General features: G+C 40.5%; 1 pseudogene; it reads right to left on the reverse strand.

Annotated features, from left to right (window-relative positions):
* Positions 1-8,641: 8,641 nt before the first annotated feature.
* On the reverse strand, positions 8,642-17,548 carry LOC148222192 (uncharacterized; annotated as a pseudogene).
* Between the last annotated feature and the right edge of the window lie 54,541 nt (positions 17,549-72,089).

Genomic DNA, 72,089 nt, shown 5'->3' on the forward strand with positions numbered 1-72,089 from the left:
TCTGTGCAAGAGCCAAATGCCATGCAGAGGCAAGATGTGATGTACATTTACCAAAACCAGGAGAGAGAAAGCAAATTCCAGTATGTTGGAAAAACTGTACTTGCCTAAAATGTGAGCTTTTCTATTCCATGCTATCATACCTCCTTAACAACCCGCTGTAATAAAAGCTAATAATGAAGTACATTATGGTTACATTAACTTTGCTGAACACATGAAAATGTGGAATTGCTATGAATTTCAAACAGTAAATTCAGGTGTCAACTGTATATTGGCAGTTGACACCCTACCCCTTGGACTGTGTCTGGGTACTTGATCATCAGATCTGGGAAGCAGGCTGGCCTCATGCCACTCCTCAGAACTGCAATGGCTGGGCAAGAGTGTGACTAAAACAAGATCATCACAGAACCTCAGAAAATTAGTTTGCCAGGGTGTTTCATCCTATAGCCTGAAGGCTTAGATTAACAACCTGTGTCAAAGTGACAGACTTTGCATCTTCAAAGGCTGTGGAATCCTCCCCCCTCCAGAGCTCCACTGTTTTTATCAGTCCAATAAAATCACCCTGCTCAGACTGTAGGTGAGATTGAATTTATATCCAGAAATGAAAACCAATTCAATCTGTAACATTTAAAATGAATAATGATAGTATCTTCTTGGTTAAAAAGAAAAGCAGTGGGTTTTGTTTCTCAAAAATGCATACTATGCTGATCATTAGCTTCATCCTTCGCTAAGGTGTGCTAGCTTTGTGACAAGAGATACACAAGAATGCCTAATTACTTGCAGATGATTTGTGGCTGGTTTTTCAAGCATATGTTAATGAATACAAGGTCTGTTTTATAATACCAAGGCACAAGTCCTACTCTCTTTGCTAATTAAATGGAATTATACAAGTCAAAAAGTAAGCAATATTAGGCTGCTGTAAGAAGGTTATTCTTTTTGCCTACATAGAAAGTCCCATGTTCATATTACGCAGGACCCATATTCTACTTTCATTTCACCTACAGTATTGGACTGACTTCTGTTGTAGAATTGTGTTCTCTGCTGGTGGCTGGAGTGCTTTCCCATGTTGGTGGAAGGTCTCACTTCTGGTTACTGATCCAGTATCTTGGACATGTTATGTGAAGTAAAACCAAAGTAAATTGATGCAAGGGCTTAACATGTTGTCCTTTGACAACCTTTGTCCATTCTGTTGTTATACCTGCATATACCTGAATATCTGTTAAAGAATTATTGAAGGAGGCAGAAATTCATTGTAGCAGTGTGTGCAGTCATCACAGAGGTCAGTAATGGCTTTGTTAAGGCTTGACAGGGAAGAAGGTCTAATCCTTGACTTGAACCTTTGCAAAAGGTACTGCCAGGGGAACCGGGTGCAAATCAGTGGGTAGTGCTTGTGGTGATGGGATGTGATGAGAGCCACCCATGCTCAGAGGGAGGTGGAGGTCTCCCTTCCTACAGGAATCAGCCTCAGTTTGTTTACATGCACTCTTATGTACATGCCCAGCATTCCTTGCCTGAATCCCCCTGCTGTGGCTGTGTTCAGGGCTGTGAACAAGCACAAGTCATGAAAAAGTGCAGCATTTCATGTGTTCCTGATGTCCAGATGTTCCTTCCCCAGACTGAAGCATTAGGGACTGGGTGAGCTATACATAAGTTATAATAAGATTTCTCAATTTTAGATTTGACAGCTTGCACTGTGTATTTGTCTCTTATATTTGCTTGTAGCATTTAAAGTAAGCAGCATTTTCAGGTAATTGAGACACTTGGGAAAACTGGTATTAACAAAACCTATTTTTCTGTGTAAAGTGTTTTGCAGAAAATGACAAGCTTTCAAGTGTTTTTTCCTTTTTGAAATGCTTTTGGCTCTTATTAGTGAGGGTTAAAAAAACCTCCAGTGTGAACAACTGGCTGTTCAACCAGCACAGAAGGACTATGGCTGTGTTAGCCTCTGCCCCTGGGGAGAGCTGCAAAGCCCTGGTAACAATATCACAGGAGTTTTGGCAAGTACAAATAAAAGGAGAAGGCAAAAATTGTAAAGCAGGCTTCTGCCCAAAGATAAGCTTGAAACTACTGTAGCTGCTGTAACAGGAGCTACTCCTGAGTGCTTCCCCAGCCTGCTGACAGGAAATATATGGAATCGCTGAGGAGTTTATGCTATCGCTCTGCTGTGAGTCTGGGGACAATCCAGCAAATCTTCTTTTTTCCAGCTAAGTGCAATCTGACAATATTTTATTCTGTTTAGGAAGTATTTGTGATTGGATGGAACAAAGAAAACCCAAATGATAAATTGCTTTGAAAGAAACAGATCCTGTAAGTGGAGGAAGGGTGAGTACCTGGAGGACTGAAAAGGATCTGGAAGGAAGTCTAGCAGAGATGACCACATTCCAGGCTAGCTTCTGCTGCATTTCCCTACAGAGCCTGTGTTTTTTCCCTGTGTACTGGATCCCCAAACAAAAAGGCATTTGTGCCTTTTAGCACTGCCCTCCCCATGCTGCATGCCCTGTTCCACTGGGGAGGTTACAGTCCTAATTTATCTGAATCTCATCTCCAGCCTGGGGGTGGAGGTTGCTGTCCACAGGGTTTCATAGCAGATGGAGTAGATCTCAGGGAACAGGAAGTGTCAGAGAGAGAGAGATGTATGGAAAAGTCTGTATTTAGCTTCCATGTCTATTTAGAGCTGCACCAGAGCTCAAAGGCAGAACTTTATGTGTAGATGATTATTTTCTTCTCCATTTGTTTGAATATGTGTTCATTTGGTGAGAGGCCACTATCTCACGTGTTCCTTGGGTTAAGGGTGTCTGCAGTGGCAGTCTCTACATCAGAGTGCGTTTCCTTCCTACAGGGTGATATTCTGGGTGAAAGCCTCCATTCTTATTGAAATGAGGCCAAGGAAGAAGGAATTACAGCTCAGAAAAAGAACAAACAAACAAAACCCAACACCAAAAATACCCACAGGGAGCTAGGTTCCCTGTTGTTCCTGAAATGTCCCTGGGACTGTCTCTTGGAAGACCTAGCATGCAAGTGTCCCAGTGATGAGAGACAAAAGCCCAAACCTTTCTGCTCAAGTTCCTGAGATAATTTCTTATCCCAAATCCATGACTCTCTTGTTCCCTGAGCTACTTTCAGTTCTGTTACCCATCCTGCAAGTGGTATCAGACTGCACAGAGCAGATGTGGGACTCACCATCCACTCTTCCACTTCCATGACTTAGAAGTCATGTCAAATGGAGACTTACTAGAGGAAGTAACATTTTTAAAAAAAGAAAAACAACAACTTATGTCCTTGCTTTTGTTTGATATCTATGAGATTCAGTATGATTTGGGAACCCAGGATGACATCAACCTCTGTCTGTTCAAAGTGATTTTCAAGTCTGACTCTGATCTTTTTCAGCAGAGCATGTATATTGCTTTCTTAAGGCTCTTAAGGGGCAGCACTTATTGATGGACCATCAGATACTGGCAGAGGAACCTTTTCACCCATCCAACTTAGGCATTTCTTTGTTTATTTTAACAACTGGATGTATTTTTTAGCATTGTGAGATATTTCATTAATATAAGCAAAACAGAAGCATCAGCTCCCATTTACTGAAAGCTCTATGAGGCATGGTTTAGGAATCTGTCATGGATCTGACTTAAAATGTAGCAGGAATTAGGTGAAGCAATCCAGCGTCTTTCAAGGACTCCTTCATGGCACTCCTTGATTACATATTCATTTGTTTGCTCAGCATTATCTAACTTTTCTAAGACAGCTGAAAACATGAGTCAGTGTTGACTCAGTTTAGCAAGATGAATGGAATAAAAGCTGTATCTTGTGGGTTAAGCCCCCCAGTAGACAGCTCAGCCCCACACAGTCACTCACTCATTTCCTTCCACCAGGATGGTGGAGAGAACTGAAAAGGAAAAGTGAGAAAACTTGTGGGTGAGGATAACAGAAGAGGCCTTTATGCTGTCCAGTAATAGCCAAAACATTGATGTGTTATCAACACTGTTTTGGTCACAATTACAAAGTACCATGGCACTTAACAAGCTGCTATGAAGAAAATTAACTCTATCCTGAGTTAACCTGAACTGTTACACTGCTCATAAGTTTTTGTTACTAATTTAATTGCTAATTCTGGAACAAAAAATAATTACTCTGTGGAGGCTGAAAGCCTCTCAGCAAGAGAGGAGGTCTCTCCCCCCTCTGGAGGTTATGCCCTTAGGCACTCCCTCATTTTAATGGTTACAGAAAGGTTACTCCCAGCATGCCTCTCTGTTTCATGTAAATTGTCTGCATTCCATTGGCCCTTCCCCCTTTGTACCACCCCTGAGCCCTCAAATGATTCCTTTGCTACTCTACCTCGGCCCCTGGCTTTCCTATATCTACCCTGCTCCCTCAGACACCTTGAGCCTCTTTGTCCCTGGACCCCTTCAAGAAAAGGAGAATAAAGCTTCGCCTTGGACCACCACATGTGGCTCCCGTCTCTTCCTGTGCTGGCTGAAGTGGAGAGCTTGCAAAAGAGCTGAAATCACTCTCTGCCCGGCAGCGAGCACGGAGGATGTGCCAGTGCCCCAGAGTCGTCCTTCCCAGGATGCTTCTCTAGAAGGTCACAGCACTCCACCACCATCGCAGGGCCCGCTGCGACATTTCTCAACTTGAAGTTATTTCTGTGCATGGTTAAATTCTAATATGTTGCTTATAGGATATTTTAATAACTATATGACAGCTGTTCAAAGCCAATTGTAACAGAAGAGGGAAATAATCATACATTACCTCAAGACTATTTGGTAGTTTAATATGTTTTAAAATGATGACAGATGTAAATTGCTGCTGTATTTCACTGCAGGAAGCAGTGACCCAGGCAGACTGGCAAAGGCTGATGCTCCCTTTGCGTTGTTTCCAGTTGGCAAATGGTTCCTGCTCTGTACTTCTTACTGTATTTTCCCTTCATTATTCTAGACTCTCTCTTTTTAAAAGGTACAGTTGAATTTCAAGGGACACATGTTCTTAAGGTATTTCACTGACTACTCTCCTATTTGGGAAAGTGCTCTGGAACATTGACTGCACTTGTAAGATTTTAGAGGAGTTCATTATCATGCTTCAAGCACTTAGACCCATTCCCATGGCATATTGGTTGACATCAGTCTGTTATATCACCAGTTTTAAAGTTTATCTTCAGGAGGAAAGAAGACTTAAGCAATTAGACCATCTGTATCTGTTTACGTTTCCTCTTCCTCACAGTAATTTTTTAAACCCATTTCAGCTATACTTGTCAGAGTGATACAGGTCTATGTAATCCTAATGCCACTGATTTTGTCAGAGCAGAGGACTAAACAGAGCAGATGGGTCACAGAAGTGACCAAATAAATATGTCTGTAGGATGATTATTATTAGACAGCAGAGAATCAACATAAACAGCTGCTAATGCCTCCATTGCATAGAAATATTTCAAAACAAATATTGGTCTTGATGTCTAAGAAGCTGTGATCAAGCATATGATAGTGTACATTCATATGACACCAAATCTCATTCTTTAAAAATACTTGTTTTGTAAATAAGTAACAGACAGAAAGTAAAGGAGAATTGTCTGACTTAATGACCTGTCTGCATGGTCGTAATATTGTTTTTTCTGAAGGATATGGAGCCAATAACGTGACTATGCACAAATTCCAATTCTGTAACTGACACCGAGTAAATTAAAGCTGGAGAGATGTCAGATGGGTTTTTGCAGTGGCATGCCAGGAGCTGCTGAGACCACCGCCTTCTGCAGAGTGTCTCCTCCACAGGAAGGGATGGTTCAGGGTGCACCAGACGCTCGCGCTGCTTGATGACTTCCAAGGGGTCGGCGAAATAATGACAGGAGGGGTTCTTTGTGTGGTGCTTCTGTGGGGCTTTATTGACCACACACAGAACGGACAAAGAACTGAGAAAAAAGGAGGGTTGAGGTATATAAACCAGGCAGCAAAGAGTGGAGCAACAGAACTGAGGGCCAATGGGTTGAGGGAATAAAGGTAGAGCGGAGGTGGATCCAGGGAAGGAGCAACTAGGAATGGGGGCCAATAAGGAAGTCAGGAGCAGGGAACATTCTAGAACTGGAGAGGAGAATAGGGATAACATAACTGGGTAATTAACAAAGAACTGCAGGGAACTGTGGGAGGATGTCTCCACAACCTTTAGAGGGGTGCTTCCTCCCAGGGCCTCTGGACCATGGCATCTTTCACTGACTTCTGAGATGCAACAGGTTTTATTTCTGACTCATTGCGTATTTGCATTTTGTGGGATTAGATATTGATAAGATCTCAATGTTCTGTTTTCAGCTCCCCATGAATCAAAATCTTCAAAGAATTCTTTTTTAAACACTGGCACCAGGTGTTTTGAAAAGGACACACAGTACCTGTGTCTTGAACTTTCTGGCTGAAAATGATATTGTTTCCAGTTTCCCTGCTAGTTTTGCTAGTGGCCACAAAAAAGTTTGGAATTTGGGAATCCTCAGTAGTGGAGATCCCAGCAGCCCCATGAGGGCTGCCGACACATCTGGGTGGTCTGTCCTAGAGCCACCTCTGAAACAGAGCTTATGACAGGAGCATGGTCAGACCAGCTGTGGAGCCTGGGGAACACCTGCCCATGGAGAGGTGCAGCCTCTGGGGTGGGTGCAATCTACAGAACACTGAAACACAGGAATTGGTGCAGGCACTGAATGTGTTGGCAGGGTTATAAAGTCTCTTCAGAATCAGCTCTTGGGTTTATTGCAGTCACTATTCATAATATTCTAATACCTGTGCAAAAGCCCTGAATGCTGACAGCTGGACCAGGTCTTGCAAACTCAAGTACTAGAAACAAAAGCTTGATTAACACTGGAGCACAGAAAACCTCATCCACTTTTGTTACCCACTGGCTTTCTACCTACATGCATACTGCCAATGTTGCCAGTAATAAAATTCTGGTTAGCATTGTAAATCTATTTTGCTCTCTATTGCATATGCTTTGGGAATATCTAGTAATTCAGAGTGTCAAGGAAAAATGTTAATTATTGAGTACAAACTATTTGAGGTGCTACACTGTCATAAGATCTCCTATCCCAGATTTCTCTATTTATTTTAGGCCTTTTATATCCATAAGTGAGCAACAAGGAGGTGGGTGGTGTTTTTCAACTTGCTCTTGGCCAAGATGTTCATCCTTACGTACTGAAATAATTTTGTTTTCTCCTAATCTCTAACTGGAGAAGATGGGAGGAAGTACACATTTTTCAGAGCTTTTTTTTTTTTTTTAATTAGCATACAATCTAGGAAAGTCCACAAAGCTTTTGTAAACTACAGAAGATTACCAAACCCACCAGTGGGGTCTTAATTGTTTGAATTTCAATGCATGGATCAAGTACTTTGCTGGATGAGTGTCTGGAATTCTGAACCAGGGCTGTTCTGGGCAGAGGTTCTGGGGCAATTCCTCTTTCTTTACTGACTTTATTGGGCTGAATGGAATAAAGAAATCTGTCACACAGGCAAGACCACTAGGTTTAAATTCTTTATGTGAGGTTAGAACATTGCATAAAGTTTGCAGAAAATAATAATTATTTTGGCTTGAAAATGTTCATGGATGAATCTCGTCCAAAGATGCTGTCCTGTCTGCAAGGAGCTGTTCACAGTGCATAGGTTAGGAGTGAAAGATGGGCCCATCTGTATATAGATATATACATATATATCTATACATATATATATGCCTATAGCTACACTGGGATTCTATTTTCATTCATATTACTATAACTTTGCCCATGGTGAGTCTTCACTTGGAGAAATTATAATGTGAAAGACCTTGTGAAATACTTCCATCTGTCTCTGAGCTCTGTGATTTTGTCATCACTATAAAATACCAATTTCTTATCAGATTTGGAGTCTTGATTTTGGAAAAGAAATCTTAATGTGTAATCAGGTAGCTGAGTAAGCACTGCTGTTCAGAAGCACCTGACAAAGGGCCAGGGGAGACTTCTTAATCTTGTATTGTCACAGACATACACCTGCCCAGTTGTCATGGTTTAATGTAGGTGTGTGTTTTGGTTGGGGAGGGAGTCCACTATCTGCCGAAGTGGTTCCCTGTGGGGACTGGGAAAAACCAATCAGCTGCCGAGTTTGGAAGATTGGCACCCAGTTAGCCAATGAGCTGCCTGGTTTAGGAGATTGATATCCAGTTAAACCACTCAAAAGAGCTAGTTACGCCTCTGTGGAAAAGCACATTTAAAGACGAACAAAGCCCAGGAAAGCTCTCTTAGCTTCTCGCCTCTGAACATGTAACTGGCCAACTCAGCCCCATGCGACCAGGTTGGGCCGGGCTGTGTCTGGCTGGGCCAGGTTCTGCCTGGCACAGCCAAGTTGGTGCTCAGCTCGGCTGAGGTTTCTGCCCTTGCTGGGCCATGCCACCGGGACTGCTACGCTGAAAGCTGTGCAGCCACGGCAGCCCCGTGTGCCCGCGGCTATCTCGGCATGGCTTGCAAATGAACTCTGCTTACTCTGGGACCAGGCCAGGACTGGCCCCATGGCCGGTGCTGGGGGTGACCCCAAAACCATAAGTGACCAGGGCTGGGAGTGGCTGCTGCTGGCCTGGTCCGTGACTGGGGTGGCACTGTGTGGCTGTGGCTGTCTTAGCAGGACTCGCAATGAACTTTGCTTAGCTGCTTTTAACCATCTATGCTGGGGACAGAAGGACAAAAACAGCGGCAGCAGGTTTGTTTCTTTTCCCAGCGCTCCTGCATGAAGGAAAAGCACGGGGTGGTGCTGGCAGCCACCGTGGCTTGTGCAGTGCTGGTGGGGATCACATAGTCAGCAGCAAAAGACACAGTGATTCCTCGATTGTGCCTACCTTTCAATGCTGCAGAACTCTGTAAAAACTGTTTCAATTTATAAAGCTTGAGAACAAATGAACCTGCAAACACCAATTCTTTCCTGAATCAGGAAAAGGAAAGGGTGAAGACACATAAAGGAAACAACATGGGACTCTGAGGTCAGTGAAGAAGGAGTCAAATTCTAGATGGGAGGAGATTGAGGAGATGCCTTAGTCTTGGGCTGAAATTCTTTTGTAAGGCTATGGTGAAGATATATTTGATATTCCAGACTTTTTTCCTAGGAATTCCTAGAATGCATTAGGGGGATGTAGCATTCTAACCACAGGCAGGAGCACCAGTGTTGAAATAAGCAGATGTTGCAGTAGCTGTGATCCAATGAGAAGATTGAACAGAAAGAGATGAGAAAGATGAGAAACTTTGCCCCCAGGGATGGAAGCAGAAAACCTCTGTTCCCAGAGATAAAATAAGAGAACTTTTGTTTCTATAGTAGAACATCTCATCTTTAAAATTGCACCCCAGTAAGTTGACATGGACTGTGAAAGCAACTGTGGGAAAGCGCAAGGCATGGAAGGGACTTCACACTGTGAACAGATTTTTTCCTTTCCCGGCCAGCTGATGTGCTGTGACATTGAAGCCATGAGAGAACTGTTGTGGAGAACTCTCCATGGCATGGCAAGAGAAACTTCTCTCCCTAAAAGAACTGAAGAAAGACTATTCAGGAGGTGATAAACTGATTGAAAGTCACAGGTTTTGTCTCTTTACATTGTCAGTGGGAAAGAAAAGAAGGATGGGGGAGGAGAAGTGTTCTGAAGATCTATTCTGATTTTCTTATCATTTTTCTTTTAATTTTGTTATTAAGTTCTTCTTTATACCCTTAAAAGTTTTGAGCCTGTTTTGCCCTCTTCCTCCTAATCCATATCTCACAGCAGGAAATGAATAAATAATTTCTAGTGGCTGCACTGGCAATTTGGCCAGCATTAAACCCACTACATAATTGGTGCACTAGCTGGGAAACTCAAATTAGCCAAAACCCCTACCCCAGTTCACAGTCTCACTTGTCACACAGTTTCTCATTATCTCTTATGTTCCCATTTATGTAGAATCATGTTTTCAGTCCAGTCAGTTAAAAACATCACTGTTTGGAAGCAAACAAATGATTTGTAAGAAGGAATCAATAATTGGTGATTATCTCTCTAGAATATGATTGTTAATGCTTGTGGACAGCAGTTATAAGAAATGTTATTCAAACATAGAATAATAAAAAATTGAAAATCCTGATAAGGGGTTCCAATAATACATTTATGTACAGAAATTCTGTTTTCCTGCTGCATTGTCAGGTGCCTTTTATTATATTTAGTGTGTTTATATATAAGCAAATTTTAGCACCCCAGAAATCATATGTAAGTCCTGTCACATAGCATTTGATGCTTCAGATAAAAAGTTGGGCCAGAAGTGACATGTTACTCATTGAAATGAAGGACATGTCATACACAATTTCCTCTTTGTGTCATGTTGAGTCACTTTGCTCCACTGTCTGGCATGTGAGATGTGTCAATGGCAATGGCTTCTATTTCATGCAGTACATCTGTCTGTAGCTTGCTGGTTAGATGAACAAGTCCCTGTATCATCCCTGCCAGCTGTCTTCTGTGCTATTTCAAACTGCTATGAAACATGAGATTAGCTATAATATGGGACGTGTCATAGGTTCTGCTCATTTGGCTTTGCTCAGCTGAACCTTTGACATTGCCTGGAGTTCCTCACCATGGCTTGCCCTGGATCTGCTGTGGGTTACACTGTGTCTCAAGCAGGTTACTTTCAGGATAAGAGAGGGATGCTGGACCAGTCTTGCTTTCTTAACATGAACAGATGTGAAAATTGGCATGATGATGAGATGGAGCTTATGAAAAACAAATAGAAATGTGCATCAAACTTTGGCACGGCAATAATTTTGGGAGTGTAATTTTAATCTAGTTTAATTAGACTAATTTCTGTGACTACTGAGTTTTCATCACGTGTCTAAAGAACCATATTTAGGAAAACAGTAGCAAAACTTGCAGTTGTGATAGCAGATGCAGTGCTAGTCCATCTAAATAGAGAAAATGGTAGATTTTCAATTTGCTATCACTTCTGGAGAAAAAAGATTTAGGGATAAACAGCAAATATACTGACATAAACTCCTGCCTTATTGTCCAGGGGTGACTTTGTCATGTTGAATTGTATCCCCATTTGTCTGTTTAGCCCAGAAACAAGTTTTGTACCTTTAAGTTTGGATTTGAGAGTGAAGAGGGGGAAGGAGAAGCAGTAGAATGTCTGAGGCGGTTGTCTTCAAAACACAGAGACAGGAGTTCCATCTCTCGTCCTCCTGGACTGTGTCGCTGTGGTGGACAGCAGAGAGAGCTCTCCTTTGCTTTTATTTAGTTTCTGACTGACTGAAGCAGAGAGGTTCCCCAGACAGTTTTTTCCCCCCTATTTTCCTGGAATTATTTGAACCTGCTCTGGACTGGGGACCCGGGGGAGCACCAGGAGCTTGCACCTGTGGCCACCGGGGCCTGGCCTGCGCAGCGGCATTTTCCAGCACCGGAGGAACTGAGAACAGACTGAGCCGAGCTACCACCCACAGGAGAGAGACTTTCTGAATTTGTCATCTCTTCAGAGCAGTGAGAAGTTTTGTTGTTGTTGTTGTTTTTGTGTTGGGCAGTGCTGTGCCTGTTGAATAAACAGGTTTTCTCCACTTCTCTCTGAGGAAATTTCTTCCCGGTTGGGGGAGGGGCTGCTTGGGTTTGCTTCCTGCGGGGGGACCCTTTGGAGGTTTTCTCCCAAATTTGCCCTAAACCAGGACACTTACATTTGTCCTTTATGAGGGGAAGCCAAGGATTATTCTAAGATGTAAGCAGGAAATAAGCTGTGTGTCTGTCTGAGACTAAGCACTTTTTCAGCATCATTGTGGATAGGGATTAATTCCCTATGTTACTTCTTAGCCTATAAGGTCCAAGATGATATAACATTCCAGCTAGAGTAGAAATCTCCCCATCGTGCTGTTCTTCACTGCTAGAAAGATCCTTTGGGAAATGTAATTCAAGAGACTGAAGTTTTTTGAATCCTGGGTAAAAGATTCATGAGAGCTCTTACATATAAAATTTTATTTCCCTGCTCCCAGATAGGTTCTGAATGTTGTGATTGCACAAGGGCAGTACATGGTATTCCTTGGACAGATTGGGATAGATTTGGTAGTGAGATACATCAGTTCAGCTCAAGTTCCTTGTGATATGAGTTTTGTAGAATCATCCAGAGAGGATGATGGGCATATTTAATAAACCCTGAAACATATAAATAAATAAAAATTATCATCCGAACTGCCTTAAATATTAAAGAATATTGATTAATAAATTACAACATTTTCAACTTGGGCCTCTTTATGAAACATGTTTTTAAAATAGCTGTAAATAGCTGCAACTATATTCTGACTCAAGGACTGTTGGTGGATTTAATCTACAATTTACTTTGCCTCAGAAAAATGTAGCAGCAATGAGAAAGAATTGGTCAGTCAACTGGTGACATGATATTGTATTATCTTGGTTTGAAAGACAGGTATGGTCTAAGGAAAGGCAGGAGCCCCTTTTCTGCGATGCAAAGTGCAACCCCCCTCCCTTTTAATTATTTTTGTTCCAATTCAGATGCCTTCAGGCAGGAGATATGGGGATAAGAATAACAGTTCTTTACTGGTATCTAACAAGGCAGAAAACAACAACAGGTATAAAAAATTGGCAACAGAACAGTCTAGCTCCGCTCCAGTCCCTTCTGGCCGCAGGCCGTCTCCCTGCGCTCAGTTACCGGTGCTGTGGGCAGGGCAGGTCCCGCGCAGTTGAAGAGGGCTGGGTGATGGCGGCAGCGGCCCAGGGGTGAGAGGGATGGGGAAAGTGACTCCCCCCTCACGGTGTCGGTCGTGGTGCTCAGCAGAGTGTCCGGAGATAGTAGGGTGAAATGGGAGAGCAGCAGAGCGATGTCCAAAGGCAGGGAGCGTGGATCTCAGTGCTGGGATGGCAGGGGAGATGCCAGACCGGAGCCCGGGCTGTCTTCCCACTCCAACGAGCCAAGCGAGAGAGAGTCCCCCGCTCCAGACCCCCCGTCCCACCTTTCCTTTTCCGGTTCCCCCCCCCTCCCCCTCCAGCCACCCCCCTACGAGAGAACATTATCTGTCGTTTTAAGGTGTAGCCACAATTACTTAGCATAACAATGGGAGAAAATTCCACTGAAAGAAAAGGGAATAGTTCAACCTCCAACATGTATCAATGCTGGTGATCAGTTGTTCACAGGCACATACATCACTGTAAAACTAGTGAATTCCTTAACTTCATTTATATAACTCCTGGTTTGTCCAGTCACAAGTGAAAGAATATTAGACCTTCTAATTTCTCCTCCTGCCCTTGCTCAAAACACCTGTACCTCTCATTCAAGATTTTGTTGTGCAAAGATTGAAAAGAACCCCCCTTCAGCCAAGGGAATAAATAACTCTCATCTGCAAATATAAGTGAGAAGACAAGATAAAATATCATGTGGGAATTTTTTATGCAAAACAGAAGGAATGCAGAAGGCAAATCAATGTTAAAATTTAATTTGTGTGTTTTAATATTATTGTCTTTTTATATTTTAAAGGCACAATATAAAAATAAATATGACAAAAGGATAGATGAATGTAGGATAATTAGCACAAAAATTGCACCTAATTTGTTTTCTGGATATTGCTTTGTCTGTATTATAAATAGCATATGGATACAGTAGAAAATGAAATAACTCAGAATATTAAATTATTTTAAGATTGTGCCATGGAGGCCCTAATGTCTTGCTCCATTCCTGTCTCTAATTTACTGTTCTTGTGTTGTCAGCAATAACACTTGCACAAAAAGGTCTCTGTGCCACAGCTCTGGGCTCTGCTGGTTTCTAGAGCAGGGTCTGCAGTGAAGGCTAAGGTGGGGGAGGGTGGTTTATGATGTGCAAATCAGGCTCCCTCACTGCCATGTTCCCAGGTAGGAGCTGGGACAGAGCCCATTCCTTTACTTTCTGAAGGGCCAGCAGATATTCATACACTGGCAGGTCTAACAACTCTGTGCCTTTTAATGAACTGTGTTGGAGTTCATAATGATGTGATCTTTGATAAAAGCCTGAAAAGAAAATTTGGTCAACTGTGTGATATTTGGGTATTATCCAGTGACCCCAAATTGGTAGTTGGGCATTACTCAGGATAGTGTTTCCTTGTCCAAGGATGTATATGACGTGACCCGCCTGTGTCAACACAACCTGGCCTGCCAGCCTGCCCAACTAGCTCCTGCAGGCAGGTACCGGCACCAAGAGCAGGCTGCTCTCCGGATACAAATGTCCCAGAGGTGCAGGTAGGGCTGCGAGGCCCTTCCAGTAGCATCCACGTCTGGGAGAAGCGAAGGATGAGAGGGAGTCCTTTGGTTGATCCAGGGAAGAGGTTTATTGTAGGGTCCGGGGAAAGGAGGCATCAAGGAGCGGATACAGCCATAGGCAAAGACACTGGTGTGTGACAACTTAAATACAAGGGAGGTCCTGAGGGAGGGAACAACACATTGACCAATCAGGGTGTTATGAATGATGTTCTATTTTTCCAATTTATCAAGCAACAAGATTAAATTTAATAGTAAACTTTTAATAGTAACAAAATGAATACAATCAAAGTATTGGAGATGACAATTAAAGTATTGGAGATGAATACAATCAAAGTGCATATATTTAAGAATATACTAAATTTGGCAGTAAGTAATTTAGTATAATTGAGGTTCGTATAAAGCATAAGCAAAACCAGCTGGGGAAGGGCCCCCCCGCTCTGACCGGGGATACGGGGAGTGGCTCCCATTCCTCACATACCAAAGCATCCAGGCTAACAATCCCACTTATATACTGTAGGCTACAGAAGTTTCTAGAAAACTCGTCCTAGTTTCTATTCCTAAAATGTGCATCACTGTGTGTACGGCACATGCTCTACCAATGGGTTAGGGGGTCTCTCATCCTTTTGAGGGTCTTATTTCTGATGAAGGCTCGTCGTCTTCCTCAGTGACCGAGGTGTGACCTGCAGGTAGCGCAGGCGCACTGTGTGACTGAGCAGATGTTTTCCATAACAAGACTTTAATTGAGTTCCATGCTTGGAATCATCCCATTTTGGCCCATTTCAAGGTCAAAACTTTCTATTTTTAGATGCTGCTTTTCAGACCTACGTCCTTCTACTATTCTTGTTTGACTTTCTTCCAACCTCCTTCTTCGACTCCCAACATCTGGAAGATGTCCTTTGTCCTGTCTCACCCATCTCCCCTCTCACTCTGTAACAATTGTCTTCTATTGATCTAAACACAATTTTGTTAATATAGTTACAATTTAATTAGCACGAATCACATTTATCACAAGTGTATCTTGGGGGAGGTACAGAAGGCAGGGATGAATACATAACCAACCAATGAGGGAAAACATAGGTGGGGAACAACATATATCAACAAATAGTGTCCTGAGGGAAGGGTAACTGATATAGAGGATTCTGGAAGTTTGGGAAGGGTTAGGGAGGATTGACAATGCCATGGGAGGGTATTCGGGAGACTGATAGGGAACAATCTGGAAAAGGGGATGGGACAAGGGCAGATTGATAGGGAGAAGGTGGGAACTTGGACAACTGATAACACAGCTAAAGGGGGGAACAACATTGGAATAAGCCATTAATACAGGAGGGAGAACGACAATAAAATAACACACCGCAACATCTTGCCCTTTTCTTTTTATGAAGATTGTGACTCATCTGAAGAAAATTTGGGTGGGGGGGGGTTTCATTTGCCCACCACTGTGGATTAACCTGAACATCAACTCTGTTGATGTTGGGAGTGGAGGAGATGCTTTTGAAAATAATTTTCTTAAAAACTGAGAGGGCAATGGAAATAAGGAACAAAATTAGGACAACTAATAGAACCCTTCTGACTATGGAAGTTAGCCATCCAGAAAGTCCCCAGCCTCTGAACAGGTTCGTTAGCCAGTCTTCGGATTCCTCTTTGATGTTGGAGATGAGTTGTTGGATCTTCTCAATTGTGGAGTGGATGCTGCAGCTATTGGATGTTAGGTTGAAGCAGCACAGTCCCTCAAATTCCTTGCACCCATGGCCATGTGCCAATAGCAGGAAGTCGATGGCAGCCCGGTTTTGCAATGTTGCTTTTCTGATAGCTTCCTTATCTTTGAGGAGGTCGCTAAGGGCGGTTGAGGTAAGATTCACTTGTTTTGCTACCCAACACTCTAGGTGGCCCAATTCACCTAGAGCTTTGGCTGCTGCCACCCAAGGCAAAAAGACCGACACAGCAACCTGTTTTGGCTTCGCGCAATGGAAAATGTCTGCATCACAATTTTAGACCAGATTTTTAAGGCGTCTTTTTTGGACTGCCAATTCAGAATTTTTATTTTTCTAATCCGCAATTTGAGTTTTGTTGGGGGAAAACAGCGACAACTGCCCAATTGTACATGGCCCTCCGAGAAGGTGAGAGGGGATGCCAGCCCATGCCCTGTCACTAAGAAGACACCTTCCTAATTTTAGGGGGACATATTCTTCAGTGGAGGCTGCCCGTACATGTGAGGTTTTGTTGCACCACCAGGCTGCTGTATACTCCAATTTAAATTGTGTAACTGAGATGAATTGTTTGGGGTAATACTGGGGGCGATATGCAAAATTAACACAAAAAGAAGCGGGGGAAGAGCCTAAAATTTCAAACTCTTGGGGTTCTTCTTCGTCTGCTTTGGGAAGGGACTTAATCCATTCCCACCACAGAAGAAGGGGGTTAACCATGGGGAAGTTAAACATTTTTGGGACTTTCCTAGTATTGACTTAATTTTGAATGGAAATTAATTTTTTTGAAAACTCTTGGGGCTGGAAAGGGATCCCTACTAGACATGTTGACATGGGGTCATCCATGGCTGCCATCAATAGGCACAGATGGTCTTGTTTCATGGCCTGGGTGAGGGCAACTCACACATTCTTCCGTGCTTGAGGGACAATCCACTCCTCCGAAGACTGGCATAGCAGGAAAATGGTGACTAGGTACTATAACATTTTGGGGCTCAGGAAGGCTATCCTTCTAAAAGAAAGGAAATAATATAACTTATTCAAATATTTTACCTCCTGGGGCGAGGTAAAAGGGCTTAGGAAAGGTTCCTGTGGATCTTGTGAGGGCTTGTCAGTTTTGCCAGGGGATTGAGGAGATCCTTTCGTCAGGCGTCTGCAGTGATGCAAGGAGGCGATGGTGACATCCTTCGGGGTTGGCTCCTGCCGAGTTGCATGTTTGGCAAGGTATGGTTGAATCTATTTCTGAGGGACCCACTTCAACCCAAGGGGGCAGACATGCAAATGTATTCACGTCCCCAGGTAACTAACTCATATGGACCCTCTGTACTTCCTGTCTTGGGAGTCTTCACCATCACAGGAGGATGTTTTCTCAACCATAATGGTGAATTGTTCACGAAGTGCCTCACAATGGGAGGATTTAAACACTCAAAGGAGCAGTTCAAGAAATTGATAGTAAAAGGGGCTTTCTGTAATTTAGAATGCAGACTGTTCAATTGTGTATCGCCCTGTTGCTGCTCCAGGACTTGTTTGAGCAACTGGTGTGCTCGCTCAACCATGGCCTGACCTGTTGGGGAATAAGCGATGCCCTTTTTGTGTTTTATTCCCCTCTGCTGCAGGAACTCCTTAAAGGCCATGGAAGCATAGGCGGGACCATTATCCGATTTTATTTCCTTAGGGATCCCCAATACAGAGGAGGCTTGCACCAGATGTTTTTGTGCATCCCTGGCCTTTTCTCCTGGGTGGGCAGAGGCAAAGACTGCCCCAGAAAAGGTGTCTATGCTCAAATGTACATTCTTCAGTCTGCTGAACTGAGGAATATGCGTTATATCAGTTTGCCACAATTCGCAACTTTCTAGGACTCTTGGGTTTACTCCGGAGCTTAGCGTTGGAACCCCAAGTTTTTGGCACTGGGGACATGTGGCCACAATGTTCCTGGTTTGGTCATGGCTCAGCTGGAATTGTCAGACTAAACCTAGTGCATTTTGATGGAATTTCTGATGGCTCAGCTTTGCTTGCTGGTACATATCAGGCAGCCTAGCTAGTTCAGCTGGTGCAGCCAGGGCGTCCGCTCTTTCATTTCCTTCTGTGAGGAATCCTGGCAGGTCTGTGTGTGATCTAACATGCATCATGTAATAAGGGTGCTTTTGGTGGGAGACGGCATAGATTAACTTGGAAAGCAACCTAAAGAGGTTTGGGTTAGCGACTTCCTTTAACACAGCGTTCTCTGCCCTGGACACTACACCTGCCACATAAGCTGAATCGGTAACCAACTTAAACGGCTCGGAAAACCTCTCAAAGGCTCTGACGACTGCATCCAACTCAGCAATTTGAGGGGAACCCTCAACTGTTTTAATATCTGACTCCCACTGCTGAGTTTGGGGGTCTTTCCAAGTCATTACTGACTGGTGTGACGCCCCAGACGCATCAGTAAAAGCTGTCAGTGCCTTGAGTGGTGTCCGGCTCAACTTCTCTTTTGGAATTAAATTGAAGTTGGTGTTAAAAAACTTGTGGCTTGGACAACGTACTGATGTTTGTCTTGTGTAGCTGTCCAGAGCAAACTGGAGGACCTCGTTCTCCCGGAGCAAATGCTCCAGAACCTCATTATTCATTCTGCCGGATGTTAGGGTCAGAGGCACATGAATACATGAAAAATCGCACCCCGCCAGTTCCCACATCCTTGCCCTGGCTTTCCTGATTAGCTGAGCTATCAGTTCCTGTGGCCTGGTGATACTTCTGGACCATTGGTGACTGAGGAACACCCACTCTATAATCAGGAGGGAGTCCTTCTGGTCAGCCCATGGAGGTGTGGCAACTTTCCCTGAATGATAAAATGGAACGTCAAGTCCAGAAGACAGCAATGGGTTTATCTTGTGGCCATCGCTTCTTCAACCTTTTCTAAAGCAATTTTGGCATCTGGGGGCAGTTCCCTAGGAGAACATAGCTCATCTCCCCCTTTTAACAAATTGAAAAGGGGGCTGGGTCATCAGTTGATAATCCTAGCCAGGGTCTGACCCAGTTCAAAGACCCACACAGTTGGTGGAGATCTGCTACGCTTTTTGGGTTGTTATTTATAGTCAATTTTTTGTGGAACAATGGTCCTGTCGGTAATTTGGAGCCCCAGATACTTCCACGGGGTCATCTGTTGAACTTTGTCCTTTTGGAGCTCGAACCCTGCAGAGATCAGAACACTGATAACAAGGTCAAGCACATGCTGCAATATGTCACCGTTGGGAGCACAAACCAACTCATCATCCATATAATGTAGGATGATGACCTCCCCCACTTTGGCACGGAGGACAGCAATGAGGCCACATACCATTGACAAATGCTAGGGCTGTTTTTCATGCCTTGTGGTAGCATCTGCCAATGGAAGTGCCTCATTGGGGCTTCTCAGTTGGTGGTGGGAACAGAGAAGGCAAACTGTGGGGTATCAGCGGGATCTAAAGGAATTTGGAAAAAACAATCCTTGATATCTATTACTGCGAATTTCCAGTTTTGGGGGAGCATTGAGGGAGATGGCATTCCTGGTTGCAGGGACCTCATGTCTTCAATGATTTTATTAATTTGACAGAGGTCATGAAGGAGCCACCACTTATCTTTCCCTGGCTTTTTGATGACAAAGACTGGGGAATTCCAAGGGCTAATGGTTGGCACGATGTTGCCTTTTGCCAACTGCTCCTCCATGAGCTCGTTGAGCGCCTTCAATTTTTCTTTGTTTAACTGCCACTGATCTACCCAAACTGGTTCATCAATGGTCCAATTCAGCTTTTGGCTAGGGCGCTCCACAGTGGCAGCTAAGAAAAATCCCGAGGGGTTTTCGGGATTTCTATTTTAACCCCCCATTGAGACATGGCATCCTTGCCCCACAGGGGCACGTGATAATCCATAATGAATGTGCGTAAATTTGCCAAATGCCCATCTGGTCCCTGTATTTTAATGATGCTCTTTGATTGTTTTACCAATTTTACCCCTCCGATCCCTTGCACCTTACCCACAACAACATTGGGTTGCAAATCCCAACGTGACGGCCATCTGCTGGTGGGGATGATTGTCACATCTGCCCCTGTGTCAAACAACCCATCGAAGTGAAGATATTCTTCACCTCTATGGAGTTCACAACCAATCATAGATTTTTCCTCACCAGTTACTTCAACCCAATACACACAAGGATCTGTTGGTTTTACTGTTACCTTGTTTGGGATGGGGATAGCTTGAGCTATCTATTGTCCCTTGGGAATGAAGAATGGTGGATGTACACTGAGCGCCAGGAGAAAGAAACCGTTCTGTTCCACAAACTGGATCTGTGGAATGATTTCAATCTCCGGGGGAGTGTGTTTTGTGTCCCCAAGGACAGCATATGTACAGTTGAGTCCAGTGAACAAACCAGGAGACAGGGATTCGACAAGCACACTTCGCCAATCTGTGTTCTCAAAATATACATTTTCAGCTGAAGCCAAGCCAAAGAGGGGATGTGGTTCCTACCCCGGTATTCTATGTGCTGCTTGGAAGTTGTGAAAAGGATGTTGTTTTTTTACCTCCCCTCCTGAGTCCCACTGGCTGCCTGCCTCATTTTTGTTGTCACGTGAGGCAGGACCGTCCTCCCCACTTAGTTTATTTGGTGAGTGACATTATTTTGGGCTCCCTCTTGATGTGGCTTCCCCCTAGGTTTGGCTTGAGGGCAGACCCTTGCAACATGGCCCTCTTGATGGCATAGGAAACACCACGGAGGCCATTGTCACTGCAGTGGTGCGGTGGTCATCGCAACTTGGAGCTGTCCCTTGGAAGGTGTTACCGTAGGGATGGGTACCACAGCTTGCTCCGCACAGGCTTCTAACATGAGGTATAATGTTGGCTTGGGATGCAGCGGCAATGACCATATAATTTTTTTACAGACTTCATTTCCATTCAGCTTGTGATAGGTTGACTTAGGAAGAAGAAACTCAGAAGAGGTTCTTCCTAAGGGAATTTCCTCTGTGGGGGTTGGGATACCTGCAACAGCCAATTAGAGAAAGTTAGTTCGCTCCGTGAACACACATTTTGAGGAAGGTAATCTGGAACTGAGCCTCTTGGTCTTTCTGGTGGCTGAGCAGGTAGCATCAACCCGAGATTCTCCCTTCCCCATGTCGGGGGGAGGCTCGGGAGGCCGCTTGGGCCCTGTTTGCCAATGAGGGGGACCCGATGGCCGGGGGGAGAAAAAGTTGTGTGATGAGACCTTCACAGCTTCGTCCTCCACGGGCCTGCGGCTCTGGTGTGGGGGGAGGCCGATTCTTGCTGCTGCCGGACGGGCCGGGCCTGCCCGGGTGGCCATGAGCACTGTGGGGCTGCAGCCCAGCCCCAGAAAGGCTCATTAACACCTCAGCTGCTCCCCCAGCGTGGCCTGAGCCTGGCCCAACTTTAGTAGTTGTGTCAAACTTTAACTCTTTAGTGTTCAGATAAGATTTGCAAAGCCTCCAGCCTTTCCTTTGAATATGAAAGGGAATAAGAAGATTTCTGAAGTCAGTGATGTAAGAGCTAAGTTTTTAAGATGGAAGGAGAATGAGAAGATGCTGAAATGGCTGAAAATCTTTTTGTGAAATTGTGGGAATGAACTGATGTACTGAATATTCCTATAAACCATGGAAAGAGACATGGGGGGATGGAAATGTTCCATTTAATAGATGATTTGACTAAAAAGCACCTGTGTTGAGAATTTCTGCCCGGAGGAAAGAAGGGGATTTTGGTTTTCTGAAGATGAAGCCTGAGCAGAGAGAAAGGAGACAGAGAGAATCTTTGCTGTCGAACATTTCATTCTTAAAAGTAATACCCCATGAGACAGACATGGCCCACATCTACAACTTTGGGACGGCTGTAGAGTTGGGAGGAGCGTCACGGTTGCAGGTTCCTGGGCGGATGCAAATCGTGAAAGATAAAACCACAAGAGAACTGTCTTTTTCCTTCTTGTGGGAAAAATCCCTACAACTTCAACAAGAAGAAGCTTCTCTCTCCAGAAGTGAACTGAGAAAGACTAAATTGGACACTGACCAAAGTATTTGTTATATGTTTGTTTTGTTGTTATGAAGATTGGGAGGGGGTGGGAAGGAGTGATCTGAAAAACCTTATTCTGAATTTTTTTTTTCCTCTCTTTTTGTTTGTGTAGTTAATAAATTTTCTTTTATACTCTCTCAAGTTTTAGGCCTGCCTTGCTCTTTTGCTCCTGGTTCTGTCTCACAACAGAAAAAAATAAGTTTATTTAAATTGGCAACTCAAACTGAAGACATTAATTTGTGCATTGGCTGGGAAAGTCAAAATTAAACCAAGACACAGCTGAACTAAACCTTTTATGATTTCTTCTTGTGATTCAAGGCTTTCAACTTGTCTTTCCACTTTGAACCTTAATCTCTCAACGAAATCAACAAAAGGTTCAGTTGGGGATTGTTTAATTGTGATGGAGTTGAATTTGCGGTCTTTCAAGAGCATCATTGTGAACGCTTTCTCGGCAGCGCTTTGGATTTTTAAAATCACAGGCTTAGGAATTTTTTCTGCCTGTGTCACTGTCTCTGACCAATCCCCCATGCTGCACAAATGATCCATAGTGATCGTGTTATTATCTGCATCAACAGCACATTCTTTGTTTTGTAAAAGTTCAGGAAGGAGGTCCCCTAATAACCTTTCCCATTTTGTCTTCCACAACTGGTACTCGGTTGGGTGAAGAAGACATGAGAATAAGTCCTTGAGGTCACCAGGGACCAACACGTTTGATGATAAAGTGGCATGCAACAGGCCTTTGAAATATTCACTCTTTCTCCCTAACTCTTTCTGTGCTTTACTAATCTCCTTTTTGTGGGAGTATTCAAACGGCTGCCAATTCAGAATACCCCTTTGTCTGGAATATCTAACTGGTGTGGCTATGTGGATGATCTCCTGTTCCAGGTTCCGGCTTCTACACTTGTCACACCTGGTTTCCAAGGCATGGGAACTAGAAGGAGGAGTGTGGGAACCGCAGGCTGGAACGGGTAGGTGAGGCTGGCTGCCGAGAAAGGGGAGGGATCAGTTGAATGACCACGTCCACAATGGGAGGAGCTAACATTGGGTGAGGTAATGGGAACTGGGGGCAGAGCTGGGTGACACGGGTGGGTGGTCCGTGACAAGGGGGCAGGTCAAGGGGTGGAATCAGGGGACAGGAAGGGGTTGGGAGGAGCAATAAGGGGAGGAGCTGATCAAGGAGGAAGGGGCGGGTCCACGCAAAAGGGATTTTGGGAAGAAGAAGCACAAAAGAATGGCCATGCCATGTGGCCAATGCCATTTTGTGCCTCGGGGATAGGGAAGCCATTTTGTGGTTCAAGGTCTGGGGTAGGAGAAGGAGAGGGAGATTGAAATCTAACTGATTTCAGGATAGGTTTAGGGGTAGATTTGGGGGTGGAAACTGGAGTAGGAGCAGGGGTGGATTTTGGGGTAATTCTCGGGGTCCTCGGGGTTTTCAGGGTGGATTTGGGTGTGGGGACAGGGGTAGAAACTGGGGTTTTAACTGGGGTTGTAACTGGAGAAACCGGGGAAAGAGGTTCCAGGGTAGTGGGGTTTAGGAAAGGATCGCTGGTAGCAGGGCCCTTGCCGCCAGGGCTCGGGTACTGAGGAGACTGTGGGGAGCCAGGTAGACTGTGGTCACTTTGCACAACCAGGCTGACCTGCGGATCATGCTGGGCTGCCCTGTGCAGATCTCCTGGTGTAGGGGTAGAGGGATTGGACAAGGGGGGAGGAGAGGTAGGGGAAACTGGGGAGGTTTGTCTTGGCTCACTCTCCACTCCCCCTTTTTCTCTTGAAACCGATCGAATTAACAAAAATAAAATAATGAATTTCTCAACTGAAGTGCCCCCCCTTGGCTCCCCAATCAGACAACTTTAAGCCCACCATGTCCCAAAAGGGAATGGTTGCCACTTCTTGGGGAGACACCTCGGGAAAATGGAGAGTCAGCCAACGCACAAACCTTTTTAATTTGCCCTTAGAGAACTTTCTCCCTCCTCCCACCAGGAGACCCACAACTTGGAAATCCCCCTCTGTTGTGCCGACAGTTTTGCACCCGTGTTTATCAACTCCTTTCTAGATTACCTTTGTTGGCACAACTGAATCCACCCTCTCCTGAAACCAAAGGAGAACTTAAAAAACTGAAAATAAGGGTCCAGGGATCAGTAAAGGGGCCAGGGAGCTTTCCACAGCCAACTCGTGGCCTGTAGGTTTGTAGCTCTCCCCAAGAGCAATGCTCCCTCCCCAGCCTTTGGCAGCACCCCTGTCCCTCAGGGGATACTTACCCAACCGTCAATCAACCTGGACAAGGGAGTTGCAGAAGAGGTCCTCTCCTTGAGGGTAGTCCTCTTGGTGCTCAGAGGATTGTCACTTTCTCCCCTGGGAGCGCTGCTGACAGGAGCCGGCCTGCTTTGACAGGGGTATCCGATGGCCAAGACTTCTGATCACTCATTATCTTTTGGAAGCTCTTCAAGAGGTTACTCGGTTTGAGCTGCCTCATGGTGGGCGCCAGCTGACATGATCCACGTGTGTCACCACAACCTGGCCTGCCAGCCTGCCCAACTAGCTCCTGCAGGCAGGTACCGGCACCAAGAGCAGGCTGCTCTCCGGATACAAATGTCCCAGAGGTGCAGGTAGGGCTGCGAGGCCCTTCCAGTAGCGTCCATGTCCAGGAGAGGCGAAGGATGAGAGGGAGTCCTTTGGTTGATCCAGGGAAGAGGTTTATTGTAGGGTCAGGGGGAAAGAGGCATCAAGGAGCGGATACAGCCATAGGCAAAGACACTGGTGTGTGACAACTTAAATACAAGGGAGGTCCTGAGGGAGGGAACAACACATTGACCAATCCGGGTATCTTGGGGGAGGTACACAAGGCAGGGATGAATACATAATCAACCAATGAGGGAAAACATAGGTGGGGAACAACATATATCAACAAATAGTGTCCTGAGGGAAGGGTAACTGACATAGAGGATTCTGGAAGTTTGGGAAGGGTTAGGGAGGATTGACAATGCCATGGGAGGGTATTCGGGAGACTGATAGGGAGCAATCTGGAAAAATGGGATGGGACAAGGGCAGATTGATAGGGAGAAGGTGGGAACTTGGACAACTGATAACACAGCTAAAGGGGGGAACAACATTGGAATAAACCATTAATACAGGAGGGAGAACGACAATAAAATAACACACCGCAACATGTATAGAGGCATGTTTTCATAAGCATCAATTTAACACCAAAAATGATGGTTCACTAGCAGCTCTCTGATACAGGTCAAAATCTAAGGGTCTGTTTTTGTTCTGGGACTGCTCTGTCCAAATTTACCTGTTAGAGGGACTGCACATGGCATATTGGGATAGATTTGGTAGTGAGATAGATCAGTTCAGCTTAAGTTCCTTGTAGTATTAGTTTTGTAGAATCACCTAGAGAGGATGATGGACATAAAACTCTCCTAGAGACCTTGAGAAATCACTGAATCCATCTCTTCTCCCTTAGGCAGAAAGAACTATACCTAAAAAATTGTCAAGAGTAATTTATCATTCTAAGATGTTCTTAAAAACCTAAAATGATGGTTAAGGCCCTAACCTTACAGTCCAATCCCATTCTTGATATTCTTAGCATTACACCATTTTTCTTATGTTCAACTTAAATTTTCTCCATAGCATTCTAAGTCCATTTCCAGTTCTTGTCCTATGCACAGTGGGCAAGAATACAATGGAGCTCTTTCCCATCTTCTGTCTGAGGGTGCTCAAGCTGTCTGAAAGCTTTCATGAGCTCTAAAATAATTTTATTCAACGTATGGTGGTTTCATAGTGCTAGATTTTTAACATGGTGTCTAGACACTCTAGATAATTAGCGCTTTTATTTATTGATAGGAATCAAGGAACCACACTGACATGAGAAGATATTTTATTTTTGTAAGCCTAGAGTTGAATAATAGCTTGTCTGTGCAAATGGTATTGGGTTAGCTAACATGGATTTCCATGTTTCCTATAATATGGCACTAACCTTGCTGCAGAGACATCTTGTGAACTCTTGGGGACTTCCAACAAGGAATCATTTGAAGTGGCTGACAATCTTGTCTTTTTTCTTTGCTCCCTCTCCATCTATCACTGGATATATATCAGAACAAGCCGGGGGACACCTTTTTCAGGTTACAGTTAATGTCACCAGCTGGAATTGACTACGAAGTAGGAACTCGGTAATGTGATGGAAATGGATTTGAAATATTAGGAAGACTGTGTGGATTTAGCTTTAGCTTAGCACAGTATCCCTCCTTCATTTTCATTAATAATTTCCGTTTTGTTAAATGTGACTAACATATCTGCTCAGTCCGTGAATATTCAAAGTGAAGTCTCAGAAAACTCATTTACAAAAAATCAAACTCATTATTTTTAAGAAATTAAGCTGGATAATGAAATTATAATGTTGATGTTATTACCCTTCAACATCATAATTTTAGAATTGAACATAAAATCTACTCCAATTAAAATTGTTGCATGGAACATAAAACCAGAATGCTGTGATACTGGAAACATTTAGACATGCACATAAGCATTTAAAAAAGTTCCCAGGCACAAGAACAAAGCTTTTATTCATTCCAAGGATAAGTCAGCTGAAGTGATCTTTGTACATTAAAATTACTGGTTGAACATTGTGCTGAAGAGGACACACTCATCACAGGAGGCTGAGCACAATAAACCAGAGAATGATCAGGCTTGAAAGAAAATGTAGTAGCATTTTAATAAGAAACACAGTTTATTTATGAGGCCAAAATGCTAAATAAGTTAGCAGTGGGCTTTCATGCGAATGTTAAATCAGGAACAAAGACTGAGATGAGAAGCATCTATATACCAATATTACATATAAATTTCACTCTGTTCTCTGAAGTCTTACTTGTTTCAGCATAGTAAAGACCAACATCATCCCTAAATTACAAACATGAAAGACTGTATTTCCCACTGGTACTTGTTCTCATTAAGAATAAAGTTTTGTAGCAGAATCCTGGTTCCAATCTTACATTTTTAAAGGGAAACAATGAGTAATCCTTGTCCAAATAATACTGCCTTTAATTTCCATGGGAAGAGCATCTTACAGAATTGAACATGCTTGGTTTTGTCTCCCTTTAAAATAAATCCTTCATTTGCATCTTATCCACTGGAAAACCAATCCTCAGGATGACATCAGGTTGCTCACACACTTACTTGAAGTGGGAGCAAGAACATCAGTCACTTGCAGGTGAGAGAGAAAGGCGGGAGTGAAAAATCAACTGAATGAACAACAGTTGAGTGTGTTCAAGAACACGATCTGCCTGTCCCTACTCCTCATTCTCTTTCTGTCTGGCACTTAGCAGGATCAAACCCTCTCAGTGCCTCTGCCAAGCTGGAGTGTTCTGGGAGCAGGTGAGGGAATGTGGCTGCCAGCACAGAAACCTCTGTTTCACTCGGCAGTTCTTCTCTATTCTGGGAGAGCAGCAGACTGTTCTCCCAGCTACTTCATGTGTTAAAAGCAAGCAGATCAAATTATAAGTGTATACTGAACTTTATATTAGAATGACTGTATTTGTCTCATATAGTCACTTTGGAATATCAGATTCCTTCTTGGTTTCCTGACTGAGTTGCTGGTAAGATTTAGGTGCTTCCCAGGAGCAGCTCCAAGAGACCCAGTCAGGTACAGGGAGAGGCCAGCACCAGCCACAGGGAAGCATCAGTTCTCCAGGGAAAAGATTCTCCTTCAGAATGCTGGAGCACTCCCCCAGAGAGCACATGGGAGCACTTTGAGGATCTTCTTTTGCAGCACACCTCAGCTCTAATCCTTGCTCCAGTTATGAGCTACCTCACCCCTCTCAAAAATCCCTCACCATGCTCAGTGTGTGCCAGACAAGGCATCAGGAGAGAAGTGCAAACTGATTTTTTTCCCCAAACAGAAGCTCTGAGTGAAATTTGAGATGCCTTCTTGCAGAACCCCTATGGCAGTGGTTGAAGCATTGGTTGGCAAATTTTCCATGTACTTTTGTTTTCTAAATAAGTATTTCCTCCTGCTTTTTGAGCATTGTTTGCAAACCTAATGCTGGTGTCCTTTCTGTCAGTTAAGGTCACTGCTGTAGTCCATCTTAGACAAAGAGAAGTATGTCAGGGAGCACATATTTAACCAGGTTTTAGCTGTGTTTCAAGTTGCACACTGGGTTGGGGAACTGGTTGCAGTATATAAACAAAAGCTAGAGCAGGATGTTTTGACTTCACTCAATGTGACAGTGGCCAGATACAAAATCTACCTTCAGATGTTGTAGCCCAGAGTAAATAATGAGACTCACCAAGAACCTGACATCTATTTTTTTAAGAACCCTTTCAAAGAGACAATCACTCAGACATGTGAGGGTCTATTTCACGTAATGTTTTGAATAAATTGGCAGCAGAAGCAGATGACTTTGACAATTGTCTGTCACAGAGGTGTGCACTGCATCAGTATTTGTAATAATTAAGCCTTAGATTTCAAAACATCTCAGCAACTACAAAGGAAATTCCATTAAAAAGGACAGCTATACTTCTGACTGAATCTTCAGTGAAAATATCCCTTCCTCCCAGTCCCCCCATACCTGGTTACTTTTGGTTGCCAGAAAATCCTTGGCATTTTGAGAATCCTAGTACTCCTTCTTGGGGAGGTTGACATCATTGATGCTGACTTGTTTGGCAAATATTTGGGAAATATGGTTGAAAAATATAATGGACCCCTAAAAGCAAAAGACTCAAAGAAGGAATGGTTCTGCTTTTCTGCTTTGAGAAAGTAATATTTGGCAGCATGCACAGCAGTTAGTGGAAGGTACTTCTGCTTATTTGCTGTCTAACATTTGCTTCTTTTAGCTATGTGCTCTCTCATTGTTTTTTTTCATAGTGAAGCTTCTGTACAGTGCATGAAGTCTGTGCAAGAGCTTAGCTCCCCATGATCACAAGAGCAAGACCAAGATGATTAATTCTGCTTATGCAAAATCTCTCTCAGACTGAAGCTTTTATTCAGGAAAATGTGTGAGTGGCTGGGTGAGACACAGTCATTTCCCCAAATCTACACTGCCCAGAAAGGTAATTATTCAAACAACAGCTGTTAGGGTACAGTCACACTGTCTTTACTCCTAAAGCCAGAGATACAGGAGAGGATAAGGAAAGAATACACATATATAGTGAGAATTTTTTTTCAGCTCTTATGAATAGTACAGCAAACTGAAAAGCCTTTGGCAGAATAAGGGCTATTATGAGTTTCCAACTCTCAAGCTCTGTGTCTCAAGTGCTGTCTGGAGCACACGAAGAGATGCCTGCCCTTGCCCCAGGAGTGCTCCCTGGGCCAGGGAGGCAGTGACTGCTGATGGACAGCCAGGGCACAAAGGAGCAGCAAGGATAAACATGATAAACAGCTTTGCAGCCCAGCTGAGAATTCTCTCTGATTTGGTATTAATTGAAAATTCACAGGCAGAGCGGAGTGGTAGAAGCTCTTTTGGCTGCAGCTCTGCCTGTGAGAGAGGAATTTGGGATTTCTGCAGGTACAGTGCTGAGTAGTTGTCTCTAGTTTAGGGCAGAGATAAATTCTTGTCCTCCCCCTGCAAACCTTGGGGGTTTGTCTTCATGGCAAGTTAAATATGAGTTAACAGTATGCCCTAGCTGCCAGAAGAATTCATAGTCCTATGATTATATGCCATTTCCCTGCAGGAAGGCAGGATGGCTAACTTCCTTAGACTCTTATGAGACACCCCACAGCGCTGTGATCCTTTGTGCCTGCCTCTTCTTTTATGACTTGCTGCTCGTGCATCACTCTTGCTTTCATTAGCCTCATCATTCCTTTCATTATCCAAAAATCATTAACCTCTCATGCTATAGAAACTCAAGAGTGCCAAATTACCAGGAAAGGTACCCATGCAACAGACAGACAAGCCCACAAGCAAATCACCTATATAATCTTAAAAATAAGCTACTTCTTCCTCCAAAAAAAAAAAAAAGCAATATAGGGAAGAAAAATGAAAACATGCAAAATGTAGATAGGGATAAAGGGATGAGGGCAGCTTGTATTCACTTGAAATAATTTCATATTAATATGAAAGGGGTAATACTTTTTTCGATTTCTTCAGATTGCATTTTTTTATTTGATGGAATAAAACAGGATCTGCTGCATGGAACTATTACAGAAATATATTGTAAGTCTAGTGAATAAAGAATTTCTGCAATAACAATAGCAAAAGCAAAGAAAAACACTTAACTGAATCTTTTTAAAGCCTAAGTCCTCCCTTTTCTTTGGGTTTTGCAAATTGTAAGAAAGGAGTTTTCCAAGGTGTGCTGCTCTCAGTCTACAAAGGAGCACATACCTAAATACACCTAGCAAAAACATAGAAAGTGAAGATTGTTCAGTTACAATGCAATTTAAATTTAATTTTCATATGGTTAGCTTTCAGCTGAAATTCTTTTAATAACAATCAGAGGAGTCCTACTGAGTAGTGCTTTCTTATAAAGGGAGCCGGACACATTTAGGGACCAAAGCCGAAGTTAAAATTCAGGGTTGTTTTTTCTCTGTGGAAATGATTTATTGCACATTTTTTCACTTCTTCAAGCCCCAGAATGAAATTTCACTCTCTTCTGGGAGTGGTAGAGACTAATTAAAAATGATTGAAGTGGCCAAAGTGTGTTCATATGTTACTTTATGGTAGTGAACTTCACTGGAAATTGCAGCTGTTGCCTCAGGCTGAGTTGCTGATCACCTTCCCATGAACACTGCAGCCTGTGTCCTCAGGCAGACCTGCAGGACAGATGTGAGAGGGAGGTTGGGCGTTGCCAGTCCACAGAGCCTCTCAGGGACAGCATCTAAGCACATCTGTGCTGTGTTGTGTGTGTAGGTCTCTGAATTTCTTCATATGAAAAGATGCAGGCAGCAAGTGCTTTACACAGCCAGACTGAATCACACTGAGACATTTCCTTTTCAGCAGAGAGGTGTTTTCCACTTTCCAGCATTAAGGCACCAGCTGGAGAAAGCATTAACTTAACTCCCTTTAGGAGCCTGTTAGACACCTGTGGGATTAGTTCAAAGGAGTGAGAGAGATAGCATGACAAAGAATTACATACCCATGTCCATGCCCATGGAAAACCATTTTGATAGAGCTGAAATATGGAAATAAAATGCAATACATTGATATCCTTGTATAGGGCTCCCACCTGCAGACTTGTCTGCTGCCAGCCTGTGAGTCTGAATGAGAAGAATTCAGATTCCTCCTACCCTTCCCCTTTCCAAAACATATAGGGAAAACCCTACGTCAGATGTGTAGGAAAGACCATTGTTCTTACTGTGAAAGAGCATGATTGGAGTTTTCTTTAAAAGCCCCAGGTGGCTTGGGTTGTGAATCCTGATTTAGGATCCTGACACCTGTCCCAATTTGTCATGGATGAGTGGCATGCAACCCACTAAGAAAAGAGAAGTAACAGTATCTTTTATTGAGGTAAAATAGTAATTTGTCAGAGTTCAGTGAATTAGATGAAATTCAACACAGTTTAACAGTGGTTTGACAAGATTTAATAAGTGTGATGGCAAGGTTCACTTTATTCATTACTGCTTGAAAAGTGGTTAGAATGGTTCAACAGAGACCAGAGATGCAAAGAATAAGGAAGACCCTTGTGGTTACTGCGCTAAAAAGAGAGAGAAAGGACAGCAACACACATGGATTTCTTTAGGGAAAAAAAGTCAACTTTATTGTATGGACAGCCTGTATTTAAAGTGTGTTACGTGGAGCTAGGACAGGACAGTAGCTCACTGGACAATTGGGAAAAACATCCATGGGACAGTACCTCAGGATGTATCCCACGGGAAAGACACCAGGTGTTAATCTTTATTATGAATTCCACTCTGTTTTTCACTATACTATCACCTTGGAAGACTTCCTCCCTAACTGAAGCTATAGTCAGCTTGTCAGCCTGGGAATGGACCTGAGAGTCAGGAGAAATTCAGGCCTGAAAAACAATTTCCAAGCTGTAATTCTCTAGCTCTCTAAATGTGTGTGTCCACAGACCCTCACACTGAGTCATGAGTTTCAGACAGGACCTCCTAAAACTTCTAAAATCCTTATGGGCCCTGGATGCAGCTGGATCCAATCTTAGCCACAGACTTGGGCAATGGTTTATGTCTGATGTAATTGTCTGTACAGAGTCTATAATAATTAATATAGATGCAGTCCAAGAATAGCTAAAATAGTCTGAAATGGAATTAATTTGGTAAAAAACCTGAGAAGTTGATTTTCTCCAAAAGGCATAAGAGTGACTTCTGGGCTCCTAACACCTGGTTCATACCTGAGCAATAATTAAAGGTGGGAAAGGGGTGGCAGCTGTGTCCTTCCAGCCTTTGGTGTTTCCCTGGTGGAGCCTCACTCCTGTGAAACACAGACATTTCTAGTAGGGAGAGACTTTGTCTGGATCCACAAGCAATGAGAGCTATAGTACACTAATATGGAGCTTTGGAATATGTCCTCCTTCCTCCACCAGAAACACAAAATTGCTTGGAAAAGAGAAAACGAAAGGCAATATTTTAAGGCTGATGGAAGCAATTAAATTTCACGTCTGTTAAAATCTTATGGTGGACTTGGTCAAAATATGTGTATTGATGGTACACCTGAGTCTGACTGTGCTTAATTCAGCTTGAACAGAAATTTGGGGAAGGGCTATCATCATCTCCAAAAAGGCAGGCATAAGACCTCCAAAATGGGGAAAACCACTGGAAAATGTTATGTAAAGCCAGTGTCATGTAGCTGTCTCCCCCCTGGGAAATTTTTGCTATATTCCCTAAGTAAAATCATCATATATTTAACACAACTCATTGCATTTCCTCAAGATGTAGAGGGCTGAAAAAACACAGAGCCTGAAGTATGTGCCGGCCCTCTGCAGTAGTCACTGTGTGGCAGAAAAATCTTCTAACGTCTGCTCAGAGTAAATTACTCCCCTGGCCTAGTATTCTTCATCTAAACTGAACATTAAATTCAGACTGATTTCATCAGCAAATGAAGGAACAAAACAAGAAAAAAAATAGTCAGAAATCCTACAACATGCTTGATTTAATTGGATTTTCTGTTCCAAATCAGAATGATAGAAGCATTAGATAGAATGTGCCCAAATGTTAAGGCAGCATGAAGAGCACCATCTGTCACAATATTTCTCTAGTTATTTTTAATCTCTTACATAGTTAAAATTATGTTTTCTTAGTGAGAGGCATTATTGTAGAACATTTATCTATTATAAACAGATGCTAAAGTATTCATTATCCCCAGGATCGATTAGAAAGAATAAATTACTAGAAGAGAGGTAGTTGTACACTTTTCATGCTCTGCACCACTCAATATTTGATAGAAATGTTGGAATTGTTGTATTAGGTCATACTTGAAGGTCTAGTGAGTTTGTAATCTCTCCTTCAGAGGTTGCCACCCCCATGTATGTCAGAGAACCTCATAATTAAATATCTTACAGAATAAACTGGCTTGGAAGAAAAGATTCTTCTTAAGCCCTAAGTGGTTACAAGTGACTGAGCTCAAAGAGAACAAGTTATTTTACCCCTCTTTTGTTTCTGTAAGTGTGTAAACCTGTTTAAACCCCACAGAAATTTTGGCTCAAAGATCATAAGGGGTCTGACCATCATCACATTTGTGAAAGGGCTCAGAAGGGGTTCAAGTGGATGCACAGATACCTCAGTGGGACTGACTCCTGCACTGGGCAACAGTAGGCATTTGTGGCCAAACAGTGCAAAGCAGCCTCCCTCACATGAGTGGTCTGCAGATATATTAGTGCAGACATCTAGCTGGGGTGTATCAGCAGAGCTCCACTGATGTCAGGGATTTGTACCAACTGAGCATCTGATCTGCTCTGTTTGCATGCACAGCTTAAAATCTTGCATTTCTCTGCTGTGGAAATTATCAAAGAATGAAAAGCAACTAAAAAGGGTTGTTGAGAGAAGCACTTTTCAAACACATATAAAGAAAAAATTCTGTTAGTACAGCTGGGTATATTTCAGTCTCCCTAGCTCTTAACTTTTCTCTGGATTTTATGTCAAATTCCTCAATTCTATAGAATCTGGTTTTGCTTTTAGATCATCTAATGAAGATGCCTTTTGACAAACACAGAAGCCAGGAAGCCAAATGTTTAAAACATTTTATTTGAGCTGCACTTCAGTGAATATATACCTCCAAACAACCAGAGTAATTCTGGGCTGTTAATGCACGTGAAACAGAGGATGGGAGTGCAAAGCAGTTGCTTGTGTATGTCAGTGACCAGCTCTGCCTTGATTTGACATATGCTGGCCAGTCTGGGCAGTGGCAGTGCTGGCACAGCCTCTGTCCAAGTGAGTTAATTTCAGCTCCTTCCTCGCTGTGCCATGCTGCAGTGATGTGACGTGTCCTGGCAGGCTCAGAGCCCGGCGGACCCTGCAGTCTGTGGGTGCCACTGGGGGGAAGAGCTCAGGCCCTGGGGGTAGGATGTTTAAGAATGCAGATGCCTGATTATAAAATGCTGCAATTTAATGGGCTGCCACACGTCCATCATTGCCAAGTCTTGTGTTTTTGTCATGACTCTCATAATATTTGATGTTATACTCCAAGCTACAACATCTGAACATTTGGGATTTATGGTTAGAGTGTTCCCAATTATGCTCTTTTTTTCGAGGTTATTTTGTAGCTCCCTATCTATGAAGAAAACCTCAGGTTTGTGACTCTAAAGATATTGTTATCATCTTCAGTTTTATAGATACTTGCTACAGCCTATATATAATTCCTGCATAAATTGCAGATGCTGTGAGGGATAAAACCTTTACTCTGGTGATGATTGTTGTATCTCTGTGGACAACAATGGCAGCTCAGATATGAGTTGGTTAGTGCTATGCTGAGTCATGCACCAGGGCTGGCAGAAAAATTTAAAGTGCCCCAATCCCTTATAAATTTGCTCAATAGAAACTGGGCACAGGCTCAAACACCTGCTGTTTTAAATGGACAATGCTACAGAGATGGAAAAAACAAAATTGGGAACTTGACCTAATATGTCTAAAGGCAAGCCTCTCTTCCTTTCTGTGTTTGTTATCCAGTTCCCATGTTCGTCCCAGTGGGAAGGAGAGTGTGCTGCTGAGACAGCCTCCTGTCCCCACCTGTATGGCAGGAACCCCCTGCTCAAACCAAGCTCCCTGACTCTCCTCAGCTGTCCCAGGAAAGGCAGAGTTTACCTAAAGCCAAATATATTCAGCTCTTTGTGATTTGGATCACAGCTGTAGCTTACTGTAAACCTGTGGGTAAAAAAACTAGATCCATATTTTTCTTTTTATTTGTTTGGTTTTTTGGTTGATTTGTCTGTTTCTGGTTTTTTTTTTGTTTGTTTGTTTTGGTTTGGTTTTTTGGTTTTGTTTTTGTTTTTTTTGTTTGGTTGGTTTTTTGTTTGTTTGTTGCTGTTTGTTTTTGTTGGGTTTTTTTGGAGGGGTAAAATTGTCTTACATCTCTTCAAACAGCTGCTGCTGAAGCTAGGGAGACACAAGTGTGTTTTAAGCCCTGTAATTACGTGTGCCATGGCATTGACAGAGCTGGGAAACTGCTGAAATGCTGGGAAACAGTGACTGAACCATTGGGCTAAGGGAAAAGGCACAACCCAAAATCTGCTACTGAAAGTGTTTACATCATCTTGCTTGTTCTATTTCCGGAGATGATGGGGTTCAGCTGGCAAACCTTTCTCATAGTGAAATCTTCAGTAAAAACTTCTATGACTTTAATACAATAAATAATATTTTTTCTCATAATCTTAAACAACATATATGCTAAGTACTTTAATGTGAATCTATGTGGAAAAACACATTGGGTAACATGCCACCATTTCAGAAGTAGAAAGAAAAAGAGAAGATGCCGGAAGGAATGTCCTACCTGTCAAGAAAGACAAAGCAGAAAGCAATTGCAAAACAATTTAAAAATCCCTTCTCTGGACATTAGGGAATTTAAAGAACCAGTCAAAAAATGTCCTATAAGAAGGTTTGTATGCATTGGCAGCAGTCTCTAAATGTAAGTAGCCAACAAAGAAAAATCTTTTGCTGAGAAGGGGATTTTCTGAATTGTGTTCTTTTCTCCTTTTTCCTGAAAGGTAATTTTTTGTTAACATCATGTCTCTTTTATAGGAATTAATATGGATTGCAAACATAACTAATGTGGTGAATGTTCATCCTATGTGGATGCTTATCCAATGACTGCCTGCAAAGCAGTTATGTCACAAATAATCTGCAGAGTGAGCCTGAAACGCTGACCATGCTGGAGTCAATGTAATTTTCTGTGTGCTGAGTGAGGTCAGAATTTTCTTGGAAGCACTTTTCAGTAGCAAAAATGACTGCAGTCAGGAAAAGGGATGGGTTTATCTTTTCAGGTAAGGGAGAACCACCAAATTGCCTTGGCAAACAAGTGGCCTTAAAATATAGAATAACATTGCTTTGTATAAGCACCCTTTTAAAGTACACAATCAGCACTAAAAGACATCAGTTTCACTTCTACATTAATAACCTACTCAGGGATTTGTGGGGGAAACATACGGCATTGGGGAAAATGTTAGTCAACAGAACAGATGTTGAAAGCTGTAAGAGGTTGATATGGAAATTATATTCACAGTATATTTTAGGAATATATGTATATTCTGTTTTCAAATTCTATTAGCTGGTGAGTGTCCACCAGCTTATGGGTACTAAGACTCTTTTTCGCAGGTTCAGGCTACAGACCCAGCAGAGAAAATGAGCCAGGAAATGAGGAGGCTCCTGTACCTCCGGTGCCATTGGTGCCCATAGGCAAAAGGCATCATTAAAAACACTTGAAGAAGGAAAGAAACGTCACCTCCCTGTCTGCTGCTGGCACATCACAAGAATCTATAAGTTCTGGCTGAAGACATATGGAAAAGTTACAGTGGCGAATAGACCAATTTTTTAATACAGGCTCTTAACTACCATGGAAGGTCACCCTGGGAGATGTGAGTTTTCAGCAGTGTGCAGTTTTTAAATAAGGGCAGAAGGAGTGTGGCCCAGCAGCCGCGATTTAAGTCCCATTGCAAGACAGAAGAGCCGATCAACTACTCTGAATATTAATAGCATTGAAAAAGCAGGAATACAAGAAATAGGAAAAAGGGAAGAAGCCAGTTTGTGATTTAGATAAAGTTTGAAAGGAGAATAACAAGGGATGAAGAATAAACTAGTGTCCATTGTCTCATAATAAAAGTGCTGTGTTTTCCCTCTGCAATGACTTGTTTATATGTTAAGTTATGTTATGTTATGTTATGTCAGTTTGAAAAGCAAACCAAACGAGGAGTTGTGTTAATTTGTTATGCTTTTCCTTGCAGAAAGAAAACAATTTGTCAAATCATAGTCTCTCAACTTTATCATGGTTTGTCTCTCATTTCCCAGTTTAGTCTGATGCTGGAGTTTGATCAGGATGTAGCCCCTGACAAAAAAAACAAAAAACCGAAAAACCAAACCAAACCAAACCAAAAATTTTCCTTCCTTATGAAGATTGGGCATGGTTCATTTAGATGTATTCATCTATGTATTGATAGAATGTATTAGCATTATATAAGCATTATCTTTCAGTTCCACTGCTCCTCTGTAGCCAGAATGGTCAATGTCTTTAGAGGGAGTTTATAATATCTTATAAGGGCTATAAATTGTAAGAGAATAATATTCAGTACCTTGTGATAGGTACTATTTGATAAAAAATCTTGATGCTTAGATTTTGTGATTGTTATTCACTGTAGTAAATTGCAGACAGCTGCTGAAATAATAAATATATCTGATTCATGCGATTTTCCTTTTTGAATCTCTTTTTTGCTTGTATCTTCTACTCAGCTTCTTATTCAGCTTTGGCTGATTTCTCTCTTGTTATCTTGAACTACTAAAATTAGACTTTATTCTTGGATCCCATCAACACAATAGACAGATGCAGACCTCTGTTCATCAGCTGCAAAAATATCTTGGGACAAAAGCTAATAAAAACTTTTGTTGATGTACTGGATACACATATGAAGGATACTTCAGCCTAGGTGGTCCTAAACCATCGGATTAGGTCTGAATACTTGGGCCCCACTGAATTCAGTCAGGCTTATTACACACTGAGTACTTTAAAAAACACCCCAGCTTGCAGCAAGCACTGAGAAAAAAGGAGCAAACAAAGATTACACTTGGAAAGATACAGCTTACTGGACATAATGAACAGAGCAAGGAAATTCAAGGTTGTTATATATATTTATCTGCATAATTTTAGGTAAAGTTCTGTAGTGCTTTTCGAGGATAAACCAAAATATTTCAGTGCTTACTGAAGATAATGCAGAGCACTTCCTATGAGTAGCCATTAGTTAGACTGACAGGGCTCAAAGCAATAATCAGAGTTGTAAAAGCAAAGTAGAAATCTTTGAGTGGATTGACCTAAGCTTCTGAGGAAAATGAGAAGTAAGAGGACAGAGGAGTTAGTGAGTTAGCTGTAATAGTGAGGGAGCTGATGCATTCAGAGTGTTCTTAAAATGTGGATCCTCGATGTGATTTGTCTCCAAGTGCTGTTCAGAAAAGCACTGGAAGGAGCTCATAGGTTACTTTGCAACAGGCCAGGCATTTCTGCATTTTACAAAGTGATATTTAGGGACTCCTTATTACATGTACCTGACCATTTTCTGGGTGAAAGATTTCTTTTTTTTTTCTTAATGACATTTAAAAACCTCCTTACTCAGGAAATATCTGCAGAACAGCTGCCGTTTTTCCTTTGTGGAAAGCAAAGTTGTTGCTAGTTGCACACATAGGTCTGTTAACCCATACTTGTACTGTCCAGGCAGTCAGCTTCCACCGGATTCCATTTCTGCTGAAGTAGAAGGCAACATCCTTTTAGGCTTTATGTTTAATGCACTTTCTGTATTTCATGTTGATGCCATGCTTCAGCTGAGGCTTTTTCAGACTATACTAAACTAATGAGGTAGAATGTCAATGCTTAAAGTTGCTCTGAAGTCCATGGAAAACCATCTATTAATTTCAATTGCTCCTGGTCTAAACCTTTAATGACAATGGAAACTCACATCAAGAATGGAGAAGGTACTGCTCTTTTGGTGTGTTTTTGAGCTTTCTATATAATTAGTGTTGTGTCTCTTATTGCTTTGTACAATGCAGGAATCTGCTGCTGCATTTAACGAGAGCTACTGACTTCACTGCACTTTGCAGAGGGTGCCTTTCTCTTTGTAAGATCACATAGCACTTAGTGAGATATTTATTAGTTGAATTATCTGGAATGAAAACCTTCTGTGGGCTTGGGAACCATAACCCTTCCTCCAGCCAAGTGTCCTGCCCTGGTGCAGGCTCTGGGGCACTCAGCAGGGCAAGGGTTTGCCCCCATGCACACACAGCAGTTCTCCCTGGTCCCAGATTACCTCTCACTCCAGCAAATCTTCAGCTGCTCACAGCAACTGTACAGAAACAAAAGAGTTCCATACAGCAAGTGGGCGGGCATTATTCCATGTGAAACTGCGAAGGGAACATAATTACTGTAGGCAGAATATAATTACTCAGAGTGGGATCTGGCTTGAGCTTTATTGGCTAAAACTTTCCTTTAGAGACAAGTACTATTGAAATTAAACAGCATAACCAGCCTGTGGTTTTATTTTAGATTTCAGATGGAAGATGGTTAGTTCATGAGATCTGAGAAACATGATGGGACTTTAGTTTGTTCATCTGTCACCTGCATGAGTGCTATTTAATGTTGCACTTTCTTGAACATGTGCAGAGATACTCGGTATTCTCTCTAAATCGTTGCCTTTGAAAGCTGTTCATCCAGCCCCTGCGCCCTGTTCTACTACAGTTCATCCTCATCTCCTGACTTCTGTTGCCCACCTCCCAGAAAGCAGGAGTCTTCACAGATACTTTAAGACCATTATCCCAGGGTTTTCTGTTGTTTTTTAAAACTTATGTATTATTTCGTATTACCTTGCTCAACTAGTACACAATATATGTTTTATGCTGGTCATTTAGTAATATATGTTATTTCCGAATTGTGATGAAAGAAATGTTGATTTTAGATACATTGAAAGGTTCTATATCTCCAGTTTAAAGGTCTAGTACATTGATAATGTGGTATATTTTCTTCTGATTGCACTGCACTGAGAGTTGTTTTGGTCACAAACACATAGTCAATTTCCACGTGAAAATTTTGTAAGGAATTATTGAAGCTACGCCCTTGTTTTATGCATAGTGCTGAAGTTTTTCAATTATTCTTATGTTTGCGTTTTGGTACACCTACTTTATATATTTTTAGTATAAGGGATGAAAAAGAATTTCAGGAAAAGACAAAATTTTCTGGTCCTAAAGTACAGACACAGAATCCATGAAAGCTGGACTTAATGAAAAAATATGGGTGTGCAAAAGACACGTGAAGCCTTTATGGTGGCATTTTGTAATGCTGAGTGACTGATTTCTCAATCTTGATGTTTTTCTGATGTTGAATTTTTTATGAAACTATCTATATATGCATGCTTCTGAAAATGTAGTAAATGTTTTGAAGATAAAAAGGTAATCCCCTTGCTCCAAAATCTTATTGTCTAACTTGAGGCATGATTAAATACAAGTAACTGACAAGACATATTTGAAAACCTGAAAGATATGGCATTGGCTCTGGGAGATTGTTGGTGGCTGGTGTGGACTAAGGGTTTCTGATTGCAGAGGAGAAACTGATGCACAGAGAGAGAAGGAGAACACAGTTGTGGGATTAACTACAGACTTGCACTGGTGCCTCTGTAATTCCTCTTCAGTGCTCTATTTTCTTTTCCTCTTTTCTTGCTTAAAACAGTTCATTTTCAGTAGCCAAAGTAGTACAGGAAAGGGATTTTTCTAGTAAGATAGATAATTCCTTACAATGATGCAGTCTTTACAAGAAATGTAGTAATTTTCAGTGCAGTTGTCCATTAAACAACAGTTTCCTTGTCAGTACTGATTGGAGTTTCTTTTTATTGTGGGAAAATCAGTGACTTTAGGCCTGGGATCCCGTGTTGGGCAGGAGGAAAGAAGGAAAAGAGAGAATGTTAAATAATAATTGATATAACTTCTAGAAATGTTTTTCCACATCATAATTTAAATGCTGTGACATTCAGTCCGTGAAAAAAATCGTGTGGCTTTTAACACCTGAAGTCATGAACAGAAGTGTGCCTTGGTTTAGTTATTTTTTACATTTTATTTTAGAGTAAGAGAAAGATCAAGATTGGCAGCACCTGGGAAGAATAATTGTTTTCTTAACCACACAAAATATATAACAGAGGAAGCAGCTGTAGAAACATTCTTGGAAAAGGCCAAAAACATGATGGAGGGGACTTTATTAGGGGAAAAGAAAGAAATTCACTCCTCTGCTGTCTACATTCCTGATCTCTCTGTTCAGATTGCTAACAAGGGTGTTGAATGACTAAGGCCTGCACATTTCTGCCCATCTGTCTGCTAAAGTATATTAACTAATATGGCATGAGACACCACACACTCAACAGATGGTAACAGCTCCCAATCACTTCTAATTTAATTCAGCTTTGGACAGATAACCCAGAGCTCCCATGAAACTTAAAGGGAATCTTTTGTTCATTGAGCCAATAAAAGTACAAAGCCTTTAAATGTTCCCAGTGTTACCAGTCTTCTGAACTGTTAACTGTTATAGACTATTTCTACCAAACTTTTTTTTTTTTTTTTTTGGAAAGAAACACACTCAACCACATTACACTGAACTGATGGAGATTTATGTCAGTGACACTTCATGGTAGATTCATTTCGGTACCTGAGGCAGTGTTCCTCGTGTCTGTGGGCATCAGGAACCTGTTCTGGGGATATTTTCATCAGTAATGTCCCCTGTTCCTCTCCATAGCCAGATACAAGAGTCAGAAGGTCCTTACTGGGTTTCTGTGTAAAATGTGTACCAGTTTCCTCAACATGGATGAGAGCAGAGCAGCTCATGAAGTGAAACCCAAACTTCAGCCAAACTGCTTTGTCCTGCCAGGTCTTATTTTGGCATCCACACTGACATAGGATACTGTCACTGGCAAATACCTGGCTTATAAACTAACCCTAGTCCTTGGGAAAGGCTTATACGGGCCATATTTCATACAAGAGACACACATCAAGAGGCTTGTGTGCCCAAATGTGCCCGAAAAGGACACGTTTAAATAGAATAGCACAGTTTGGTATCCATATACCAGCTCTGGTTCCAGGACTGGGTGAATAATGTTTTTGTTTTGGACCCAGTCTCACATGTTGCAAGATATTGGAGACCTACAAAGGTGATAACTTGAAATGAATTTGATACCCTTGGTAGAAAGTGAAGTTCCCTATGGTTTCTTTGGTAGTAAACAAGATAAGAATTAATTCTCTAAGATTAATATCCATTATGTCTATGATGTACTGAAACCTTAAAGATGAGAAAACAGCCATTCCTCTTAATTGCTTAAATTTCGGACTATTTAATCGCTTTCTTATGGAAAAAGTACTGTATTGCAGTGAGCAACATCATCTTCACATTATTTCAAGAATCCTTTGGTGAAGGTCTGTGGTGTATTTATGGGAGGAGCATGGAGATGTCCTGGAACTTGTGAGAGGTCATTGCAGCATCATCACGGTTATCTTTGTTTGTCTGTTTGGGCCACGGTTTTGGCTGTGAACTAAAGTTTGTCTGAGTTTATCATCTGCTTTTACCTCCATGACAATGTTTGATATTGAATAGGAGATAAGATTTATCTAGGCTTATTAGCTGGATCTATATTTTATGAAAATAAATATATATATCTCCATTCATTTCTGCTCCTGGGCCCTAAAGGGAGTTAGATATCACACAACAGATCACCGTGTCAATACTTCTCTTATGCCCTTTCCTATCTTGGACAGGTCATTAAAATGTAATTTAAACCAGTTTTGAACAATCAGGAGCAAGTGGCAGGGCTTTGGGTTATGAGATAAATATTTTTCTCGGTTAAATTAAGTAGTAAATAAAATAACTTTACATGAATGTGGGAGAAGACATCCAGACTTTAACTTATTGAAATGTGAAGCTTGTAAAAATTATTTGCCAAAACAAATGCTTATTTTCTTCCCACTACACAGCCCCTATTTGATATTTTCTTTACATAGCATGATATGGGTTAGAGCAGAGAGCGAGAGCCCCCTATCTCTGCGTGCTTTTGCAATCTCTGCTCAATTAGTTGTGTCTCTTTCTAGACCAGACCACAGCACCCTGTGGTGAGTTCTGGTAGATGTGAGAGGTATCTGTGTTTGCAAATCATTATGAAACATCCAGGAAGATAGTACTGGCATCCTGGGTCCTGCTTTAATGATTTGACTGCTGCACCATGTTAGTCTTCCGAATGCAGCCAATAGTGACAAATGACTGCCAATTGCTCAGCCTTTGCTGCCATGTATAAAACCTCCCTGTACCTGAAAATCAGGGAAAAAAGTTTCCATAAAATTATAATTTCAATTGGGTTGGAAGGACAATTTACACTGTAGAACTAATTCTGTAGTTCCTGTTAATAAATCTTCATCTCTAAAGTGATTTGAATGCAAATACATACATTTATCTTATTTCATTTAAAACCTACCGCTTTTGGCTATTTCTTTGGGAAGTGTGACTGCACAGATTTTGATGACAGTTGTAGCTTAAGATGCAAGCACACCACAATAAGAAAGAAAAGGTTCATATTCAGGTTAATAAAATTCATGCCTTATTTTTAATTTTACTCCTTAGAGAAAAAAACATGTTTCCTGATGGACTGTTTCTAAATGAAACAGGAAGAAATGTAATTTTTTTTTTTAATACTTGTTATTAATGGACCTGCCAAGTAGTGAATCCTTTGCAGAGTGGAAGGTTAAATACACATAATGTAAAACAGCATCTCTAAAATGTTAGGAATAGCAAGATTCAAATACTGAGTATTGTTTCTGGTTGTAGTTGAAGCTCAGAAGTATTAAACAACAGCTGAAACTGTTTGACCTCACTAAGCCTGTAAACAATATGCATTTTATGTTTAAAAATATCACTTCAACCAGTGGCATTCAGAAAGTTTGTCAAGTAATTTACCTTTCAATATGAATGTGTTGAGTTTGGCCTTTGCCTCCTTGGGAGTCACTGCTAAAATTTCTCTCAACTAAGAATGAAACAGAATAGCTGATAATTTTTGAAATAATTATTTGTTTGTGTCACTTGACCTTTATGAGCCTCCTGTTTTGATGATTCTTTTTCAGATGAGTACATCCTTATTGTATTGACTGTCTTCTTACACTCTATGCATAAATTTTAAATTAAATACTTTGGTTACTAACAGTAGTCCAAAGTTGCAATGCCAGTGTCACCTGGACTAATGCAATAAACCTTCAAGGCTTCTATGTGACTCTTGTAATTCTTGTTGGTTAGTGTTGAAACACTCAAAGAGCTGTTATTTCAAACTCTCTTTTCTGGTAGCTTAGTGTGATGATTGTGTGCAATGACTGTCATTTTGCTTAAGAAAGCAGGGACCACCAGAGCTAAAAGAATAATTTTCTAGAGTTTTCTGTACATCAAGGCTATTTGGGACTGAGCTGGAATGATTTGCACCTATTGTGGATGATCATAAATTGATATTTCCTGCTACTTCTCAGTACATCTCATATGCATATTGCATCAGTCTATGTGAACTGGATGTGAAAAAAACCCACTAAAAAAAAATTCAAAGACATCATTTTGTTTCCTTTTATAGGATTGCACAGAAAGTTCATTATCGGACTTAAACCCTTTAAAAACCTTCTAGTTTCCCTAAATCTTGAATTATAGAAGAGTGGCTGAATTCCTGATTTCATAGTTTATCTTACATACCAGTGTCAGTGTGTGGGGAGCTGCCAGAGCCTTGGGGTACCTGGGCATGTGCAGCAGCAGCCCCATGAGTCCCCAGCAGCTGTGCCTTGCATTGGCTTTCTCCCAGGCAAGGAGCCCACCAATCATGCTCTAACACTCAACCTTCACAGGAAGAAACATCATGGTTCTTATTGCCACCATACGGAGAAAAAACACTGCTATTTGATTTAATGGGAAAAAACTCAGGTGTGAGTTTTATGACAGTAGAACAAACACAGCTTCAAAGAGATCGGAAACAATGAATCACATGATAAGTTAACCCAGTGCAGGAGGACTGACCTTTCTTGATAGGAAAACAAAACCAACAAACCCCAAAACCTTAGCCAGGAAATTCTCCAGGAGATGGTTCACTGAACAGCATATAAAAAAGTCATAGCATCATCTGGGAAGGATTTTCCCCTTAGACTTAGTGAAAACGTTTCAGATATAATTACCAGATGAGGCACATTAGGCACTGCAGGAGCAGTTAATGTTTGCTATGGCCTGTGCAATCTTTAATAGATAAATAGATAGGTGGGGCTTGGAGTCAGCTTGCATAAAATAGTGTGGCTGCCTTGAGATCAGTGGAGATCAGACTGTACCAGCATCTGAGGTTGGCTGTTTATTTCAAAAATTGTCAAACCCCAAAACCCATTTTAAAAAGTATGTAAAAAGAGGAAATATTGCATGCCTTTCTCTGCTGTTTTTATAAATACTTAACAAACTTGCCTTCTATGTAAAATATTAGTAGTGAAATTGCAGACAGTACATGCAAAACTGTAACATGTGGGATCTGCCTATCATGGTCTGTAAGATGACCAAAGAATACTGAAATTAAAAAAGACATTCGGGACTTGCAACTGCTACAAAACATTGCTTTTCTCTCAAGAGTACGAGCTGATTTCAAAACTGCAAGATGTTTGCAGGTGGATCCCCACTGTACAAGAGGATTGCCAGAAGGATTGCTATCTAAATTGAAAATTGGGCAGTAGTAACATAGGCAAGGATGTGTGACCCTCGTTTTATTCCAGATTGGACTGGAGTCACTTGGGCCTTGCCCCTGTGCCAGTGATTACAGATTGCTTCCCACAGAAGTCATCAGCTCTTTGGCTTGTGCTCAGCCTGAGTTTGTAAATTCATCCTGTCCCTGTGCTCCGCCTGCTTGCTTGCTCTGTTTCAGGCAAAGTATAAAGAACAGAATTCTTCACATAATTGCCTCTGTATATGCTTCCCTGTGACTCAACATTTGTGGCAGGTCTACTTTAGAGACTATAGATTTTGGTGCAGACTCATGGCACTGCTGGAATGTGAGACCAGGGTCAGAACAGAGGATGGGACAAAGGTGATGTGTATCTGCAGAAGGAAAACAAAGAGAAGTTGGTAAAGTGGGAGGCTTTTGGTAACCAAAAATTTTGGATTCCATACAAGGGTAAACCTCCTATTGGTTCCTAGCCCTCAGAGTTTTGGAACATTTATGTCATCATCTGTTCAAAATATTTTGGTGGCATCAACTTTAATATAGAATTTCCCTCCATAAAGGGATGTTTCCTCCATAAAGTTTCTGTATGCTGGAATTCACTCCCTTTCCCAAAGTGTAGTTATTCAGGAATGTAACACAACACATACACACACAGAGGGGAAAACAAAAAGCTATGTGACATTAATGACCTTACTTTTAGTATGCAAAATGTACAAGTAAATGAAGGCAATGGGGGTGGTGACAGAGAAGATGACTACTGGGAGATTTGACATAAAGGTGACCTGTTTGCTTCTCTGACTATTGTGGAGCTAATTAAACATAGCATCCCTAGAAATAAAGTGCTGGATAGAGGGTGAGTAGTCAGTTGCTCTCACTGCAAATGTCACTTGGGATTGTGATTATACCCATTGCTAAAAGGCAGTTGAATAAGCAAATGTTGTTTTGCAGGAAGTAGGAAAAAAATCCATCTCTCATACTCCACAGCGAGACATGAAATGTATAATTCCAGTAATGAGCACTGGAAGTATGAGCTATGTTTTAAGCCATTTGAGTTATATTTTAATCCTCCCTTCCTTCCTTCCCCTATTCTGTTTAAAGAGAAGGAAAAATGATTTTATGTAACAAATGCATTTTGTTGCTACACCAGTGTATATCTGGGGCTTTATGCTGAAAACTTTCTCGGTGCTTTAAGGCTTTGGGGCTTTGTTAATTTTGTTCCCAAACTCCTTCATCACTGGCCAAGCTACCTCAGCCCCACACCCTGGGCAGTGAAGATCACCCTACTGAGGATTCCTGCAGGGAATGTGTTTGAATCTCAGAATATTTTGATACATTTTTGCTTTTATTTTTCCACTGTTCACTAGTTTTCCCCCAGATCTGATGAGACTGCTACAAAAACCCAATCTTTCAAGCCCCTGTGACAATAACCATGGCTGCTGGTGTCTGCTGTTGGTGTCACCACTGGTCTGTGAGGCCACACTGATGTGCATCAAGTCTGGGATGTCCCAAGAACTTCAGCCCAGTGGGAATGTTCCAGCTGAAGGTGGGGATGGGGCTGGAGATATGTGGGGACTTTGGCTTTCCTTGGGCCATGCTGAGGGAAAAGGAAGAGAGGAGAAGCCAGTCCTGGAGACTGCCTCATGTCTGGATTCAGCCTTTGGAGCATGCAGGGAGGTCAGAGAGGGTCTCTTAATTTTTCCTGTGAGGAAGGTGTGTCGAGCCAGTGCCATGCCAGTGTTTCATTCTCCTGGTTTATTCACCTGTTACCTTTGCCTCACTCTCAGTGCCAGCAGCAATCTCTAACTGCCTCCCTGAGTGGCTCCAGAGATGTGGCAGCCTCATGTTACCCTCAGCCTGTCTCGGGCAACACATTGTACAGTAAACACACAAATTTTGAGGTCACTCTATCCTTGTTGCCCTTTTCGTGTGGAGTTGTCCCCTTGTTCCTGTACCCTGCATGGCCCAGCCCTACTCCTCAGGTGAAGTGAATTCAAAGAGGAGCTTCTGTACTTTTCTCCCTAATGACATAAGTTGGTCTTAAACCAAAAATCCTGTAGTGTGTCCTTCTTTTATATGTTGTTGTTACTGCTACTGAGACACTGAGCTGGTGTGTGGTTCAGAGCTGTGCTCCCACGCTGCACCAGACACAGGAGAGCTGCCTCCTGCCCTGTGCACAGGCTGTAGATGCTTTGCAGACCCCCTTCTCTGTTCCCCCATGTGCCCACTGCATGCACAGTGAGCTAGGTTCCTGTGCATGAGTCAGGGTGAGCAATGCAGCCTGACTGACCTTACCCTGAGTACACCTGTACCTCTGATTTGGGGTCTGGAGTGCCAGGGGAGAGAGACTGACATTTAAGAAGTAGCAAAAAATTGGTCCATAGTTGTGGACACATCGCATGGAGACTGGAGTTGCCATTCTAGGCAAGGGAGGTAATGTTTTCCTTTTTTCCCCTTAAGCTAACTCATTGGGATGAAATTGAAGCCCATTTCCTGCTTCTAAACACTTTCTGATTCTGCAAATGTTTTCAGCACTCTCCTGGGTCCTCTTCCAACACCTATCTAAATCAAACAATCTCTTACCTGTGTGTTGTTTCTTTACTTTGGCAGTGTTTCTGCTGTGTGCTCTCCTGGTGCAGCCCCCATGCCTTCCCTGTCTGTTATCACAGATGGGCACAGCTCCTAGAGCATCAGTGAAACCCCTCTGAGGTTGAGGAAGTGGGAAAGCAGGTCAAGAGGCCTGTGACAGCCACAGATCTGCTGATTAATTGTTATTTGTATGTGAGGCACCATGACCTGGGCTTTTGTTTTACCCTTTTCTTCTTTTAATGAAAAGAAGTAGAGAAGAAAAGGCCACTTCTTGCCACCTCTTTGGGGAAGTTGGTGGCATTCTCACTGTCCAATTTACACCAGGGTTAGAGCTGCTATCCAGAAGATTGTCCAGAACACTCTGTGCTGCTGACATAGGCATCTTCTGCAGTGTATGTTCAGCCAAGCCCATGCCAGACAAACTCCATATGCTAAAATATTTTTCCAAATGCTATGTCAGCCATGTGTGTGCTCTTTAGCTGCTGTAGTGCATTTAAGTCAGTCTGTGACTGAAGTCTGAGGTCAGCAGTGCCACTTCTTGTTTCAGTCAGCAGAGGGAGCTGATGTGTGCACATTTTTTAAGAAAGGACTATATTCTTTTGCATTTCTTACAAAGGAGTAGAATCATAATTTATGCCAATAATTATCTTAATTTTTACAGGAATCTTCCTGGACTACTTTTCACAGACTGTTCTGTTAAGTCTTTTTCATTTTCACAAATTCACATGAACAGTGGTATGAGTTTACTGTGCTATATGTAGACACTCGAAAGGTGCTTAATTTCCATTGAAAATATTCATATGCAAATGTTCCATATTTTTGAACTGTTTGCAGTTCTGCTGAGGAGGTAGAGCCTCCTCTATTATACGACACAACAGATTTCTTTTATATTTAGATTTTTACTCTGAGAAGAGAGCAATGGAAAACTCACAGAAAATTGCTTGAATACCAAAATGAAGTGCTAGCTTTGGATTGTCAAATTAAATGTTTTAAAATAAAGAATTAATAGCTCCCAATTTCTATCTTGTAGGTGTTGGCATGAGGCAGAGATGCTTTCAGGCCTGAGGCTGCAGTCTCTGGCAGTTGTCTCTGCCTTGTTGCTTGCCTGTCCCAGCTCTTTCTGTCTGTCTTGGTGAGGTGGTGTATTTCTGACATGTGTTTCAATGAGGGAAGACATCTCTGCATCATGTGGCTCAGTGCTGCTGGTCCTGTGGCAATGGAGAGGTCTGTTTAGGAGAATAATCCTCTGGCTTTATGAAAAGGAAAAAAAAATTGGTACTTTTAAATATCTCTGTGGAACAAGTTTGGTTTGGGATTCCTTTTTGTTTCTTTCTTAAAGTACTGTAAATTATAGAAAGAGATTATTGAAGTTCTCTTTAATGGTTGCAGGATAAATATAACTCAGTAGGAGGTATTGACTTTAAAAAGTACAAATTCTGGTCTGTTGTAAGACTGGAAATCACATTTTAATTTTATTTCTTATATTGAACCTTCCTTCTTGGTAGAGGGCTGGCATTGCTGAGTCAGAGTAGTGCTTTGAGCTACTCCCAAACTAGTGGCAGAACCTGCATAATTTAACACAGTTTATAATCTTTAAGGGTCTTTGTTTTTCCCTCTAGATGTTTTGAGATATTTAGTATTTAGTTTTCAGTTGTTTGCATGCATAGATTTATTCTGTTTTTAAACTGAGTAATTTTCAGGAAGAAAAATATTTCCAAGATGGCAAAGAGTTAATATTCCTGTAAGAAGAGGAAATTCTGAAAGTGTCTTTATACTGTAAATGAATAGGCAGATATTTATTAATTTGGACTGAAATCCTCCATCTGTTTCAAAAAAAACTTGTCATGGGTCAGGTTTACAAGATACTGAAAGACTGTGAAAATCAGAATGATTGGAAGCACAGCTATCAATGTAAGGAGATGTGTCAGCTCTTGCAGGGGATGTGATTGCAATTGTTCATAAGAAGAACACTAAATCCTTGTCCTGACATGAATTTTTATAAGCCTTTCTGCAAGCAAGATGAAACAAATAAGGTAATACACTTGTTTCAGTGTTCATCACATTTGGCCCAGCTAAAAGTAGTGATTAGATATTATATTACATCATAGCATTAAATTTTGTGGGTGGGAAAAAAACTTTCCCATCCTATGGGATATGAGCTCTGAGAAGTTTTCCTGTTCAACAACAGAATGACACTGGAGCCATTCATAGTCAGAGTGCATTTTCTTTGTGTTTTGTTTGTTTTAAATTGCAATATTGATGGGGAGCACAGAAACAGCAGCAAAAACACCCAGCAGCTGAGGCTCATAGAGTTGGGATACTCAATGTTTAGATTTTAAGTTCCTACTCAAAATCATGAACAACATAGGGATTTTGGAATATGCCAGGTATTGGAATGGCAGCCTGACTGCTAGGTTGGAAAGGCTTGCTTCAAATTGTGATTCTATTTTTTTTTTTAAATTTTTGCATGGTCTCTCTGGATAGGATATTGCTCTTAGTAAGACAAACAGCCCATATTTGTGGGTTAAATACTTGCAGCAATGTGTGTGTCCATCCATAATGAATGCCTGCAGTAGGACACAAACAAAAAATAATCAGAAAATAGAATATTTTACTGGAAATACTGTGATGATTCCATGTGTAATAATTCTTTAAGCTCTGCATCAGACACTCTCTGGTCAGAACATGTTTACCACAATGCCTTGTGCCCTCCCAATATAGCTGTGAATCACAGTCTGAAGAGAGGTACTGGAAATAAAGTTTCACTAAGAGCTGTTGTCCTTGCTCTGATTTAGGAAGGTCTAATTAGCCAGATTGGATCTTTTGGACAACTATAAATATCTGCTTTGTTATTATGAAATGTTAGACCCAGTTGTTGCTGCCATGAGCTTTCAGTTAGGCTGGGAGCAAAGACTGGAAACTGCTCCAGGAGCAGTCTGAGAGTGGGATGTAGGAGTAGGAAAGAGCAATACTGGAGCTGCAATAAGGGAAAAAATCCAGCATGCAGGAGCAGTTCTTCTGTTTATAGTGGAAGGATTATAGAAAGTAAGGCATGACTGGAGATCAATATGAATTCCTTCCCCTTACAGGCGTATTGATCTTGGGCACGTACATCACTCATAATCTCCCTGCTATAACTGGCAAACCGAAGTGTAAAAAATGAGGATGGCAGGGCTGAGCTAGGAGATTAAAGAAGAAAAATGTTAAGAAGTGTACACTTTTGATCCTTGAGATGTGAAAAGCTCAAGGTCATCTGCTGTTGTGACTAGGTTGACCATAAAATCTAAGTGACTCATTAATTTCATACAGCTACCCCATAAAATATTTTGGTTTATGTGATATAATCTTCCTTTCCATTAACCTGAACTGAGTCACTTTATAAGCAGCTTGAGTTTAGCATATCAGTCAGAGATTGGTTATGCCTGGGAACTGTGTCTAGGTTTGGAAGGACACTGCTGATGAATTTTTCAGAAGTTTTAGTGTTGCGTAAGAAAAAAACTATAGGCATATCTCTGAATTGGTAAGTGGCTTTTTCTCTGTTCTTTGGTTGTTTGGGTTTTTTTTTGTTCGCTTTGTTTTTTGAAAGCGATATTCAGTAAAGAGCAAAGGTCTGACATTCCTTTTAGTCTTTCCACTTCAAACAAGTCAGTAGGAAGAACTGACCTTGTTTATATCAATGCCATTCCATGAATAAAACTAAATGACATCTCTGATCTTTGAGTTGGTTGTGACTAATTGTGCAGTTTGCGTGGATGAATATAGGCAGGCAAGTCCTTGTGGTGCAAGCATGAGTACTTAATCTTTCACAGAAAGTAAGGAGATTTATTGCAGAATTTAAATCCTTTTCTTTTCCAGAGCAAGCAAACCTTGCTCTGAAAATAACTTTTCAAGACAAACCCCAGGGATGTTCACTGACTGTGTTAATAGTGTACAGGTAAAAACTAGAGGTGTGCTGTTAGGTGGAGGTTCTAGTGCAGGACTTGAGCAGCCTGATTTATTTGTGTGCTCAGAGTTACTGTATTGTCCCCATTTCACAGAAAGGAGTCAGATGATGGGGTTATGTCAGTGTGAGATATAAAAGGGTGTGTCAGAGATGGATGCAATGACTGACACATGGATGGTATTCAAAAAATCACTTTAAATAAGAAGTTTAGTGGTATTTCATATTGATGTGGGATCATGTACAAGATTCCCATTAAGCAGCATGAGCATAACCATGGTTCCTTCCCTCTCCCTCTGTATTTCCTTGGTGATATCTATACTGGTTTCTGGAAAGATTGTATTTCTGTTCCTCCTGCGAGGCAGGGCACAGGTGAAGTAGGCAGTGGGAACCAGACTGATCTGTTTCTCTCGGGTGTCTGGTGCCCTTGCACACCTGTTGAGCTATTCCTGTATTTGTGTTCTAAATTGTCAAAGAAAGGGCCTTTATGATTAATTATATATCTCTCTCCACTGGCTGCCATCCTGAGCATGCAGTCTGGCAGCTCTTCAGGACTTCTGTCTGGACCATGGCTGTAGCTGCCCTAAGTCTTGAGTCTTATACAAGCTGCTGTTCTTTCACAGGCTTTGAAAGTTCCATGTGAATGATTCACAGAAAAAGGCTGCTTATATGATTCTGCCAAGTGCAAAACAGAAAAATGAGAGATGTCAGCAAGTATAACTCTCCCCTCACTTCTGCAATGCTTTTTTTCTGACTCTGTGGAGATGAAGATGTCTTTTGTTCATGTCTCAGCATTTATTCCCAAGCCAGTGTCTGAGGAGATCACTGCAGTAACTCTTGAGTCCCAGTTTATCCATTGCAGTTGTGTACCTTAACGTTCTCAGTCCAGAGTTCACTATAGTTAGTATTTATTTGTTTACCTTTGTAAAACAGCATTTAAACATAATTTGTTAGGTATATGTGATGGGTTGACCTGGGAAGAAGAAACTTAGAGAAGTTGTCTCCAAGGAAGCTTCCTCTGTGGGAGTTGGGACAACTTCAACAGCCAATGGGAGAAAGTTAGTTCGCTCCGTGAACACTCATTTTGAAGGAGGTAATCCAGAACTGAGTCTCTTTATCTTTCCGGTGGCTGAGCAGGTAACACCAACCCGAGCTTCCCCCCCTATGCAGGGGGAGGCTTCGGGAGGTGGCTTGGGCCCCGTTTGCAAACGAGAAGACCCAATGGCCGGGAGGAGGAAAGCTTGTTGATAAGACCTTCATGGCTTCCTCCTCCACGCAGCTCTGGGGGGGGCAGTTCCTGCTGCTGGCTCGGAGCAGTTTTGGAAGGGCCAGGCCTGCCCAGCCCCTATGTGGCCTGGGGGAGGCAGCTGGGCCCTGTCTGGAAGCAGTGGTGGCCATGAGCAGTCTGGGGCTGCAGCCCAGCCCCAGAAAGGCTGATTGACACCTCAGCCGCCCCCCTTCACCCAGCGCAGCCTGAGCCTGGCCCAACTTTTGTAGTTGTGTTAAACTTTTACTCTTTAGTGCTCAGGTAAGATTTGCAAAACCTCCGGCCTTCCTTTGAATATGAAAGGGAATAAGAAGATATTCTGAAGTCAGTAAAGCAAGAGCTAAGTTTTTTTAGATAGAAGGAGAATGAGGAGATGCTGTCAAAATGGCTGAAAATCCTTTTGTAAGATTGTAGGGATGAACTGATGTACTGAATATTCCTATAAACCATGGAGAAAAACATGGGAAGTTAGAGATGTTCCATTTAATAGATGATTTGACCAAAAAGTGCCTGTTGAGAATCTTTGCCCTGAGGAAACAAAGGGATCTCAGTTTTCTGAGGATGAAGCATGAACAGAGAAAAAAGAGATACAGAGGACCTTTGCTGTAGAACATTCCATTCTTAAAAGAAAAAGACATGGTGGACATCTACAGCTTTGGGAAGGCTGTGGAGTTGGGAGGAGTGTCACGATTGCGGGTTCCGGGTGGATGCAAATCGTGAAAATGAAACCACGAGAGGACTGTTTTCTTCCTTCTTGTGGGAAAAATCCCTACAGCTTCAACAAGAAGAGGCTTCTCTCTCTGAAAGTGAACTGAAAAAGACTGAGTTAGGAACTGACTGAAGTAGTTGTTGTATGTTTGTTTTGTTGTTATGAAAGTTAGGAAAGGGAAAGAAGGAGTAGTCTGAATTTCTAAATTTGTTTTTTTTCCTTTGTGTAGTTAATAAATTTATTTTTTTATACTCTCTTAAAAAAAACAAAGCTAAAACAGTATCTAGGTTAAATTCTGACTTTTGTTTCTGTTATACAGATCTCATTGTACTGTCATTGCTCATATTGCAGCATGGCACTTGTTGGTAACTGATGTTCAGCATTGAGATTGTGTTAACTTTTGGGGATGGGGAGAAGGACAATTAGTTTTAATACACAGGGATATTTGGGATTGAAATCTTCAGGTCTGGTACAGATGGCAAGGGACTATCAGTGTGTTTTACTACAAATTAATCTTTCTAAGCTATGCTGAAATGAGATATTTTTAAATGAACTTTAAAATGTATTGTAATCTGCTGTTCTTTGGGAGCTGTAGACATCTTACCACCTGACAGTTGTCACTTTATGAGTGGGGCTTAAGAAGTGCCTTGGCCATCACACTGCAACTGCTACTGGCCAGAGCAGTACTTTCTAAAATGTTTGAAAATGTTAGGTTTGCACACTTGCACACAACTAAAGCAAATACCCATCTGTGAAACAACGTGCCACCTCATCTGAGAGGGGAGGAGTCCGTTTTTGAAGAGTTAGAATTTTTGAATTATTTCTGTAGAATTCTTGCTGCATTTGCAGCAGGAAGGACAACTACCTTAAATATACATAGTTTTGGAAGAAGCTTTTTTCTCTTCCTTTTTGACAGCCCTGTAATCAGAATGATATCATTCATGCAAAAGGAAGAAGCAGGAAGCGGTTTCCTAATTGGCTTGTGGGTAACTGGATGAGAAAACAATTAAACACAGACAGGCATAATGACAGCCATCCAACAAAATAATCATTCTGTTAGTCTGGGAGCTCTTGGTGTCCTGTTAGCTCCTTATTTGAATTTAAACAAGGGGCGTTGAAGCCAGCTCTCTCAAGGCAGAGACTACCCTTGACATTCCTTAGTAAGATGACAGTGAGCTCCAGACTTTCCCTCACTTAGACTGTGAGCAGGTAAAAGCCCAGGGGGCTCTTATTTGGAGTCCTACCTGGAGGTACCAGTTTGATCTGCTATTTTATTATTTAGCTGTTGCACAGAGAATAATTTAAGGATCTGGATGGCTGAGACTCTGAAGTGGGAAGGCAGGGGTTGAGCCCCTAAGGAAACCTGTTGTGACTGTGAGTGTGGAATGGCCTCAGTTCCAGCTCGAGTGGTACAAGTGTAGGTGCCAGTGGCTCCTGGATGCCTGGGCAGGGAAGTTTCCTCAAGAATGGGGCTAAAGGAGGCAATGGGTCATAGTGAGCCTCAAGAGCAGCACGAGGCAATGCTGTGGTGTGCTGCACAGAAAATATAGGGAGACAGAGGAGATGGGGCGGATGGAACAGCATGGGGGGTGAGGAAGGGACAGAGGAGAGAGCCTGGGATGTGGTAGGAACTTCACCTGGTTAAGGGAACAAATCCTACCTTTGGAACGAATTTGATCCCTGTGCCTCTCTTAAGTGATTGATGCAAGGGCAGGAATCTTGCCGGCCGTTAGCAGCAAACTAATTCCTAGCTCCTGAAATATGTGCTTCCCACTGGGAAGTTAACTTATTAGAACGCAGCAAAATAAGGTCAATTGCTCAAAAACTGAGCAATGAGATTTGCTTGTTGGTTTGCTTTTGTATTTCTCAGTAAAATTAAAACATCTTTTAGAACTAGACAGAATCAAAGTATATTAACTTATTTGGCATGTTATGTAGATTAATAAAGTGTAATGCTTGAAGGTTGTGAGTATACTTAGAGTTTATTATGACTGTTAATCAGAATTAAAGAGCTCTGAGGACATTTCAAAGCCGTAAGGACTTTTCTACTCATATAAGCCCTGTGGTATTAATTTACTGTCAATATATCAACTTGTCATAAAAATGTTAATGAACAACGTATTGGTACTGCCATATCATTTTAGCATTAGCTTCCTATACTTTTTTCTGGGTGAGTCTGATTTGCACACTGACTATGCCAGCAGTAGAATGCTTTCATGGTTATCTGGGGTTGCTTTCTGAGATCCTGAAGTTGTCCCAGAGCACAGAGAGCAGGTCCTTGGGATTGCTTCTTTGGTTTATTTTCTTTCTTAATTCACACCATATTTTTTAGAAGACTCATATAGACTGTGACTGTTTTGAATTTGGCACAGGTACAAGTTGTGGCCTGATGGTTAAAACTGAGTTCAGTTATGGGATGAGAAAATGTTAAACCTATCAGGGCTATAGGGAAGATTGTTTGTTTGTTTGTTTGTAATCTGCTTTATGGAGTATCAGGTTTTGTGATTTTGAGAAATTTTGTTCATGTCTAAATGCAGGATAAATGAAATATTTTGCTTTGCTCTTTGAATACCCTGTTAGAAAACCATATTGAGGGCACAGAAGTAAAAATTTTGATCATAAATATATCAAGATCTCCAACCTTTTTCAATTTCTTCTTAGATCTCCTAGCTTATAAATTGCAGATTGACTTTATTTGTGACTAATTCCATAAATCTTAGTGGAATTTTGCCCACGGTTAAATTATCCCAGGATGTTGAATTACATAATTTCTAAACAGAGGTGCTTTCTTAGCAAACCTACAAACTCTGTTAAAAGCAGTGCAGAAGTGAGGGATCCTTGTTGTTTTGTGCTGAAAGTGCAAAAGTAATCTCTAGAGTTCCTCATCCCTTGCCAGTTTTGTTCCTACTGTGTGTACAGTAAATTTCATAAAATATTAACCTATAGTAAATATTTAATACATAATTTATTTGCATTTTATAAGTTCTCTCGCCAATATATGAAATGCTGAATAGATAGTTATATAAATATTTTAAAGTGACAAATATATAAATATTTAAATGGCCAATATAAATATTTTAAATGCAAGGGCCACATTCTCCCTTTTTTCCCTCTGAGTTGAGTAGGTATAATTGCTGACAGCACTTTACTCTGCAATTCTGAAGTAAAAGCCTCAGACAAAGAAATGTGCATTTTCATTTATGTCAGTAAACTTTGAACTAGGTCAGGAAAGATAGTAAATTTCAGAATTTCATAGTGAAAAAGAAAATTATGGTTTATGCATTGAATAGAATTTGGGGAATATTACAAAGAGACCGGGCAAGAATTAGCTTAAATGTATTACCTTAAATTGAAAATGAAAAAATTATGATAAATGAATTGGTTTTAGCTGGTTTAATAGAATTGTAAGGATAATACAAATGGGAAGACTTGGGTGAGGGATTCAGTTTTTGACTAATAGGAAGCGAGAGGAAAGTTCTTTAAATTTTAATTTTTAAAATTTTTCATCACCTTCTAGCATAAGAACAGGGAAAATGTACATCCAGATCAATTCTCCAGCTTATATTTTTCTATAAAAATAACCCTGCAGGCTATTGGGGATGGTGAGTAGCATTATAAATTACAAAATTTACAAGGAGACATTAAATGCTGTATTTGCCAAACTAATTTAAAAATTAATACATGTAAACGGATAGTACACTTAAAAAGAAATTGAATTAATTTCTTTTGGTCAACCTGATGTGCTTTGATACTTATGTGCCTACATGTGCTTTCTCCAATAAGGAGAAGCCCAGCAGACATCCTAGGACACCCGAGTGTGAACATTTTAGCAGTTGCACCTAAAATAGTCATATTATGTACAGAGGAGGAAGTGATTCATGCATTTGTAAATGAGACAGGACAGCTAATCCATCATTTCCTGCAGGAAACAACAAATTCACTTTAGAGAACTTGAGAAACTTGCTGAACAATATAGTTGTTTATAACTATTGGTGGTGATTGTATTATTTTTCTTTCCCTTTTCCCCCCATTTTAATGAAAGTTTCTTTTTGAAATAGTGTGATACAGAAAAAAGTGATTATTTGTTTGGTGCTAATTAAAGCCACAATTATATAAGCTGTCAAATAATTGAAAACTAGGAAGTTTCTGCTTGCCTCCTTAAAAATATCTCTTATTAACAAGTCTAAATTCATGTGCACTGCCCAAGAACAAAACTGATCAGCCCTGAATAACTTATTATTTCTATATTAATTAAGCTTAATCATCCTGCTAAAAAAAACCACACAGATGCTAAAGTTTATCATCAGATCAGCCGACATTTGTTTGCTCTTGTGGCATGAAAAACTTATTAAATACATGATGCTGAGCTGTGCTTTCTTTTGTTTAAGCAGAGACAAAACCACACACAAAGTCAAACCTTCCTACTTTGAACTGCGCTAGACAGCTTTTGTGAACATCCTATTTGTAGAAAGAAAATTTTGTGTGACAACTTATTACAAAACAGGAATGGCCTGTTTAGCAAAGAAAATGCTTTTGTCAAACCTATGCTGGTACTCTGGTTACTTTCCTGGTGCAAATGAGTGGGAAAGTGTTTTTGAGGGGAGTCCTGCTATGGGCATGGGGAGAGGTGTGGGGTCAGGGAGGGCTTGTGCAGGCAGACAATCTCAGTGATCTGCCAGGAGGGCAGTCTGGACTGTTAGCTGCAGGCAAGGAAGTTTGCCATGTTTAATGTCTTCCTTGGTGGTAAAAAAAGATCAGGTGAACTTACTTCAAGTCAAACTAAGCAATACATGAACTTGTGTGTTGAAACATCTCCAGAGCAGTTTGGCTGGATCCCCTGCAGAGCGCTGTGTGCTGGTGAATTGCACAGAAAACCCAAATGTCAAAATCTTTTCACAGTTCCTCAGAATTGACAACTGTCAGGTTTTGAGTAGCCAGATCCCAGACTACAACCTGATTGGCTCAGGACCAAGACAGGTACACTTAAAGGTACTAATGAGCTGGTTTGAAGCACTCATGATGGGGGTGCACAAAGGGCATACAGACCAGATATGAATGTTATTTTTTTCTAACTTAATGTGGACTTTATGAGGGACTGAGGAAATTAAAAGGATTATTTTGTTTTATTTATATTCCAGAGTAGAATTAGAAAGGGAGAATAATTATTTTAGCTCCTGAAATGCAGCATGACTGAGTCAAGCTGAATCAAACTTACTGCACTCTTCTGTTTGCAAATAATAGACAAGTCATGTACTAAATTCTTGAATGTGAATCAGTGGAAATGACCTGCTCACTGCACTAGTAAACAACAATTATTTGTAATAGTTCATTGTAAGCATTCAGAAATTAAAGAATGATTGCTTAATTTCTGTAAAAGACATTCCCAGATACCTTAGTTTTCTCTCTATTATCGGTAAGAATTATATGTTAATATCATAGTAACAACTTCAGGAGATCCTCTTAGAAACATAAATCTATAATGGATGGGAATTAGAGTGAAGTTTACATATTAAGAATGTATTGTGCAGCATTGGCTTGAATTTGCTGGCTCTATTATGTTTGAACTCCTTTCAATAAAAGGGATGATAGAAATACCTTTATCTTCCAAGACCCTGTACTTTTTTGTTGATATTGTTTGATTATGCAGATGTTAATTCTTTGGTAAAGACAACTGGGCTGGCACAGGTTGTTACTCTATCGTGCAGGAAAGTAAAGAATATAATCTACTGGTTGAGGAGGAAGAGAAGTAGGATAGGGAAGATAATAGATGTTGATGTAATTCATCAGATCTGGAGAGATGCCTTTTAATTATAGCTTGCTTAATTGGAGTTTGTCAAAGCTGATTACATTTTTCCTCATGAGTATTAGTATTATTTTGAAGTTAAATGGACTGCACCTTCACATTTTGAACTTGTCCCAGTGTAGCAGATCCCACAAAGGAAATGTAATAGGTCTCAACTCAGTGAGATGGTGCCAAGTACAGGTTGTGCAGTACACTTCCTGGGGATTATGCAGCTGCTTAGACTTTAAAATATGCCTTAATATCAAATTGACCCCACATAGAACTAGGCTTCAAATTAGTCTGAGAGTAAATCAGTGGAAAAAATGCTTTCCTTAGCCAGGGAAGTATTTCAAGTTCAAATAGATGCAGTTTCATAAGGGCTGACAAGTATTTCTTGGGTTACTATTAAAACTACCAAGATCTGTCTTTTGAATGAAACAAAACACTTTTAAAATCCATATTCCACACATCGTTTAATCACTTAGCATAATTGTAAAGTGAGTACTCACAAGCACATATTACAAGGACATACTCATATTTGGGAATGTTTGTGAGACCTTGTTTGTTTTGGTAGAGACAGGGTTTAGTACTGTTTATATTCCTACAAGTTAAACAAATACACTCATTCTCTAGTGAAAGACCAGATAGTTGAGCAGCATGAAATACCAATGAAATCTGTACTTTCAGTGCAGACTTAGAAATACTTTAAATGGAAAAAGAAGTAAAATTGAAAAGAAGTAAAAAATAAGGGAGTCTTTTCGCTACAGTGGAGATCCCCATTTTTTATCCAGTGCAAAATATCTGTCAAATAACATACCCCAGTGAAATTACTATTATTGTTAGGTTGCTGCTCTACAGAGACTTATGTTCTTAGGTTTGAGTTGTTATTATTTAGAAAAAAATGGTATTTCCAATTTATTGCCAAGTGCTCCAGGGTCCTTTGGGAACAGGTCTTTGTTGTACCAAAGTACTGTATGTATGTACTTTAGGGATTGGTGTTGTGATGTTGATAGTAAGGCAATAAAAACTGCTTTAGGGAATCAAGCCACAGAAAAATTAAGCTCCCTTGGAAACAACTAGTTGAGATAACTTCTTTAGCCCCTTCCTGTAGAAATTGGTAATTCTTCTACTTCAGGGACAACTAACAATAAATTTTTGCAGCAAAATGAAGAGATGAAGAGAACAATGGCTGTAGTTAGATCTACCACCATGGAGCTTCAGCAAAGCAGAGCAGTGCATCAGATGAGTGGTACTGTGCCAGTGCTGCAAAGATGTCTCTGGACTTCTCACAGATCATGAAGCACTGCCAGTATTTCTGAAATGGAAGCAATTTGTAAACACAGTGTAAAAGGGAGAGCAACAAGCCCTTGTTTATAAATCTATGTAGCATTTTGTTGAATTTCTATGTTGTGTACTCGGCTTAAAGGGAGGGAGTGAAGTTACATTTTAAAAAATATTTCTCTAATAAGGAAATAGGAAAGACAAGTTATTCCATCTAGGAATGCCTGTTCAAGTTGCTTCTTGCAATTCCTCCGTAAGGACTGATTTCTGAAGGCTCTTGGGAGAGCAAAGGGTATCAGCAAAGGCTGAGTTCCTCACAAAAAAACCTTTTTCTCTGCAGAAGAGAGCCAGTCAGTTGCATAAATACCTTCTAGCTTTTTCTGATGCCTGATCTATCTCTGAATGTCTGTTATTAATACATGAGAGACCTGAAGAAAGTTCACTGGAATGGGTAAGAAGGGAAAGAAGAATCTAAGTGAGGTCAGATAAAATGGCTCCTTTGGCCACTATTTGCATGCTCTCCTTTCTAATGTAGTTTCTTCAGATTTTGCTTCCACATGAACTGAAGGTTGATGCCATGTGCTGTGGCTCAAGACAAATGAGAAATGCATATTCTTCCAGTAGTTTCATGAGATTGATGGGACCTGATTGCAGTACAGAAAGAAAGGAGGGAGGAAATGCATCAGCTTTACAGGGCATCCTTAGAGAGAGTTTGATATCTACTTATGTTAGAGGAACTGTTCTGTTCATAAATCTTCAAGGCATTTTTCTCACTCCTGTGCTGTGGAGAAAGCAGGATGCTATAGTGTAGGGCAAGGGGAGTAGAACTGTACTGGCTTAGTCTAACATGCATCTTATGCCAATATGAACACTGGGCTAATTACCAGTCCCTTTAGGGTCATATTAGTCCTGGAATTGCAGCTGCTTATAGTAATATTGAAGTTAGTTAACTCCCTTTGTTTTGTAGAGGTAGGCACAGAAAGGAAACATTTTAATGTCAGTAGCAAGAGATAAAACAGTTTTACTGGTCATGGGACAGACCAAATCCTCTCTGCTGAAACAGGGAAAACTTGAAGTGGAAAGATGCTCTGAATAACAATCACACCTGGGAGTTTTTCCTCTTTTTAAGATAAGAGATGTGAACTTAGGAGGAAATTATTGCATTCTAGCATTGAGTGCAGTCCTAGTAGAATGAAATTCAACAAAAACCCCATAACCCTGGATAAAGTCTAGATAAGGCAAGCTGCAGTCTTTTGACAGTCTGGAGTATCTCTGTCTAGACAAAAAAAACCTTGTGCTTTATGAAGTCAGTATGTGCCTGGAAGTACCTTTTTCTGCTATACAAACAGTTGTGTAGAACAGGAATTGCCAGTACAGACACACTGACACAATTCAAACAAAATTCACAGTTCTCATAATGTGTATTCTCAGGGCATTGGCAAAAAGATTTATTTTTTAAAAATTTCTTCAGAGAATGAATTATGCAGCATGACTGACACCTCCTCTGCAGGAGGGGTCCACTTTCTAATTTCATCATTATGTGATCTGTCCTACAATGTTTTGGTTAAACCAGTTCACATTTCCCTTCGGATTCCCAGGAGGTCAGAGAAGTAACTGCGCATCAGCCAAGATTTTGCCTTTCTTTTTTTTACTTCAGAACTTTTCTATAGAGGTTTGCAAGCTTGACTTGTACAAAAGTCTGAGAAGGCTCTTTTATTTGACAGCAGCTGAATAAATTCAGAAGTATAAACTCCAGAGATGATAACTTATATTGCTTGCATTTTATTTTAGCAAGATTTGTTCTTACAGCAAGTGATATGAGACCTGGTAAGAAACGAGGTACCTTCATAGCCTGTGTTTCCCACCAGCTCAGATGCCAAATGCTTCACAAAACTACAAGTTGTATTCAGTGACTATCACTGACTCATTGTCATTTTGATAATACCACTTCATTTTGATGTTTCACTCTGGTACTTTTTTAAAAGAGAAGGTGTCCTATAAAATGTGAGAATTGGGCAGTGGGAAATTTTGTGCTCTTCATGCTCTTAGGCTATGCTGTAAATCATTATTTAGATTGCTTTTTAGTTCCCTTTGACAGGCATATTTTTATTTGCTAACTTTAAGCCAAACTTTGGTCTTTAAGCCAAAACCAAGGAATTCTTCAAGGAAAAGTGTTGTCTCTCATTGTGGGTGCTCCTCCATTTGTCATTATAATAACAATATAGAATGAAGGGGACAATAATGTATATAAGGAAGATGAAAAGAAGATTCGTAGTTTTTATGCAGATTACACAGTTTGCAATTGGAAAGATGGTCTGAGAACTTGAAGGTATTTCTTCTGCTTAGCAAAGATGAAAATTGAAAGTTTATCTATAAAACGGAATTACTGACTTCTCATATATTTCTCACTTTCTCTCTTTTTAAATCAAGAACTAAACAAGAAACTAAGAATGGAAGAGAAAGAAGATGTAAAAACTTGAAAAGAAAACAGGAGAAATGGGAAGAAACACCAGCTTATTCTCTCTCAAAATCTGATTCTCTAATCCTTTACAGTTTGTCTGACTATTGTCTGCAGCTTTCAATCACTTGTGTTTCTTGATTATTTTCACCAGGAATTTTTGAATTGGAGAACACCAGGATTGGGCTCTAAGGCTCTGTTCCATACAGTTTCTATTAATTTGTGAGTAAAAAATTACAGAATTGTCCCAGGTATCAGCATGACAACAGCCACTCACAATGGCTTGCTTTATGCACTGTTATTGGGAAATGCTTTTAAAATTAAAGTCTTTCCTGAACAGTACCTAGTTTCCATGATAGATTTCCATTTCCAGAACTGTTTGTAGCATTGTAAGTGCAGCAGTGATTTACATCATCAGAGTCCTGCAGATCAGTGTCAAAAATGCTGATAGGGAAGTGGATGCCTCGTCCAAAAAAGCAATGCTGATAGCTACTGTTTCTTAAATTATCCACGATGATTTAAGTAGGTTGCTCCAGGGATTTAGGTATTTAAGCAAAAATATAAATTAAGTAGTGGAAGATTCTTCTGAGGTATTTAGAATTCGTACTTCAAATCTTATTTATTTCAGGTAGTCTGATATGAAAACATAAATACAATAAATTTTTTTCTGACCGCTTTTGTCTATTTTGTAACCTCCTTTAAAAAACTGTTTTTTTGATTTCCTGATGTTTATTTACTGTGATGCTGGGAAGGATCTTTTTCAGTGCCTTAACCTATTCCTTTTGAAAACAGATCCTGCATAGGTCAGGACTTTCTTTCTGCCTTGTCTTTGTAAAATCAGTGGCACTTTGGGCTGCTTTATGAGAAGCACTTATTAATGAATTATACAAATAACTCTTCCCACTAAGCATGCATGAAGGTTCAACTTCATCAGAAAAAGCTGATTTAAGTGGAAGGTGAGAAGATTCACTGTGATGTATTCTCAGAATGAATGTGGGTTTTTTTGCCACAGTATTTATTATTTCCACTTCAGGTAATGTTTTTTAATTGTGTTTCATGTCAAAAAATATAATGGAAGTTAGGTCTCTTTGTTGCCTCTCTACAGCTTAAAAAATTAGCTATTCTTCACTGGTGATTATTAAATATGCCACAGAATATATTTTTAATTTATATTTTATTTATATTTTTTAATATTTTTTTATTTTATATTTATATTATATAAAATATATATAATATATAAAAATATAAAAATTCTATTTATTTAACTTATATATGTATTTATAATATATAAAATTTATATTTATATATTATATTTATATTTATTTTATATATTATATTTGTCAATTTTTTAAAAAATTTTTTTAATGTATTTTTAGTACTACTTGCAACTGGTACATGTGCTATACTTTCCAATACCTCATAAACAGTAAGGAATAGTAAAAACCTTTTGCAAGTTCTTCATGGTTGTTTTTATTTATGCTTAAAAACCTCATTTCATTTAGAGTACGTATGTACAACAATAGCTCTTGTAGCTTTTGAGGATTCTGTGGACTCTGAGGGTTGAACTAATATAGTTGTATTGCAAGCTTTTATTCTGCCCCCCACTTCAAAGGAAAGTGGTTAGGTGACCTACAACAAATAAAAGAATAGAATCAGGTGCTAAAATATAAATTTCTGCAGCGTGCCTGTCACATTGGAGCTAGTCTGAAACTGCAGCCCAAGCTCAACCAGCCTAGAAGAAAAGAAGTCCCTGGGTGAGTGATGATAGGATGGATTTGAACACTTAAAAAGGATTGCAGCCAATTCATTGAACCCTAAATGCAGATGTATCATTGGCCAGGGAAATGGGTATCTTAAGACCCCAACCAATCACATGTGTATATATGGGAGATTCAAAATCACATGTGTATATCTGAGAGATTCAAACCCTCTATTTAAGAAGGGTCTGGGAAGAATAAAAGAGCTTTTGTCATATGGATCTCTGAGAGTACTGTTGTCTCTATCTACAACCACAACCTACTAACGTAATACATGCCTGCACAATCTGAAATAACAAAGACTAACTGCCAGTGTCTGCTGCATTATCCATGAACAAAAATAGATGGTACTGGCCTAAATTATTTTACACATAGACTTAAAAGGCTCTACTTGACAAGAGTGGGCTGTAGAAAGGAAGCAGTATTTTTTTTGTAATGACCCTGTAGGTATGGATGTTGGAAGTCACGGAATTCACAGAATCACTGGGTTGGAAGAGGCCTTCAAGATCATCGAGTCCAACCCATGCCCTAACACCTCAACTAGACCATGGCAACAAGTGCCACATCCAGGGATGATGACTCCACCACCTCCCAGGCAGACCATTCCAGTACTTTATCACTCTTTCAGTGAAAAACTTTTTCTTAGTATCCAACCTGTGTTCCCTTGATGCAGCTTGAGACTGTGTTGGCTTTCAATCAGGGATCTCTAAGGCAGTGTGAGGGTACATAAATACAGTCAAATTCTTCTGTCAGACAACCCAGTATGTCAGGGTAGCTGAGGGCTACGTTGGTGCTGCTACTCTAATGGATGGCTGGGGTTTGCACATGGATTTCACTTTGGAACTGCCAGTGATGTGCTATGAAGTAACTTCAAAAGAAAAGCCTGATACTGGTTTGCTTATATGAATCTTCAGTGGCTGCTGCAAAAGATTGAATGAATCCTTATGTTTTGTGGCTTTAACAAGTTAATTTACGGAAGCTTGCTTTCTTAAACAAAGGAGCAGCTTGTTTTCCTAAATCTGTGATACCCTCAAAACTCAATGGTCTCAGAATCCACAGTAGCCCATGTGAACAGCCTTATGAGTAAATTAAATTGCTTGGCCTATTGGTGTAAACTCTTTTCAAATAATATGTAGTGGGATTTAGCTTAAGACAAAAATTGTAAGTATTTTCTGTTTGAAGAGGGACAAAGTCTTTAAAGGGAAACAAATTCTCTGAGACTCAGGGATTAGACCTTGGTTTCTCTGGGACTGCCTATTTGCTTTTTAGCAGTGATATGTTGTTCACTCTTCTATACTTTATAAATAATGCCACTTAGTAATGAGAGAATATTTTAAAAAGTGATGCAGAGATGGAGAAATAGAGCTTTTGTATGTGACCCTTGGAAGTTCTGCTTTTGCAATAAGCTACAGTGACAAAAATCAAGTAATGGCTTTGACATCATCGATTCTTTAAACACTGAGATCTTTAAATCAAGCTATTTTTGCCATGTGAGGAATTAATCCACTGATAGACCAAATGATTTGTTAATAGATTCCAGGTGTCCTTTTTTATACAGGAAATGTGCTTGACTCATATGTTTCACCTATCTGGAACAGCTTCTATATGCTGCCTTAGTTTTGTCCTAGTCCTTTTAAGATAAGAGGGCAACAGCTTTTAACAGATCCTATTATTTTTATGTCTTAATATTGTGGACATATATGAAAAATGTGAAGTCATGGGGCCAGATTGCATGATCATACCAGTAAGAGATGTATTTGTACTTAATCAATTTAACTTTCATTGGAAAAAGAGAATGTGGCAGCTGCAAGTGGCTGCTAATTATATCTAGCCCCCAGTAGATGGAAATATTGCTACAATGTTAGTACTTCAATATCATTAAGTTTCTCTGTTTCAGGGACCTCACGATTCTTTCCTTCTGTCATAGACTTTAACTTGTTGACAACCATAAATCATCTAAACTGGTATCATAAATATTTTTGCAGAACACAAATCTGATGCCTTTTTTGGCTCTCATTCATTACTCATGTTCATTGAAGTTATACATTGGTTTACATGAAAATAGGCATTTCTAATTATGTTCAGAATAGAACTAATCTATCTGTAACTGTGCTGGTCATCTGCTAATGACAAAGTGATGCACAAGGAAGGAGGAAAAACTTCATTTAGTTTCTAGTTTTCTTTTATGCCTCAGTTGTATAACAAATTATTTGGTGGTAGAGATACACAGCAGTAGAAATTAGGGGGCATCAAATATTTCAATTTGTATTATGTGCTGCAAAATGTTAAACTAAAAATGTTGCTGTTAAATGAAGAAGAAATGGAGGTTTCTTAGAATTGTTTGACTGTGGTAAATCTTACTAAAGAAAGCAAAATAAAGGATATGCTATGTGTATCTCTGAATATATGAATATATAAACACATATGTAATAGAAGTAGAATAAAAATAGAATAAAAAGATAGGTATGAAAAAATAAAGCCATAATATAAATTCAAATAAACACACATCCTCTGCCTAGTATACGCTACTATACTTATATACATATTAGTAAATAAAAATGGAAACTGGAATAATGTAGGGCAGCTGTAAAAACTATGTCTGGATGTTATTTTGTTAGTTTGCCCACAGGCAGTTCAACTTGCACTTAGTCCTCACAAAGCTTTGTCTAAACTATTTCTGAAAATATCCAGTGATAGTCCATGGATTTCTTCACTGTCTGCTCCAGAGCTGTCTTGACCATTAGGTAGTTATGATAATTATCTTGGTTTATAACCTGAGTCTTTCCTGTTTAACATCAGCCTGTCTTGCACCATCCTAACTCCAGCTAATAGAGAGAAGGACGTATTCCCATCTTGATTGTAACTGCTCTGACATATTGAGGTCCATGCTTAAGTCAGTACAATGTGTTTTACTGGCAAAATAATAACTAAAAGGTCGACTATTGATGTTCTTTGCATGCTTGCCTCCTGCCACATGTATAGGTTGAAAAGGTATGGGGAGAATAAAATTTTAATTCTGCTGAAGCAAAATAAATCCTACAGGAGCCCAGTAGTTTTAAATGTATTTTGGATACCAGCTCAGGACGGGGAAGGGCCTTTCAATAAAAGATCTCTCTCAAATGCTCAGTTTAAGGTTATGAATTCTCCTGGTTTGTTTCACCTTCCTGCTTAAAATTCTGTTCCTTCAGATTGGGAATGAAGGTGCTTTTATGGTACATATGATCAGCCTTCCTAAGTGTAATAATAAATACATTTGAAGTAAGCTGTTTGTAGACCATGGGGGAGGATGAGAGGAGAGGCCAAGGGAGCTGTGGAAGAGATTAACTTGCTGATGAAATATTCCATGACCAACATAAAGGATAAATCTGAATAAATTATTTGTAGCAGTAAAGGATAAATCTGACTAAATTATTTTCAGCAGTGGCTTGCTTCCCAGCTGCACTGGCAATGAGATGGTGCATTTCAATATCATTTATGAATTAATTTAGAAAGACCTACAGTATTAAAAAAGCTGATCAGAAGGTCACCAGTGTAAAACTGCTTTGAAAAACCCAGCATGAGATTTTTCACAGAGAAATCAGATTCCAACATGCTTTTCAAATGCAGTGTTTTTGTGAACACTATTCTCGTGTTAAATTGTTAATAATTTTGCTAAAACTTTATGTGGTTAGAACTGAAAAGTATGCTAATACTAATGAATGTTTTAAAGTATGAAAATGCTTTCTATTCCAGTTTTTAAGCCAAAAGAAAAGGGTAGTGAAATATTGAAAAATGTCTGTACATTAAAATGCTATTTTTGAAATTTTGAAATAATTTGAACAGGTGCATTAAATTCACACATTAAAGCCTTCTGTGCATTTGTACATTGATCTCTGTTTTGAACAATTCTCAAAGTTTCTTTCCTCTACCAGGGAGATCAGTGTTTGTGGATTCCCAACAAAGGAAACTTTAGGGTCTGCTTCTCAAGACATTGTTGTGGGCTACTTCATTTTCTGATGGTTTAAGGCTAGGAATAGTTCAACAGTAAAACAGAGTAAAACAGAGTTCCTTCAGAAAAAACAGTGTCTTTTCCTCTAAGGTGTATCTTGCCCTCAGACTTAGAGCCCAAGGTCTGTTACTGTCTTTTGATGTACAGTTCTATGGATGCACTTGGGCTTCCATAGCTCTGTAGATGCTTAGCCACAAAATTAGTATCTTGATTCCTCAAGAAAATGAAAAAACTTGATCTGCCTTGAGCCAGGAGTACTCAGGTTCATTTTAACTGCTGCTTTTTTTCTTGTTTCTTTTTCCCTGATGCATTTTCACTCTATGCAATCAGACCATGTGTCTGATTTTTGGGAGTAAGGGATGGTATCAGGCATATAAGTCTGCAATTTCTGAAACTGGTATGCAGTCCTTGGATTGTTGAAGGAGACAGGAGTAATAGGACTTTTTTTATTTATCTTGTTTTCAGTTATATGTAGATTCATTTTACATTTGTCAGTAGCGTTTACTCAGAGGAATTGGTAACCTCTAGGAAAAAAGTAAAATCTTTGCATACAAAATGCAAAGGAGATTTTGTCAAGGACTTAATTTTATTATGCTGCATCCTGTCAAAATTAAAGCTTCCTGGAAGAAGGGAAAAAACCCAATTGGTTCTGTCTCTAGGCTAAAGTTGTTAGAGGGAAGTAGAATAGCAAGTGATTGGATAAAATAGTGATGCAAACTCAGGAGAAAAACATATGCATGTCTTAAGAAAAAATAGAAAATTATGCATGCTTTGTCTGTTGGCTTCATGTGTTATCAAGAGGCACCTTAAACAAGGTGAAATTTGTCCTTTCTTGTGGACTACAACCAAGGAGAACTAATTATCAGGAAAAGTTTTCTCCTGTGGATTCACAATCAGTCTTTAGGTCAGAACAAGCGAAAATGGAAACGAGTGGTTATTAAGTCTAGTGCATGGTTTCTAGAGAATAAATCTGAGAGGTCATTCAATAGGATATTATCATACAGAAGCTTTCAAGCCTGAAGATTATTATTTGGTTAATAAAATATGCTGAATATTTAACAAATTTGCATCATGTATGCTTCCTTTATCACTGTTGAATCATTAAATGAGAAAATGTAACTCTCAAGAAACTTTAAGATAACGATGGAAGTGAAACTCTTCCTTTCACAAAGCCAATCTATTTCTGTGAAAAACAAAACGACGACAAATAAAAACACAAAAAATCCTCAAAGCCTAATTAAATAATTTTGCAGGCAGGGACTGCTGCTAAAGCATTTTTCCTGCAGGATGTGGGAACAGAGAGAGCACTGTGGTGGCTGAGTCTACAGAACAGCCCGAGGTGCTCCAGGCTCTGTTGTGGCTCTGCCAGGTGGTTCCTGGCTTTTTTTTTTAGTGCCTCCTACTGCATCTGCATACCTGAAGTCACTAAGGGCTGACAGAGGCTGTTTAGAAAATTCATTCTCTGCCAGATCAACCGGCAAATGTAACAGAAGAGATGGGTTTGGGGGGATGGGGTTGTGGTGGGTTAAAGAAGAGTGATGTGAGCGAGGAAAAGTCTTAACCAATCTCTGCACTTCAAGACTGGCCGTGGCATATTTTTGTTGTTGGGGTTTTTCTGTTTGTTTTGTTTTATTAAGAGGTTGATTAACCTTTGTCTCAAATGTTTGGACTTTTTGTGATTTTTGTTGTGCTTTTTTTGTTTTTCAAGAAACCTGGGATGAGCTTGCACAAACTTTATAAGCAAGCCATTGAATTCCTTTCTAGCGTTATTGTTAGGAGCATAATTTTAAACCTACTTGCTGCATAAATAAATGCATTGCATCCGACCCTGAAAATTACTTCATCACCCCACTTACAGAATTTTAGAACAGTGTTTTCTTCATTCTTTGTGTCTTTCCTTGCATTCCTTATTTAATGATGCTTCCTGCTCCCCTGTGGACAGTTTCCTATATATTTTTGGAAGGGTCCTGCCCTTTGAAGGGAACATTTTGAATTGAAATTAGGTTTCAAAGAGATTGAAGGCTTTTATTAAATTTCAGACATATGCTCTTGAATGCCTTTGAAAATTTGAGTCCAGTGGCATACAGAATCCAAAGCATCTCCTCTACCATGTTGCCCGGTGTAAGTTATTTTAATGGGCTTCAGCATGGAGGTAGAGTGGGAAAGAATACGTCTACTGTGATTCACTAATATAATTTTTCTTATGTTTTTTAAATTTATGGATGAATGCTTCAGTATCTATAAAAAAAATTTGTCTTGTTTCCTTCCTTCCTTTGTGAAAGTGAATGTGTCACAACAATAAAAAAGTTTGTTAAAGAAAAAAGATTATATTTAACCCATAGTTTTTCTTTAGCAAAGGATTAAATAAGAAAGAACCTAGGGAGGCACCATTAATTTAAAATTAAGGTGTTTCACTTAAACTTAGAAAAATTAGAGGTTTTATTCTTGAGCTTTTCTAAGAGCTGTGGTGTGATTTGAGGAGTGAGTTTTTATGCCTCTCTTTTCTCACTGTGAAAATGGCCATATTTCCTGTAAACTGATTTTATGAAATAATTTTCAGCTTCTT

The sequence above is a fragment of the Sturnus vulgaris genome, chromosome 14 (assembly GCF_052056855.1).
Source record: "Sturnus vulgaris isolate bStuVul1 chromosome 14, bStuVul1.hap1, whole genome shotgun sequence".
Classification (NCBI taxonomy): Eukaryota; Metazoa; Chordata; class Aves; order Passeriformes; family Sturnidae; genus Sturnus; species Sturnus vulgaris.